The sequence below is a fragment of the Suncus etruscus genome, chromosome 11, assembly GCF_024139225.1.
Source record: "Suncus etruscus isolate mSunEtr1 chromosome 11, mSunEtr1.pri.cur, whole genome shotgun sequence".
Taxonomy (NCBI): domain Eukaryota; kingdom Metazoa; phylum Chordata; class Mammalia; order Eulipotyphla; family Soricidae; genus Suncus; species Suncus etruscus.
The window spans coordinates 14,224,076-14,296,164 of record NC_064858.1 but is presented as its reverse complement, the minus strand read 5'-3'; the positions used below and the strand labels follow the sequence as shown (position 1 = coordinate 14,296,164).

Below are 72,089 nucleotides of genomic sequence, written 5' to 3'. Positions count from 1 at the left end.
GAAAATCGTTAAATACATGTTGAATATTTGAGTGAATTAAATTTCATTCATATTATATATAGTTTGTCATTTTTAATTACAAGATAGAAAAGCTTTAACACTTCTGGGATTTTGCAAAAAAATAACAATTAGCAGAAACCTTTATTTACTAGTTTGAGTAATTCATAATAATCAGTCTGGAAATTAGTGTTTATTTGCTATTAATCTGCCAGCAAGACTCTATCATTACTATTTTAACTTGTTATTTGGGAGGGATCTTTATGTGTATAAGTGTTTTTTGTTTTTGTTTTTCTGTTTTTTGTTTTTGTTTTAAACAAGTTTGATAGTTTGTTTTATTCCTTGCAATCAGAACCCAGAGGATCGAATTGGGGTATGCATTTGCATATGTTCTATGATGTTCTCATTATCCAGTACCATTTATGCTGTAGAATCTCCATTCATTTTAAAAATAAAATTTCTACTTGGTTTTCTGTTGCAGCACTGTAATGAGACCCTATACTAGCTATACTTTACCAAGTATGAGTCTTAAAACAAGTGCCATGTGCATTGAAGAAAACATCATTAATGTGCTGTTTTTAATGTGTATGCACATCATGGTCCTTTTTGTTTTTCACTCTTGAAGCCACAGTGCTGGGGTAGCTCCCACTTTATTTGGGGATAGCTCCTAGTATTGCTTAAAAGTCCCTGTGGGGCCAGGGATTGTGTGTACAGGTCTGTGTGTACAGCATGCACCAGCCCCATTGAGCTATCGCCCCAGTTCCACACAGCAATGTTCTCAAAAGAATGCTCTAAGTCTGGAACTTCTGCAGTAGTATAACTTGTTAAGCTGTCTCGTGTCTTTAGATATTGTTTGTATTTCTTTCAGTACAGTGCATGGTGTTTGTGTTGCATTTTATGTTTACCAGAACAAAGTAAATTTCTGTACTATTTTTTCTTGTCTATCATACTGTTCATGAATTTTATCAAATAAGTTATTCTATTAAAAATATATTCTGAAGTTCTTCAAAGAGCTTACGTTGCTCATTGCAGTTGTGCCAAACCAAACAAACACAAAAACCCCAAAGCCACACTAACACTACTCAGATGTTCATTTAACATTTTTGTTAAGATGTGTTATATTGTTTGTAGACTCTGCATGTTGATAAAAGTGCTAACAGAACATGATCAAAAGTGGAAAATTAATTTGCTTTTTATACCCCAGAGTATTAAAAGTGTTACTTTCATTAAAATTATGGGGAAAGGTGGAATGGCATTTACTTTATAGAGGTTGTGTTGTTTTTTTTTTAATTTGTTTTTCAATTTGCCGTTGCAATATTTTCAGATTCTAAAGTTGTCATTGATAAATGCCATCTGTCATACTTAGGTACAAACTGACGTGAGTGTGGACACTAAGCATCAAACACTACAAGGTGTAGCATTTCCTATATCTAGAGAAGCTTTACAGGCTTTGGAAAAATTGAATAACAGACAGCTCAACTATGTTCAATTGGTAAGAGGAACGTAATGATTATTATGAAGCGACTGTTCTCTTTACTGGTTTCAGTTTGTATATAGTAATTTTTGTAAACAGAAGCAATATGTTTGTTGTGAAAAATTCCAGAATTGTGTTTTCCGTCTCCTAGGATTCTTATTATAAATTTAAAAATTTTTGTGTATGTGTTGTAACTGATATATTTTCTTTTTGTTAATAGGAAATAGATATAAAAAATGAAACTATTATTTTGGCCAACACAATAAATACAGAATTAAAAGATTTGCCAAAGAGAATTCCCAAGGATTCAGCACGTTACCATTTCTTTTTGTATAAACATTCCCATGAAGGAGACTATTTGGAATCCATAGGTATATGTGATCCATTGTTTCTAATATGTTCCATTCATTTCACTTATTAATATATCAGCTCTGCACTCTTCTTTATTGCTCGGAGGGTTAGTTACAGTTTGATAAAGCTTAATGTTTAATTATATACTAATTATATTTATTCTTTTATCTGACAGTGTTTATTTATTCAATGCCTGGATACACATGTAGTATAAGAGAACGGATGCTGTACTCTAGCTGCAAGAGCCCTCTGCTTGAAATCGTAGAAAGACAACTACAAATGGATGTGATTCGAAAGGTAATTAGGTGCTCATCTAGTTGGTCTTCATTCTATATGAACTTTTTTTCATCTTCAGTTTTAGATTCCTGTTGTCTTGTGCTTTATCCTGACATATACGTGAATAGTCTTCCTTCTTACCATAAAGCTTTTAATCTAGTTTCAAGTGCCTCGAGATGATTATTATGACTCTAGTTTTCCTATAGATAGATCTGCACTTTCTATATTGGTGACAGCTACTCTGGCTATTTCAATTAAAAATGAAGTAAAAGTTCAAGTTTGGTTTCTTAGCATTATTATGCACATGTCTGCTATGCGTAACAGCTATTGTATATAGGCTGCTGTATTGGACAGTGCAGTATATTCATATTACAGGAAATTCCTTGCTTACTTCTGCATGAACTATATCTTTGATGATATCAAAACCTATTACTAAGGAACTACATTCTATCTCCAATTGTGAGTTATGGGATTGATGAGAGCACACCTTTTCAAAAGAAAAACGGGGCCGGTGCAGTGGCACAAGGGGTAACGTGTCTGCCTTGTCCGTGCTAGCCTAGGACGGACTGCGGTTCGATCCCCTGTGTCCCATATGGTCCCCCAAGCCAGGAGTAACCCCTGAGTGTCACCGGGTGTGGTCCCCCCCAAAAAAAAAATCAAAAGAAAAAATGATAATAAAATTTTGGGAGCCTGTGGTTCATGGGGAAAGATACGTTTCATTCTTCATTCTTTGTTCCTTCAAATCTTAAAACATTAGTTCTTAAAAACTCACAGGGTTTTTATTCTGGACTCTTCTTCTATAGTGTGTGATGACTTACTTTTTATACAAGAAGAATAAATAGCATTTCAGATATTGCCGAGCCATGATTATAGAGTGCCAAAGCAGAAAAACTGGAGGAAATAGTGGTGGCTTCTACTTTCACATTTAAGTAGGAAAAGAGGAAGTAAAATAAAATAGAAACTGATTATATCCAAGCAACACTAACTGCCTCTTTCTCTTACCCCTAAATGAAAGTGAAATATTTGCCTGTGGTCCTTGATCCTCTCTTGCTGGAATAGATCATTTTGTGAACATTCATAACTGAAAAGTGACTTTTTTTTTATCTTTTAAGGTTCTAAATGATGTGTTTTTTAATACTGTTTTAATAGTCGTTCTTAATCTCTTTTACAGATAGAAATTGACAATGGGGATGAGTTGACTGCAGACTTCCTCTATGAAGAAGTACATCCCAAGCAGCATGCGCATAAGCAGAGTTTTGCAAAACCAAAAGGTCCTGCTGGAAAAAGAGGAATCCGAAGACTAATTAGGGGTCCAGCTGAAACCGAAGCCACTACTGATTAAAATCACTATGTTGGGTATTATAATACTAGTTTTTTAAAACGTTCAGCTTTTAGTACAGAAGACCCGAAATCATTCCATGTTGATAAATAGTAGAAGGGGATTGAACTTTTGAAAAAATAGCACTTTTCACTTCTGTGTGTTTTTTAAAATAATGAAATAGAAAACTCCTGATTTCTATTTTTGAGTTTAAACAAGGATTCGACATGACATAGTAATGTTTAATTTTGTCGCACTGTTTTCATAAAGTGGTGATTTCATGCTTTCACATAATTTTTAAATTTTATAGTTGGGCCAATATCAGTAAGTCTAACATCTTTATGTACACTTTACTAATCTTTGGTGAAGACAGCGAATTTTTTTCTTTTAAGGGAGAGATGATGACCTTAAAATTAAAATACTCATACTACATGAATAAGTTAAGGTTTATTTTGTAAACTGAAAAAACTGCCTGGAGAATGGTGAGAAGTGGGTTTACTTTGTGGAGCAGTGCTAGTGAACTCTTGTAGCGTGTGAGGTTTTATCTACAACTTTTAAGAAACAGTGCTTTATTGCAGCGGTCTTTTCTCACGTTTGACTTTTTGGTTTTATAAACAGCATTAAAATTCCTGAAGATCAGCTCATCCCTTAAGAATATCACATATTTTCTATACTGTGTGGTTTCTGATGAAAGACATGTAAGCAGCTTTAGTAAATTCATTGTCGTACTTTTTTTTAAAAAAAAGCCATTTCAAATGTAAAACATATTATAACTAGTGTGAGGTCAAATATGTTCAGATTGAATATTAAATTAGTATTCAAAGAGAGACAAAACTGAAGTCACTGTTAAAGAGATTTTAAATATCAAGGTACCTCCCAAACCACATACTCATAGACTAATTGTTTTCATTGTAACTTTGGAGTAAATGTTCAGATTTCTTAATTGTTTAAAAAAAAATCCTGATACCACCCTAACATAAATAACATAAATCAGAATCTTGTTTCAATTTATATGTTTCAAACCACATTTAACTATTTTCTAAAGCTTTGCATTTTCATTAAAGCCCAGTGAGGCTTAAGTGAACTTAAACTGAGATTTTTGAGCCTTATTTTTTTTGATACTTGAAGTAGAGGGAGCTAGAATACTTCATATTTAATTTGTTAAATCTGCTGCAAGAGCCATACCTGGGTTTTCTAAATGACTGTGGGTTTCCAGGATTTAGAATTTGTTCTACACTATGCTGCATAAAACAATTATTAGAAATGCACATTTCATAGCCTAAAATATGAAGCACTCATTTTTATACCTTATTATCTAAGGAAATATATGCACCTTCAGAATTCCATAGTGTGTTCAAATAAAGCATATTAGAATAATGGGTGGTTAGACTTATTTTTAATAGCATTAAAAATATTTGTGTGGTTTTGTTCTGTTTACAGATAATCGGACTATAATATTTAGACATGCAAATAGCTGACAGTAATGTTATATTTGTTTACTAAAGGCATTCTTTAAGTTGTCCCATGGGTGCACACAAAAATATCCTTACACACAAATTACTACATTGATAATCCTGGAATTGTGCTGCAGATCAGGGCTGAATACTGATTTTTCAGTTAGGATGAATGTTAATTTGTCATGAAGATATAAAATAATAGTGAATGTTTTTCTGTACCATTCATGTGCAATTATGCTCTAAATTAAACTACACTACATGACAGTAAATGAACATTCCAGATATAGATGTGATTTATAGTTTTTAATTATAATTAAACTAATGATTGTTGAAAATCAGTGATGCATTTGTTAGAGTGTAACTCATCGTTTACAGTATGTTTTAGGTGGCATCATCATAATAATAGGTAAATAAAATATTACCAATAAATTTATATAGCAGCGAAGAATTTCATGTCTTCTGTGGGCTTTTTATAAGTGCATTTTATACCACAATAAAAAATTTTCTCTTTAAATTGTGTACTACATTGGTTTTCTTGTATAAACTTTCTTAATGTTTAGATCATTTACTTCAGTTGTTAAATATGTTGTCCAAATCAGAAAGGAATTTTTGTTTGTTTGTTTATGTGCCACCTCATGGTGCTTAGGGCTTATTTCATACTCAGGATACCATATTGGATGCTAGGGATAAAACTTGGGTCAGCAGCATGCAAGGCAAATTCCCTACCCACTGTTCTATCACTCCAGCCTCCTCAGAAGGAATTTTAAACTTAAAACTGAGGCAAGTATTGTCAGATACTAAACTCTTAACTTTTCCGTTACTGTAGCAATAATGAAAGTGCAATGAACAGTCACTGATGTAATAATAGAAGGATCCTTTCATAAAAGAAGCTCAACACCAAATTCTTGAAAACTTGATGATACTCATCCAATAGTTATTGAAGTCACTGATTCTGGTGTACAATTCTGTGTCAAATTTATCCTTTTTTATTAGGAATATTTTGTAAAATAGATGTCTTTGGTAGCAGCTTAACTTTATAGTTTTAGTTCATACCTGCAATATTCAGAGCTTAGTTCTGGCTCTCTATGCTCAAGGTGGAGTTCAGGAAGTGCTGGGAATCAACAAAGGTCAGTTGTGTGCAAGGCAAGTCTCCGTCTGCTATTCTATTTGGTAGCAGTTTAACAACATGGAAAAAAAAAATGAAAGGACTGATTTTAAAGAATATTTTAAAAGTCAATTCTTACGAGTAGAACTAGATAGATTGAGAATTAAAATAATGTGTCCGAAATACTTAATGCTTGTTATATGTCCTTAGATTTTTGCAATATGCTGTACATTACAAGATTGTGAGGCTTTTATTAAATTTAATTTACTGATTTATTTGCTGAGATTTTGATATAGTAGGGTGGGGCCAGAAATCACATGGTTTTACATTTGGACAGTTGGATAGACTTTACATTAAACAATATAAATTTCTCCCCCCAAAATTTATTGAACCAACTTCAGAAGTGTTAGTGTGTACTGTTATGATGGTTAAGGTTAATGATAGCATAGAATAAAAATCTTTACTGCTGTTCACAGCTTCTATATGGCTTGGTCTATGGTATTGTCTAACTAGTCAGTGAGCTTCAGTTCCTCATGTCTAGTGGACCTGATGCTTCAGGAACACTGAATATGCTGTTCCACTCGGATTCACTTGAATACAATAACTACATAGATTATTCCCTCATATAATGCAAGTCTGCTCAAAGTTCATGTTTTCTCGGACCTAAATTGATGGTACTTCCTCCTAACCTTTTATTACCCCCATCAAAGCATTTCTAAATTACATTTATGTATAGATGATGTCTACTAAAATCAGGCTGAATGAGTTGAGTGGATCTGGTTTTATTCACTGCTGCATCTGTAGTACTTTGAACTGCGTCTAGCAGTTTCAGTAAAAGAATGATTAGGGGATGGAAAGAGTACAGTGGGCAAGTTACTTATTTTGCACATGACACACCCAGGTTCAATTCCTGAGCATTGCCAGGAGTAAGCCTTGAGTATCACTAGGTGTGGCTCAAAAATAAAACAAAGCGATTAGATGTTTTGAATAAATGCTGGGAAAGGAGCAAATTATAGCTGTGGTAGGTGCAGAATAGAGTACCTGACCTTTTGGTTCTGCATTTCTAACCAGAGGAAACCACTAGCAGTGGCAATCCTTTGCCGTCTGGATATGGTTTGAACCACAAATGAATCAGTACAGATTCATTCCTGAAAAAGTATTGCAAGAAAGTATTTGTCCAGTTCACTCTGGAAGACCAAGATAGCTTCTGCCTGTGTTTTCCATTATCATTGTCATTTTCTAGCATGACTACTCAACCAGAAGAGGCAAATCATAAAATAATGGTTAAATTGTACATAATTTCTATTACTAAGTTATGTGGATAGGCAATATGGGTCATTTTTATGTGCCATTTGCACCTGTGTGTGTGAAGCTGTCTACTAGTTGTCCCAACATCTATTCAATGACATCGAATACTAATTAGCTTATTGGCTATATACTTGACAGTTGGACCTCTCACATTTCTAACCAGCTGACAGTTTGGTGGCCTTAGTGTCGTCCAAGATGATTTGTTTGATCATATGGTCTCAGCATATTGATCTCATATGGTCTTAGTCTAGAGTTGTCCTCAATGTTGCAGGAGAGTACTATAAGAGTTCATAAGTGGTGCTGGGATCAGCCATGTGTATGTAGGGCAATACAGTGCCCCTATACTACTTGTTCGGAGTTATGTTTTAAAAATAAGATCATATCCCAAATACAATGTGTTACTAGAACTAGCTCTCAACAAATAATTGAAATGATTAAACTAATTATGTTAACACAGCAGTGATAAAGATTCCAGACCAATGCCAGATGCTTGAGTTTGATGTTTCAGCTCAGTTTATAATTTATACATCTGGGCAATTTCCTAATCTGTTTCCTCATTTTTAAGATGAATATTATTACCACTTTAATCGAATTGTTATGAAGATTTAACAAAAAGCACTTTGAGTAGTGTTCATAATAAAAGTAGTGTTAGTTTCCCCCAAAAAAGGGAAGAAGTGGGTTTCTAGAGTTAATAGTTTATATAGGTACACTTGCCTTGCATATAATAGACTTCAATACAGGCCACCAGATATCGTCTCTAAGCACTGCTGAGTGGCCCCTGAGCACAGAGTAAGTCCTCAGCAGCCAAAATGTGGACCAAAAAAAACCCCAGTAACAATGTTAAACTTATAAAGTAAGGTAACGGTATTATTTTAGGATGACATAAGAAGCAGCCTGTTTGTATCACAGGAATTAGAAAAGGTTTTCTGAATTGGGGTGGGGGAGTGGGGATACTTTGACTATTTTTAAAATGAAGCAAAAGTTTTTAAATTTGGAGAGTTGTGAAGAGAACACTTTTTTTTTTTAAATCAAGGGATAAAAAGTAGATAATGGTTTTTGAGAAAAGGTTACATACAGTTTATCCAAATATTCTTGGCCTGAAATTTAAACATAAAAGTTAACCTGGTATTCGGCCATGTGCTGATTTCTCAAGCTCTAGGCTCAGCCCTATGCCCATCCTGACATTTTGTCCATCTGTGCTCCCAATCCAGGTGCATCACACAAGGGAGGGATTTCCGGTCCACTTTTTTTTTTTTTTTTTTTTGGTTTTTGGATCACACCAGGTGGTGCTCAGGGGTTACTCCTGGCTGTCTGCTCAGAAATAGCTCCTGGCAGGCACGTGGGACCATATGGGGATTCGAACCAACCACCTTTGGTCCTGGATTGGCTGCTTGCAAGGCAAACGCCGCTGTGCTATCTCTTTGGGTCCCCAGTCCACTTCTTTGGACATCTTTGAAGATGCCTTTAGCCTCAATGTCATGGACTATTTTGCCTGTTTTCTTCTATATACTTTAAAATTAGGTCAGATATCAAGGTCCTTGATCCATTTTCATTTTACCTTTGTGCATGGTGTTAGATGTCAGGTTTGTTTGTTTGTTTGTTTGTTTTTTTGCATGTGATTTACCAGTTTCCCGTAACACCTTATTTAAGAGGTTTTCCTTGTTCTATTTGAGTTTCTTTCCCCTTTATCAGAGAGTATTTGATTGTATGTTGGGGGATCATCCTCTGAATATTCAACTCTATTTCACTGATCTGAGGGTCTGTCTTTATTCTAATACCCACTCTACCCAGTCTTTTGATGACTATTGTTCTTAATACAATTTAAAATTGGGGAAAACGATGCCTCCCATCTTCTTTTTTCTAAGGGTTGCTTTAGCAATTCTTGGGCATTTGTTCTCCCAAACGAATTTTAAGTGTCTGACCAACTTTTTTGAAGATATCATGGGTGTACTTAGGGGGATTGCATTAAACCTGTACAAATGATTTAGGTAGCATTGCCCATTTAATAATGCTGATTCTCCCAATTCATGAGCAGGGTATATGCCACCATTTTCTGTGTCCTCTTTTATTTCATTAGGCAGTGTTTTGCAGTTTTCTTTGTATAGAATCTTTACCTCTTTAGTTAAGTTGACATTAAGGTATTTGAGTTTCTGTGGTACTATTGTGAATGGGATTTTTTTAAATATCTATTTCTTCGATATTGTTTTTTTATTTTTATTTTTTTATTTTTTTTGGTTTTTGGGCCACACCCAGTAACGCTCAGGGGTTACTCCTGGCTATGCACTCAGAAGTTGCTCCTGGCTTGGGGGACCATATGGCACGCCGGGGGATCGAACCTCGGTCCGTCCAAGGCTAGCGCAGGCAAGGCAGGCACCTTACCTCTAGCGCCACCGCCCGGCCCCTAATATTGTTATTTTTTTAGATTGTATTTTTACATTTTATGAATGTAAAATGATACATATGAATACATATGAATGGATAATACTTTTTTATATTTAACCAACTTTATTACATACATGCTTGTGTTTGAGTTTCAGTCATGTAAAGAACACAACACTCATCACCAGTGCAACATTCCCATAACCAATGTCCCAAATCTCCCTCCTCCCCACCCAACCCCCACCTGTACTCTAGACAGGCTTTCTATTTCCCTCATACATTCTCATTATTAGAATAGTTCAAAACATAGTTATTTCTCTAACTAAACTCATCCCTGTTTGCGGTGAGCTTCATGAGGTGAGCTGTAACTTCCAGCTCTCTTCTCTTTTGTGTCTGAAAATTATTGCAAGAATGTCTTTCATTTTTCTTAAAACCCATAGATGAGTGAGACCATTCTGCATCTTTCTCTCTCTCTGACTTATTTCACTCAGCATAATAGATTCCATGTACATCCATGTATAGGAAACTTTCATGACTTCATCTCTCCTGACAGCTGCATAATATTCCATTGTGTTATTTTTAAATAAGTCCCTTGATTTTTGTGCGTTAATATTGTAGCCTGCCACTTTTCTATACAAATCTATTTCTAGAAGCTTTTTGGCAGTCTTTAGGGTTTTCTAAATATAGTATGTCATCTGCAAACAATGAGAGTTTGACATTTTTCTTTCCTATTTGGATACCCTTGATATCATTGTCTTGCCTAATTGCTATGGTAAGTACTTCCAGTACTATGTTAAATAGGAGTGGTGAGTCAGGACAGTCTGTTCTTGTGTGCCAGATTTTAGAGAAAAAGCTTTTGATTTTTCCCCAATTAGTATAGTTGCCATGGGCTTGAGGTAAATGGCCTGGTATTGAGAAATATTGAGAAAAGTTCCTTCCATTTTTATCTTGTTGAGAATTTTTTTCATGAATGGGTTTTGGACATTATCTAATGCTTTCTCATCTATTGATATTATCATATTTTGTATTTTTTCTTTTGTTGATATGATGTATTACATTGATTGATTTGTGCACATTAAACCAATCTTACATCTTTGGGATGAATCCTACTTGGGCATGGATGACCTTCTTGATGAGACACTGGATTCTGTCTGCTACTATTTTGTTGAGAATCCTTGCATTGTGTTCATGGATATTGGTCTTTAATTCTCTCTCTCTCTCTCTCTCTCTCTCTCTCTCTCTCTCTCTCTCTCTCTCTCTCTCTCTCTCTCCCCCCTCTCTCTGTCTCTTTCTCTGTCTTTTGTGTGTGGCATCTCTATGTACTATTGGTATCAAGGTGACGTGTAGCTTTGCAAACACTATTTGAGAGTGAAAAGTCCTCAAATTATTGGTGGGAAGTTCTCTTGAAAGGCTTGAAAGGGCTGGGCTTTTGTTTTGGGGAAGGCTTTTGATTTCCTTAAGTAATAGGTCTGTTATATATTCTAGATCATCTTGGTTTAACTTTGGAAGATTACAGGAATCCAAGAATTTATCCATTTCTTCCAGTGTGGCAGAGTTTCTCAAAGTAATCTCTAATTACCTTTTAATTCATGTAATATCTGTAGTAATCTCCACCTTTTCTATTTCAATTTATTAAAGTTTTTTACTTTCATTGTTGAGTTTGATTGATAGTTTGTTGATCTTGATTATTTTGCAAATAATCAATTCTTGTTTATTTAGTATTTCTTTTTGTATTTCCAATTTATTAATTTCTGCTCTAAGCTTTATTATTTCCTTCCATCTGCCTATTTTTGGTTCATCTTGTTGTTTGCTTTCCAAATGTTTAAGCTGTGCTATTAAATTATTTCTGTAGGCCCCTTCTTCCTAATGAATACTTGTATAGCTAGAAAATTTCCTGTAATACTGCTTTTGCTGTATTACAATTAAATTAAATTACAATTAAATGTATTACAATTAAATTCTAAAAATTTATGTCTAAATTCTTGTTTGTTTCCAAGAATCTTTTGATTTCCTCTTTGATTTTATCTCTGACCCACTTGTTGTTCAGTAGTGAGTTGTTTAATTTCCAGGTGTTAAAGCTTTTTCTCTGTATCTCTAATTCACTTCTAATTTCAGTGCATTATAATCTGAGAAAGTAGTCCTTACAATTTGTATTCTTGATTTTTATGGAGGCATGTGTTATGGTCTAGAATGTAGTCTACCTTGGAGAATGACTCATGTACATTTTGTATTTGTATCCAATAAGATGAATTTAAGATGAATTTGTATTCAGTTTTCTGGGGATCGAGAGCCCTATACATTTCTTCTAAATCATTTTCTTCCATTTCTTCCTTCACAGCTAGTATATTTTTGTTGGGTTTGAGTCTGGTTGACCTATCAAGGCATGGCAGGGTGGTGTTTAAGTCTCCTACTATCATTAATTGTTGCAATTAATGTCTTTCTTCAAACATGTAAGCAATTGTGTTAAAAACTTTTCTGGCCCTTCATGAATGTTATTTCTCTCCAGTGTCCATCTTTGTCTCTCATCACCTTTTTAAATCAAAAGTCTTTGTCTCTGTTATAAGTATGGCCACTCCAGCCTTTTTAAGTGAGTTGTTTTCTTGAATGATTGTTCCTCCAATCTTTGACTTTGAGTCTGTTTGCATGATTATTCTAATGTATTTCTTGGAGGTAGCAAAACATTGGCTTCAACATTTTGATCCATTTTGCCGCTCTTAACTGGTGCTTTAAATCCACTGACATTGTGAGAGAAGATTGTCATGGGGTATAGTGTCATCGTTTTTGTAAGAATTTGGGGTTTGTTGGGCACCACAGTTTCTTCAGCCACTTACCTATTGTCAGGCACCTGAATTATTTATGGATTCTGCCTATTGTTTACAGTATTGTAATGAACACAGGAATGCAAAGGGCATTTTTGTATTGTTTTTGTGTTCCTAGGGAGGAATTATCCAAGTAGTTTAGATTCTATATTAGTCTCAAGATCGGGACATCAGTCCAATGTGAGATCTTAGGGCATTCTTTATTTTGTTGTTGTTCCAGGACACTGCTAAAGGGCAAAGTGGGCTGTGTGTTATTGTGTATGAGTGTGTGCAATTATGATATTGTGTGTGAGAGTAAATGTGCAAGTGTGTGTTTGTGTGTATGAGAATATGAGAGCATATGACTGTTTTTGTGTTTGAATATGTGTGTGTGTCTCCATAAGACTTCATGTCAGGCAACCCTGCTCTTAGGGAATAGTAGGGTCAACAGCCTGGATTTTATTTAATTTTAAAATAATATCTTTATTTAAGCACCATGATTACAAACATGTTTGTAGTTGGATTTCAGTCATAAAAAGAACACCTCCTTCACCAGTGCAACATTCCTTCCACCAATGCCTCGTATCTCCCTCCTCCTCCACCCTCTGCTTGTAATCAAGACAAGCATTCTATTTCTCTCACTCATTAACATTGTGATAATTGTTAGTGAAGTTATTTCTCTAATTGTACTTATCACTCTTATGGTGAGCTTCATATCATGAGCTGGCCCTTCCAATCCTTATCTCTATTGTCTCTCAACATTATTACAATAATGTCTTTTATTTTTCTTAAAAACCCATTTTAGGTCATTCTTAGGATTTTTTTTTTGCGCCTGTTTATGTGCACAATATTAAATGTTGCTCAATTACCTAGGTTCCCAGATATATTTGAGGATTTTTCAAGTCCATAATGAACATCTAATTTCTAAGCAATTCACTTAAAGTTTTTTGATTAGTTTACTATTTGCCTTGATTATGATTCATTACCTTAAAGAACTGTGATTAAACATTTGACAGTAAATATATTTGACAAATGACTCTACAGAGAAGCTATTAGCGCTAGGTGAGTTTGTCAGGTTAAATGAAGATAACCCTTTAAATGGATTCTTTCAGGCATCCACCAGTTAACTAATAATCACATTTCTTTATAGAATTGGGCTTCGAAAGAGTTTCAACTCTTTCCTACTCCCTCTTTTCCCCCAAATGATGGCTACTTAAATTTTGAAACAAAAATCAGTTTTGGTAACTGTTGGCTGCTTTTTCTTTGCTCTTTTTGAGAAACACATTTCTGTTATTCCTTTGTCAATCTCTAGGCCAGACCATTTAAGAACAGTGATATTGATATTTCTTGGCTCAAAAGAGAATCTAGGTGTGGAAGGGTTTTCTAATATGTGTAATACAATAAAACTCCAGATACTCCTTCATTTGTTAATTGGTTTAGAAATATCTGATCAAGGAGTAGGACAGATTTTCCTTTCTGCATGAACTTCAGCAACCCAGCTTCACAGCTGGGTTTAATATATATAAGATACATTCATATAATTCTTATAATATAATTCAAATTTCAGCACTAAAGGACAGACCAGTCTGAGCTGATTACTTACTGCTACTTCATTCTACTTAAACTTCCTGAAAGCTTACACTTAGGTATTAAATAGAATATAATTAAAACTAATCATAAAAGAATGCTAGTAGGATGTTTGTCTTGTCTGCTGTTGACCCAAGTTTCATCCCTGGCAGCACAGATGCTCTCTTGAGCTCACAAGAGTGATCCCAGAGTGCAGAGCCAGGAGTATGCCCTAAGTATTCCTGAGTGTGCCTTCAAAACAAAACAACAGATGCCACAATAAAAGCTTTTTTTTTAAAGGCAAATCAAGCAAGTAATCAAAGTGAAAAGTAAAATTTACATAAGAGGCATGCATTTGGGCAAGATGTATTATCTAATCATCAGAACTATCTTGGCCAAGCTATCCCAGCTCAGAAATACCTTATGCATGTAATGGTACCCTTTCATTAATAATAGTGCATGGTACCCTTTCAGATCTTGGCTAAACTATCCCAACCCAGAAGTAATGACTAGAAGAAAATATCAAACATAATACGGAACAACACATTACTTTTCCCAGGATAGTAGTAGAAACTATGTAACGAAGTCTTATTATATTTGGCTCACTACTGACTCAAAAACCTCTGATAGTAGATTTTAACACAAAATGGTCCTAAGATTTTTATGTTATTATTTCTAAGTTATAGCACATTCAAGTTATTGTGGAGACTGACACTGGTATCTATTCCTGTTTACTTGTTAATTTTATTTTTTTAATTGTCAAAGCTGAAAGTCAAGTTATGATGCATAGTTTAGTAGTTTAGTATCTACCTAACATTTCTCTTTACCTGATATTTTTTAATGCCTGTATCTTAACATCTCCATTTAAAAAAGGATTCTCTTTTTTTTTTATTTAAAATTACTTTATTTAAGCACCATGGTTACAAAATTGTGCATAATTGAGTTTCAGTCAAACAAGGTACACTTCCCTTCATTAGTGTAACTTTCAAGTCTCTGGGCAGATTTTTCAATTCTCTTTCTCTGTGTTTCTGTCTGTCTCTTTCTCCCTTTTTGACACTGTGGTTTGCATTTCTGTTAATGAAAGGGTACCATGCATATCACTTTATCCCCTTTCTGCACTCTTGTTTTTGTCCAGAGTTATCAGTTCCAACTATCATTGTCCTAGTAAACCCTTCTCTACCCTAATTTCAATTCCAGCTCTTTGTTGCAAGCATCCTGCCATGGACTGGACCTTATTTCTTTTTTTTTTTTTTTTTTTTTTTTTTGGTTTTTGGGCCACACCCGGTGACGCTCAGGGGTTACTCCTGGCTATGCGCTCAGAAGTCGCTCCTGGCTTGGGGGACCATATGGGACACCGGGGGATCGAACCTGGGTCCGTCCAAGGCTAGCGCAGGCCAGGCAGACACCTTACCTCTAGCGCCACCGCCCGGCCCCTGGACCTTATTTCTATTGTCTCTGAATATTATCGTACTTTCATTTTTCTTATATCCCACAAATGAGTTTATTCTCTGTCTATCCCTCTCCTTCTGACCCATTTCACTCAGAATTATACTCCCCATATCTATTCATATATAAGCACATTTCATGACTTTAGTTTTTCTAATAGCTGCATCCGATTCCATTGTGTAGATGTACTACAGTTTCTTTAGCCACTCCAGAGTTCTTGGGCCCTTGGATTGTTTACAGATTCTGCCTACGAATAATAGTGCTGAGACAAAAACAGAAATGCAGAAGGCATTTCTGCATGATTAAACAGAATTTTCTTCTGAGAATGAGCTCCTAGTTAAGAAGAACTTTGTATTATTTATATGTCCAATAAGTTCCTAAACAGTAACCAGTATATATTTATTAAATACATTTACTATTATTTTAGGTAAAAGTATTCAGAAGGAATTTTACTATATTCATCAGAGTAATTCCCACTAATGTTAGAGATTCATCATTGTCTTGTTATTGTCTATTTTAAATTTTGAATGTTTAAAAAGTCATTTATATATGTACCCACATAAATTTCTTTTTGTTCTTTGGCCCATACCTGGTATTTCTTAGGGCTTACTCTTGGCTATGCACACAGGAATCGCTACTGGTGGGTCTTGGGTTCTATATATGGTGCTGAAGATCAAACTGGAATTGGTTGCATACAGGCACATTCTATCAATCTAAACCCCTATGTATCAATTTTTGTAGCAGAATAATACAAATTTTAAGTAGTCTGAGAGAAGGCTGTGAAAGTGTACCAATTTTCATTTATAACACAAGTAGAATTTGGAGTAATAATCATACATAATAACCATTACTGTAAATTACTTGAACTTTGTTATGAGAATATATCTTAAGTTTTCTCACCACACTAAAAATATAATTATGTAAGTTATGTGTTTATTATAATAATTTTAGAATGTATATTTATATAAAATTATCACACTATAGACATAACATATATTAAACATACATTTTTATTTTCATAATTATAGTTGAGAAAATGTAAAAAAAATACTTATTTTTAAAGTGAAAACAAGGGCTATGTATAGCTGAAGTCTATAGCCATTTATAACCCTAGAAAACCAAAAAGTGCACAAACATGAATACTTTAAAATTTTGCAAATATCTTGTATCATTGTATAACAAAAGCAAAGCAAACATTGACTAATAACTCCCATTTCCTATTTGTTACTCATAGGACATTATCATAAGACTAGGTTTCTTAACCCGTATATTCCAAGGAGGCCACAAGTGAAAATCTCATAAGTGGGGGAACATAACATGGCAAGGACAACGAATAGAACAGGGAGGGGTCTACAAAATGAAAAAGAGCCAGAGAGGAAAGTTTGATGATACTGACTTAAGAAAGCTTAGGTTAACAAATTCTAATAGCCCAACTAGCCAACCAATGGATAAAAAATATGTGAAGAAAACTAGTTTTTCTGGGAAAAGGGTCAATGGTTCTTTTTCAACCATGCGGCCATTAGTTTGACACAGATAATTGCTATTTAAAACTTTGAATCAAAGCCTGCAAGTCCTATCATTATATTTTTTTCCTCAAAATATTGGTAAAAGGCAAGAGACATAGTACAGGGCTTAGATCACTTGCCCTGTATACAACTGACTTCATTATGATTTCCCACACTACATATGGTAACTTCCTCCCTTTCCATCATCCCGAAAACAACTCCTCAGCACCGCAAGGTATGCTTCTCCACCTAATGATAAAATTCCCATTTAATTTTTTTTAAGTTTTTAATAAAAGAATTCCAAATGAACTTTAAAACTGTTTCAAATGGATGTTATAAAGGCCTTTACATTTCTGCTATAGGAAATGGTTAAAAATAAAAATGGCCTATTCGTTACTCAAACATTGAGAGCAAATACTTCTCAGATAAGAACTAGGAACAACTTCTCAGCTATGGATTCATCTTTTCAGTGAGTCACATAAACAATGCTTCAAAGTTCCTAGCGATTTCCTGAAGCATTACAAACAATTTTAGTGCTGATGTCAGTCTTCAGCCTTTTAAACAGAGTTCAAAGAGTCAAAGTAACACTAAGAAGGCAGATTAAATGTCAATACAGTGACAGAAAATAATACATCTGTTGTTCTCTAAGTTGGGTACCCATCTAAGCTTCAATGATCATTGTACTTCATATATTCCTTGAGTACAAAAAAATGATAATGAAAAGGTTTAAATAGTCATATGAAGATCTTCCAAGATCTAAGCTGCCATATTTTGCAGTAGCTCTTGAACCTTTTGTAAAGAAAAAGAAAAAGCATAAATAATCGCATTATCAGTTGATCTTAAATGCCCATAGTAAAAAAATGATTAAAAAATCTGTCATTTTTTTTTAAAGCAGAAATGAGAAGTTACCTTTTTAATGTCCGGTCGCTTATTTTTCTTTTCATGTAGACACTGACTAGCAACGAAGTACATACTTTCAATGGAAGAGGAATCAATGTCATTCATTTTCTTATCAATATAATCTTCTATAGTTTTTTCTTCATCTTCTATTTCTTCCTTAATATCTAACTTTAAAGGCAATGTAAAAATGCTCAGTTTCAAATAAAAGCAAAAGAAATCAGTATATGAATCTTAATTAAACTATTTCAATAGCACTTACATTTGCTTTACAATCTACTTTAATAATGATACTGAGAATTGAAGACATAGTTTCTAGATATCATCAACCGCTGCCTTCGTTACTTTTATCTTGCTGTTCTAGGGATGAACCCTTGCCTTCTAATTTTTGCATTTATGTTACCGATTCATTATTTTTATATTCCTCTTAGTAGCAATGAATAGACTGCCAGCAGAGGGTGTTCTTTTTCTTGAGCTACTTCTGATAATGCAATTCTCATTTTGGAAACCAGACTCTCCCCTGTCCCTTGCATATGCGTATTCAAAGTTTCCAAGAGAAAGTAAATTAAAGAGGAGACGGGGACATGATGAAAAACTAATAAGGAAAGTGGTGTAGGACTAGTAGGGTGTAGTGGTTTAAATAGTACATATACAAAATAAATTTCCATGTTCTCATCTCCAGAAGCTGTGATGTGTCTTATATAGAGAAAAGTTATTTGCAGACATTATTATTTTGAGATAACCCTGGATTCAACTCAGTGATAAATGTCTGTATAAGAGTCAGAAAGAGAAGACACACAGACAAACATAAAGATGATAACAATACTGCAATGGAGAAATGGTCACTAATCAAAGGACAAATTAAACAGACAAATAGAAAGCCTGATATATTAGAGGCTATTACTTGGGTCATTCCAGTGACCCAGGAAACAGTATCAACCACTTTTTGAAACACAATCTAGAGACACACCTAGAGACAAACATAGTTCCCAAAACAATGACAGAATAAGTTATTGCTATTTTATGTTTTTTTTTAATTTTGGGCCACACCCAGTGACATTCAGGGGTTACTCCTGCCTATGCCTTCAGAAATTACTCCTGGCTTGGTGGACCATATGGGATGCCGGGGGACCTAATCATGGTCCATCCTAGGCTAGCACGCACAAGGCAGACGCCTCACAGCTTGCGCCACCACTCCAGCTCCAGGTTATTGCCATTTTACATCCAGGTTTAGAGTAGTTTTTGCTTTTCATTTTTCTTTTCTTTGCTTTCCCCCCCTCTTTTTTCTTCTGGATTTTGGGCCACACATGACATTATTCAGAAATTACTCCAGGCTTTGAGTTCAGGTATCCTGGTTGGTGGTACTTATGGACAATATTCAATGATCAAGATAGAATTGGTGGCAGCTGCATGCAGATACCTTATCCTCTATACAATTTATGTGCTTCCTTTTTAAAATTTTCTTAATAAAACTAATACAGATAAAAAAAACTAGTACTGATGCAGATGGAAAATAAATTAACATTGATTTTAAATTCTCCAGGTATTCTTCCAAAAGATAAATCTTGGAAGTTTTAGGCAATGACAGCATGTAGTGATATTAAAGTTCTCTCAAATATTACTCTCTGGGGGTAGGAATGAGGTATAGTGGTAGTGTAAGGTAGAGCTGAGGCTACTTTTGATCTCCTGTATTCCCTAATTCCCTGGTTGTGCTCTCATTTTTTGGGGTTGTTATTGTGGTATTTTTTGGACCACACTTGATGATGCCCAGGAGTTACATCTGGCTCTATGCTCAGTAATTATTTCTAGTGGACTCAGGGACTATATGTGATGTTGGGAACTGAAAGCAGGTAGGCTGCGTACAAGGCAAGTGCCCTACATTTTGTATTATTTCTCCAGCTCTGGCACTGACATTTTGATCTATGCACCTGTAACCAACTACACCATTTTGTTCTTTTATCATAAATACAACAAGATAGGGAGGTGTAAAGGGTACTTCTTAATTTTAAATTAATTTTCATTAAAGACTTATGATTTTATACCTTAAAAATAAGTGAGTTCATAATCTTCCCTTAACTTTAATAATTGTCACTGTTATAGGATTATGCACAAAACTTGATGATGGATCTGATACTTTCTGTATTTCAAGTGACAATTTTGAGGCTTTTATAATATATAGAAGAAGGAAAATGTCTAAAAAATGTCTAAAATAAAAATAAGGGCTGCAGAGACTGTACAGGATCCTGCATGTAGGAAACCTGAATTCAGCCCCTGCTATCCCAAATGGATCCCTAGCCCCACCAGTTGTGATCTCTGATTGCAGAACCAGGAGTAAACCCTGATACTGCCATGTGTACCCCCCAAAACAAAAAACTCCAAATAGACATAACATTTGACAAGAAATCCTTGTTTAAAAAAATGTAAATTAAAGTATAAGTAGAATACTTAGTTTTCCAGGTGACTCTGGGTTGATTGATGAGCACTGCATATGATTCTCTAAGCCAATGGTCACTCCTTGGCACAGAGTTAGGAACAGTCCCAGGAGCTCTGTTTAGTTTGGAAAAAATCTCTCTCCTGTCAACCCTAGCCACCTCAAATACTAAGTTTCTCGGATAGCCCTGTTTTTTGGGTGTTTTTTTGTTTTTTTGTTTTTTGCCTTTCTGTATATTTTGTTCTATACATTTCGAGGGGGGGGATTATAATATAATACACACTCAAAACTTTTTGTTTGTTTGTTTATTTGTTTTGGTTTTGGGTCACACCCAGAGGTGCTCAGATATTACTCCTGGATCTACGCTCAGAAATCGCTCCTGGCAGCCTGGGAACGCCATATGGGATGCCGGAATTTGAACCATTGTCTGTCCTGGGTCAGCTGTGTGCAAGGCAAATGCCCTACCACTGTGCTATATCCCTGGCCCCCTCAAACTATTTTTAAACCTGTACTCTAATGGTCTTCAGACCATGTTTTTTTCCTTACTGCTAACAACCAATGAGACAGATAATTTTATTCTTAGGGTAAATAAAAATAAAAGTTAACCTTTTATGTACTACTATAGCAACTCTAAAATTTTGAATTTAAGTTTATACGATATTATATTATACAGAATATTTTCTCATGTGTCATCCTTGTGCAGGGGCCAAGCTAGTCATCTTTGTCTGATTCCTATTTTAGTATTTATGTGTTACCGAAGTAAGCACTTTTACTGTATATTTTATAATGGAATATATTTTTCATACAAAACTGCACTGCTATATATGTAATATACCATGTAAAGAAATAATGATAGCACTGCTTATAGATATTGAATTATTATTGTTCATCAAAGGAATCTGTAATAACCCAAATGATCAAGAAATTTTAAGTTAAAGAAATTGTTGTATATATGCACAATGAATAATATTCAGATATAAGAAAAGATAAAATTGTGCCTTTGTTACAACTAGAGCTTTTCACATTAAGTAAAATAAGTCAGAGGGAGATGGTTGATCTCACTTACATGTGGCATATCAAGGAAAAAAAAGATAATGAACAATGCCCAATGTAAACAAAACCTTGGTCTCTGAGAGTACCAAGGGCAGATAGGAGAGAAATGATGGGGTATACTTACATGACATAGGACAGAAATAGAAAGCTTTTGGAACATTGATCATCATGGAGGTATAGAAACGGCATACATTAAAAGCATAAACATCAACACCATTTATCTAAGTTTGTTCAATAATAAAATTTGAAGAGAAAATGATTTTTCTAGATGTTAAATTTACACACATACATTTACATAATAAAAATAAAAATAGAGTGGTAAATATTTTTCAATTACCAATAACTGAGGTTCACGGTGTTCATCCACAGCTGGAAGTCCAGTTATTATTTCTAGTAAAACCTATAAAGACAAAATATAAACCCTTGAACACAAATAAAGAAACTAAAAGGAAGACGGGTTTTCCCAGGTATCCAAATGTAAGACATTCCTAATTGATATGCTTTAGTAGATTGTTTTCTCAAGTTTATATATAAACTACTAATATGCATTTTATTATTTATTTAATAAATATATTTTATTTATGTTTATTTTATTTATTTATTTTATCATTTATTTATGTTTATTTATTTATCATTTATAGTTATTATGAAATAACTATTAAATCAGTTCCCAAACATTTTTTAGACTAGAACTCCTTTATCAGAAAAAGTTACTGTGTCCCCTTGAAAATCTAATTTTTAAATTTTTTTGTAATAAATTTTTACATCCCCTCCCCAGTACTACATTTTTAATTTTTTGTAATAATTTTTTAAATTGAATCATATGAGATACACAGTTACAAAGTTGTTACTCATTGAATTACAGTCATACAATGCCCAATATCCATCGTTTTACCAGTGCACACTTTCCAACAGCAATGTCTCCAATTTTTACATTTCTCTTTCCACCCACAGCTGCACTCCCTACACCTTACCTGCGCCCCCTATTCCTGCCTCTCTAGCAAACATTAGATCTCCTCTTTGTCTCTCTTTTTTTGTTCTCTTTGATCTACCTTTTTGAAGTAAACCAAAAGCAATACTGAATCGCATAGAAAGCTACTGCCATACTAAAGAATCATTCCAGTATTCCCAGGTAGAGGTAACAATTACTTTGGGAAGCATTGTATTAAAGTAGTGAACTGTACTAAGTACTGTACATATAAAGTAGGGAATGTCCTGCATCAAATAAAAGGGAATCCTGCACGGAGCTAGATTATGAGACCAATTATTTTTATCTGCATTCAATCATTTAAAAAATCAATTGAGGCTTTGTTACTATTTTTGGATCACCCAGCGGTATTCAGGGCTCAATACTGGCTTTAGGATCAGGGATCAATCCTGGTGGTGCTCAGAGGACCATATAAAGTGCCAGAGACTGAATCAGGGTCCGCTTCATGCAAGGGAAAAACCTTATCTGCTATATTATTGTTCCAGCCCCAGCTAAATTTTTTTTTTTTTAGTTTGGTTTGGGAGCAGTGCTTCCTTCTGGCTCTGCACTCAGGAATTAATGGGTTAATTAGTATAATTAATCTGATGGACTTGGGGGAACCTTATAAGATGCCAAGGATCAAACCTGGGTCAACTGTTTTCAAGGCAAATACCTTACCTGCTGTATTAGCTCGATGAATTTCTGTTTTAAATTGAGAAGTGTTATAGTTAAAGTGAATAGTTTACAACTTTGCATAAGAATACAGCAAGATAGGCATATTCAAAATATTCAATGTCGCAATTTCAGCTACAACGACTGGTGTTTATAACCATAAAAATGAAACTTACGACACCAAAACTGTAGATGTCAGATTTGGGTGTTATTTCTCCTCTAAGAGCTTCAGGTGCCATATAGGCAGTCGTTCCCACTATTCTACTAGTCATGACTGTCTGGGTGAACTTCTCAGAAGCCCGTGCAAGTCCAAAGTCAGATATTTTGGCTGTAAAGGCTTCATCTAGTAAGATGTTTGCACTAAAAGAAAAATTACAATTTGAGAAAAAAATTTTTAAGTTAGAAATATTCCTAATTGGACATGCATATGTATATACTAATATGCATATGCATATACTAATATACAGAGTTTATATGCGCATAAAAGCCTGGAATTTGAATAAATATAGAATGCAGATTAAAGTGAAATAAGAATTGTCACCTTTCACTTTTGACTTGAGAAAAATTTATAGAATAAAAATGCAATAAAATTATCCACATTAGTGAATTTTTTTCTATAACTATATAATTTATTATAGGCTAACTTCCCTCAATGTTTCCTAAAGTACCACTTTACTTTCATACTATTTCCTCATTCATTTAAAAACAAAATTCTGGATGACAGAATTTCAATTCTTTATATATGATTTTTCTTCTAAATTCTTTTGATGAAGGAAATATATGATTAAAAGATTATTAGTTCCTTATATACATTTAGTACTTGAGGTTTGGACTAAAGTTGGGGGAATAATTGTTTTTTAAATATTCCTTTGGCCACATTTGGGGCTCAGGGGACCATTAAGGGTGGTGGGGATCGAACCCAGGTTAGTTGTATACAAAGCAAGCACCCTACCCACTGTACTATCTAGTGTCTCTTGAGGAGAATCTTTAAACCTCATCTGTCAACAAAAATATGTGAGTTATTTTTAAAAGAATACAAATATTACATAATGATGATATCAGTACAAAATACCAAAAGAGACAATCATATACCAGAAAGAGTTGGAAACATTCCAAAGAGAAAAACTAAATTTAGTTTTGAAGGACTATTGAAGTTGGTGGCTTACATGAAGAAATTTTAGGCACAGAAACAACATGTACAAAATGATAATGGATTCAATTTCAAGAAACTAGTAGGACCACTAAAACATAAATAAAACTTAAATTTTATCCATTATTTTTGCAACAGAATACCAAACAAAATTTTACAATAGGAAAAAATTAGTATAACCAAACTGAACTTTCAATATTAGAATCTGACTACAGTTATCAACAAATAAGAACTAGTATAGAATTGATGATAGTTGCCTAGAAAGGTTAATGCAAATTGACAATCATTAAAAAAAAAAAAGTAAAGGCAGAGTACTATGGAAACAGAAGATAAAAATTATGAGCAAACTTAACAGTATTCTGTGATTAATATCATATTGGGATATGAAAATGTCTTTAGGAAATAAAGTTGGTAGAATTAAGTTTCATTCTGATATGTTGGCTTGGGGGATATTACGGAATATTGAGGTTAGAATTTTGATTTTTGGATTTTTTTGTATGGAGATATGGAAAATGCAGGATTTGGGACTGATGACATAAATTTGAGAATCACATGTTTTGATGTGTCAGATGATGTACTGCATTACCCTATAAGTTATCTCATTTCACTATTCTATTATAACATCTCCTTCTTGCCAAAGACATATTGCATGTATAGACCTTTCCACCTTACAAAGCTTCCTGAATGATGTTTCTATTTATTACAATCATCAGCTAAATGCTTAAAAATATTTGTCTATGGGGCCGGAGAGATAGCATGGAGGTAAGGTGTTTGCCTTGCATGCAGTAGGTTGGTGGTTCAAATCCTGGCATTCCATATGGTCCCCCGAGCCTGCCAGGAGCGATTTCTGAGCATAGAGCCAGGAGTAACCCCTGCGCGCTGTCAGGTGTGACCCCCCAAAAAAAAAAAAAAGGAAAAAAATATTTGTCTATAATTCACACCTCAGTTTTTCAGCTTTCAGTTCCAACTTTCTTTTCAACTAAAACATAACTTCTTTGTTTTTAAATGGACTTTAGGTTTCCAGTCCCCAATGATATTCACAACAAAATGGTTGGTAATATTCATCTAGATTCCTAAAAAGCAATGGTTGGTTACTTTCTTGGCTACTCCTTGGGAAAAAAAATTGTTTTCTTATTTTAAGTTGAATAAATTCTCCTTGCTTTCATCTTATTTGAAGATCATTTCCTTCTAATAAACCTTGATGTCTTAAAATTACTCAGGATTTAATGTTGGACCTTAATCTCTGTTTTTCTTTAAGTGAATGCAATTACGTGACTGCTTTCTTCAATTGTTACCTGTCTACAAGTAATGAATTTGGATTTCTTTCTGCTCTAAATTTGTGTCTCTGTTTAAGATATCCAAAGAACCTCAAGTGCAAAATATGCAAAAGAAAACTCTAATTTTCCATTGTTTTAAGTTTCACTGCCCCTGCTGGTCTTTATGAAAGTGACTTCTATATAAGTAAACATGTTATAATCGTTTTCAAAAAGAATTCTATAAGCCATAAATCTGAGAGCGGAGGCATTCCTGACATTTCTCTCTCTCTGTCTCTCTCTGTCTCTGTCTCTCTGTCTCTGTCTCTGTCTCTCTCTCTCTCTCTCGCTCTCTCTCTCTCTCTCCTTCTCTCTCTCTCTAACCTATCTATAGTAAGATATCCTGTTATTTAATTCTCCAAGTCCCCTCATTTTTCTTCTTATAAACTGCTACCATTTTCTGTCATGGACTTCTACTTCTTACAAACTATTCTTGATGCTCTAGTCAAAATTTTCTTCTTAAAATTTGCCACATTTTTTACTTAGGATTTTTGATGGTATCTGATTATATCAGATAAAACGAAAATCCTTAATTTGTTAGGATTTATAGAGCTTACCTCTGTGCCTACATCTTTCATTTTATTCTAATCATCCCTTCAATTTCTGAACATTATTTATATTGCATTACATATCTCTCCCTGAAATTAATCATGCTTCTATGCCATTTCTCACATTGGCTTGCAGATGCAATTCCTTTAGATAAGGATGCTTTTCTTATCATTATAACTTTCTTCAAATTATACCTACAGGGACCAGGGACATAGTACATGAGTTAATTACCAAGGTTCTATCCTTAACACCATATGTGGTCCCCTGAACACTATCTGGATCATTACTTACTGCAGAATCAGCCAGATGTAAGCCCTGAACACACTGGTATGGCTCTACCACTCCCCATCAAAGTCTTGCAAATTGTAGCCTACTTATTTACTAATCAGCTGTTGCATGTTTTTTAATTTGGGGCAACATCTAGTAGTATTCTGGGCTTACTCTTGGATCTATGCTCAGAAATCCCTTCTTGTGGAGACTGTAGAACTATATGACATGCTTGGGATCGAATCCAAGTTGGCCGTTATGTATGGCAAATGTCCTATTCAGTGCTCCAGTTTTCTACTCAGTTTCTAAATATGCCCAAATATCACTTCCTCAGAAAACTCTATACCCTATATCCTAAACTCTATACTCTATCTATACCCTACACTAAAATAATGTGTTTTGCTAACGATAGCATCTGCACTATTAACTAAAACTTGCTAACTAAATTGATGAGTAAGAAGAAAGAAAATTGAAAAGTATCTATGCACAATAAAGGTAATTCATAAAAGAAATAGGATCCAAAACTAAAAACCATTTTGATGAGGAAAAAGCAGTGAGAATGTCAGAATAAATTATATATTTTAAAAAATGGTAAAGTAGGATGAGCACTGGAAACAATTCACTGAATTTAGAACAAAGGCTATTATATACAGTATGCTGTAGTGAGAAAAGTTTCAGAATGTTCTAGTTAAGATACACTTAATATTAATGAGTATGAAAAGTAAAAACAAATTTTATTAAACAATTTTAGAAATACTTTAACAAATCTTTACCTTTTAATATCTCTATGAATATGGTGATTTTCATGTAAATAATTGATACCATTAGCTGAACCTTGAGCAATCTTGCATCTCCTGTGCCAAGAAAGTGGTGGTGTATCATCCTTATAAAGATAAAAAGCAGTTTAAAACAGAGAAAACAAAAATAAAAATAAAAAATAAACAACAGAATATTTGTCTTAGCAACTTCTGAAAGTTATATTAATTATTAAGAATTCAGACTAGGGGCAGGAGTGATACTACAGTGGTAGGGTGTTTGCCTTGCAAGCGCCTGACCCAGGACGAAGCTGGGTTTGATCCCTGATACCCCAGATGGTCCCCCAAGCTATGAGTGATTCCTGAGTACATAGCCAGGAGTAACCCCTGGAACATCATCAGTTGTGGCCCAAAACAAACAAAAATTCAGATTAGTTTTCAGTTATGAAAATTAATTTCTAAATAAAATAAAATAAAATCTGAGTTATCTTATTTGATAATAAAGGGCTATATGAGCATCAATGATAAACCTTAGATGATCAACTAAAGTCTGAGTAGAAATCTCCTATAAACTATACATTTCCTAAAGCAAAAAAGCCCCATTAGGATTAACGCAATTTAAGTGATTCTGTCATAAAGTGTTCCAACACAGAAAAAGGAAGCAAAATAATCTAAAAATGGAACATCATACCAGGCAAGACAGTCTGTCTAGTAATGAACCATTAGGCATATAAACATATACTAAGCAGAGGTCATCTCCATCACTCGAGAAACCAAGTAGTTCTGCTAAGTTTTCATGTTGACACCTGTGAAAAATAAGAAATATTATTGTATGGAAAGTTAACAACAAAATTTATGGGATAAAATCTAATACAATTCCCACATATAATAAAATATATTATAATGTAAAATATTTAAAAATTACTTTTTATTTTGTTGTTGTTTTTTTGGGCTACACCTGTTTGATGCTCAGGGGTTACTCCTGGCTAAGTGCTCAGAAATTGCCCTTGGCTTGAGGGGACCATATGGGATGCTGGGGGATCATGGTCTTTCCTTGGCTAGCGCTTGCAAGACAGACACCTTACCTCTAGTGCCACCTCTCCGGCCCCAAAGATTACTTTTTAATTGCAAATAAATGTCTTAAAAAATGATAGCAATGATTAACTTTAAATGATTTATTGGAGATGATTTTTACTATTTAGAAATATTTTCTGTATTTTCCAGATTATCTATTTTAAACTTTTTACTTTTAGGACTGGAAAATGGATGTTGGGATGGAAAAAACAAATCCTGAGGTTTCTGAATTTTTAAAAAAAATTGTGTATTATTTTTACTAAGAATGAATTAACTCCACTCTATCATTCTCATTGTACAGATTTGCATTTGAAACCAAGGGGTAATATTTACTGACTATATATAGCCCTGGGTGTGTTATTTCAGGTTTTTAAATCTCAATAAAAACAAAGGAGGGAGGGTAAAACTGTAACAGTTGCAAGAATTAAAGAAAACACTGCAATATCTGACATACTGTATATACTCAAGTTTCAATAACTATAATAATTAGAATAAATTTCATGATTATTTTCTCCTCTTCTTGACGATGAGGAATTTTCTTTTCCTAGCATGATGGAAAATTCTAAGTACTTTTTGCAACTGACACTTCTTTTATTTAATGGATATTCATGCATATCTAAGGGTCTCTCGTGCTATTAAAGCATGATAATGGAGATAGTTGAAATTCCATAACTTTGCTATGATTTATAAAAATGCTGTTTAATGGGACAGAGAGATAGCATAGAGGTAGGGCATTTGCCTTGCATGCAGAAGGATGGTGGTTCAAATCCAGGCATCCCATATGGTCTCTGAGCCGGCCAGGAGTGATTACTGAGCGTAGAGCCAGGAGTAACCCCTGAGTGTTGCTAGGTGTGACCCAAAAACCAAAAAATGCTGCTAAAGGGGGGATCATGAATATATTTTACCATAAAATTATAGGGTAAAAACTCTCTTAATTGCTCTAATCTAAACTCTTCATTTTATTAAGTATGACTAGTACATAGCATTCTCCACATGCAAAAAACAGGTTTCATATTCTCTGCTCTATTCTTTCCAATTACCTTACCTTGCCATTACTTTTATTTCTTGATAAAATTGATCTTTTAATTCCTCAGTACTTATGTCAACCATCTGAAAAAAATACAAATAATAATTTCAGGGCTCCAAGACTAGCAGGAAATGCAAGAGATAGGCTAACTGATTCATTCAATTATAAGTCATTTTTCCTTAATTTATATAACAGAACTAGAAATACTAGTTTAAAGTCCCAAGGCTGGTTAGTGGAAAAAAACTTTCTATACCATATAACATCATTGAATAGCTGTGTAAACAAAATTAAATCGTATGATTCTTGTTGCATAAATATTATGGGAAAATAAATCTGCAACAGAAAACATAAAAATTCCAGTATTTCATTTAATCTTTTTTTCTACACGTCATTTTATATTTGTATGTTTTGGTTTTTTGGTCACACCCAGAAGTGACAGGACTTACTCTTGGCTACATAGTCAAGATCATGCCTAAGGTACTTAGGGGACTGGATATGGTGTTGGGGACTGAACCTGGCTTGTCTGCATAACTTCCTTTTTAAATAAGAAAAGTTGTCCAAAGTAACACAAACAAAAGTTTTATTTTTATAACCTACTCTATTATTTTCAATTGTATAGATTTGCATTTGAAACTAAGAGGTAATATTTACTGACTATATGGCCCTGGGAAGTTATTTCATGCTTTTAAATATCAATAAAAACAAAGGAGAGTGGGTAAAATTGTAACATTTGCAAGAATTAAAGAAGGCACTGCAATATCTGACATACTATATATACTCAAGTATCAATAACTATAATAATTAGAATAAATTTCATGACTATTTTCTCCTCTTCTTGATGATGAGGAAGTTTCTTTTCCTACCAATTGATTATGCATGAAACACTGGGTTGAACAGGATTTCTTAATTTTTAATATAATTTTTATTTTTAATATAGAATCTTCAAAAATTCAATGTGTTATTATACACATATGTGCCTGACTTCATTTTTATGGGAATATAGTCCATAGATTTAAACTGTTTTGGGTGAAGGAAGACAGGACTTTAAGCTATACCCAGTGGTGCTAAGGACTTCTGATTTTGTGCTCAGAAATCACTCCTGGTGGGCTCAGAGGATCATATGGGATGGTAGGAGTAGATCAAATCCAGGTCAGTCATGTGTAAGGTAAATGCCTAATCTAGCCCTTGACATATTTTTAAATGCTGAAAACTACATGCTTAATATGATATTTATTTAAAAGAAGATCCTGTAAAACAATACATTTCATGGAAATTAAAAATTAGTCTTTATTTAATAATTTTCATTCTTGAATATATAACTTACTGCACTAAGCTTCTTCACTGCTATGGTTCTGTTGTTCACGTGGCCTTTGTAGACAACTCCAAATCCTCCCTCTCCCATTTTGTTACCACCAAGGGAAATGGGTCTTTCATCAAAGTTATTTGTGACACTCTTCAATTCATAAAATGAAAAACTATAAAAACCTATACCAATAAAGGGAAAAAGTTCTTGAGTAAAAAAGAAATTCCATTATTTTAGCAGTTCACATAATAGGCATGATGGGAGAGAATAAAACTATTTTTGAAAGACAAATTTTATGATTTATTGGGAGAATTTTTTTAGGTACATATGAACCTAAAACGTCATTTCTTTTCTTTTCTTTTCTTTTCTTTTCTTTTCTTTTCTTTTCTTTTCTTTTCTTCTTTTCTTTTCTTTTCTTTTCTTTTCTTTTCTGTTCTTTTCTTTTCTTTTCTTTTCTTTTCTTTTCTTTTCTTTTTTTTTTTTTTGATTTTTGGGTCACACCCGGCAGTGCTCAGGGGTTACTCCTGACTATGCTCAGAAATCGCTCCTGGCAGGCTCAGGGAACCATATGGGATGCCAGGATTTGAACCACTGACCTTCTGCATGCAATGCAAACACTTCACCTCCATGCTATCTCTCCGGCCCCATCATTTATTTTCTTTATAAAATGAGTCTTTCAAGTTATGTAAATAACTGTGATTATTTATACATTTTATATCTCAACTCACTGATAGCACTTTAATACAATTACCTTGATCCATAAATTGGTAGGTAATAAAGCAGAAAAGAGTTACTGCCAGTGTGTACAAACAAAAAAAAAAGATTAATTTTAAAGTGATGGTTTTAACAACAAAATCACTAATGGGAAGAACTGTAAATGTTACTTACATGTATCATTCATTTCTAATCTTTCATTTTCTAGACTCAAGGTATGAGGTGGCATATGCTTTTGGTCAAGATTCTGCACAGGTGTCATAGTTGTTTTATTTTTGTCACAGAGAAACATCTTTGTGTGCTGATCTATTGTAACTTCTTTAGAATACAATGTACTATTGGTTTTTGGAACAGCATCTGCCAAATGAAGTAATACATTACCCCAATAAGAAAAATATTTCCACACATTGATTTCAAGTTTATGTAGTACATGCAAGAGGTTACCTCACAGAAATTTCTAAGTTTTGACAAAGATAGGTAGATAACAAGGTGCTATTTTCAAAAAGTGGTCCATGAACCACCAATAATCAGATACGTTGGAGTACTTATTGAAGAATCAAATTCCGGAATATATGAAATACAATATTTTTACAAGAGCCCATATCTTTTATGTACACCAATGAGAATCAACGTATAAATAAATACGTGCAAAAGGGGTAAAGTAATTAGACACTACGTTTTGTCTGATTTAATATCTGTATATATTATGTGATATATATATAGATGATGTGACATTAATGAGTATCATACAGTTATTTGTATGTACTGTTATATAAAATCATTGTATTACATATTCAACTTTCTGTTGGCACAAACTAATTTACTTTAATGGCATCCTCTTGGAGACTCCATAACCTCCACCTTAAATTCATAGTGTCCTATGTCTGCGGTACTTACTAAAGAGTTAGAATGATTTGACAAAATAGAAAAGCTGGCGCCAGAGGGATAGTACAAAGGTAGGGTGTTTCCTTACAGTGGCCAACCTGGAGTTGATCCCAGCATTCCATATGGTTCCCTGAAACCTACCAAGAATGATTTCTAACTGTAGAGTTAGGAGAAACTCCTGAGTGCTTCTGGGTGTGGCCCCAAACCAAACAAAACCAACAAAAAGTCTCAAATGTGAGGTTCATCTACTTGAGAAGCGAATATGAGAAAGAAGAAATGTTCCTAAATGTGACACCTCAGGTCTCACAGTCATACAGTTTACCTGGTAGCAAAAGACTTGCGGGAGCAAAAAATTCATTTTGGACCAAAAGATCAACAAGATCACCAACTGTGCAATTTGTGGTGCCCCAGTCAAACAGTAATTCCGAAGTAGGACTTTTCCCAGCCAGAAGTAATGCTTCAAATCTCCTGTAAAACAAGGGATAAACAAATATAGCACGTAAATGGTATTAATTGGAAAACAGGACTTCTTGCCCCCATCACCTCCATTGAAGGGCAGCAAGAAAAATGATAAGAACTAAAATAAAGAAAAAGACTAAAAAAAATATTGGTGATGATAATTTTATATATGTAATTACTATTAGTATTTGTTTAGGGAACTATAGGATATACATGCATAAACGTAATTCTCAAAGATACTCTGATAATTATAATATTTACTATTGAAGAAGTCAGGTATTGAGAATTAATCTGCAATAAAAATCTTTGCTGAGATTCACATCTCAGCTGTGAAATTCACATTTTAGATGTGATATACATATCACATATATATTATGTGTTTATATATATGTTGAAACAAAGTGTTCTCAGCCTATTAAACTTTATGACATTTTTAATGACATGTAACTCTGCTAGTCAAATACTTTTTATTTATTTATTTATTTTTGTTTGTTTATTTCTGGGTCTCACCCAACAACCCTCAGGGATTACTCTTGGCTCTGAGCTCAGAAATTTCTCCCAGAGGGCCAGAGCAACAGCACAGTGGTAGGGCGTTTGCCTTGCATACAGCCAACCCCAGATGGTTTGATTCCTTGCATCCCATAAGGTCCTCCAAGCTTGCCAGGGGCAATTTCTGAGTGCTTAGCCAGGAGTAACCCCTGAGCGCTGTTTGGTGTGATCCAAATAACGAAAAATAACGAAGTAAAACAAAACAAAACAAAAAGAAATAGCTCTTGGCAGGCACATGGAGCTATATGAGATGTGGGATTCGAACCACCTTGGATTGGCTGTTTGCACGGCAAATGCCCTACCACTGTGCCATCTCTCCCATCAAATAATTTTTAATAAGCTAAACTGAGTAAATAATTTGACTAAGCAATGAAATTTGAGAGTTATGCCTTTGATTTAAACTATACTTTAATTAAATTAAAGAAAAATACATTTCCAATACTTACAAAATTAGTTCTGAAAGTTATGTTAAAAAAGCAACAACAAAGTTGGCCTTAGATACACAGTTACTTTGCATGCAGTTGGCCTAGGTTGTGTCCATATATAGTTCATTGAATTGAATCTGTCAGGAATAAGAACTGAGCACAGCTGGGTGCAGACAAAACAAAACAAAACAAAACGAAAAAAAAAAAAACAACTATCAAACTTCCAAGAACTTGTTTTTGTGTTGTTATGATTTTGAGTCACAGCTTGTGATGCTCAGGGATTACCCTGGCTTTGCACTCAGGAATCACTTCTGGCTATGCTTGTGTGACAATAAGAGATGCTGATGATGGAATTTAGATTAGTCCCATGCAAGGTAATTGCCCTCCCTGCAGTAGTAACCCTCTGGTTCCTCTCCTAAGAATTTCTATATAAATACAAAAATACTAATTGTACAAACATTTTCCTGTGATCAAATTAAATTATTTGCAATAACCAAACTATGATCAATCTAAATTCCTATCAATAGTTTTCTTTCTCCATTCCATAAGATTTCTTTTTATTTTAGTTCATTTCCTTCGACATGTGGAGCCTTTTCAATCAGATGCAATTCCACTTGCTTATATTTATGTCTGTTATCTTTGCCAATAGAATTAAAAAACAGGAAATGTCTTTGAAGTATAAATTTTGGTGAGTTTTGCCTATATTTTTTTCGATTTACTTTATGGATTCTGGTCTAATCTTGATGTTTTAATTCATTTTTAATTAACGTTTGTGCATGGTATGAGATATGGATCCAATTTTACATTTTTGCATATGATTATTCAGTTTGCTAAATATTGTAGATTAAGAGGCTTTCCTTGCTCCAGTCCCTCTGTCAAAGTATAACTGTCCATATATCTTAGGATTTATCTTAGCTTCTTCATTTATTTGATAGTCTATCTTATTTTATTACCACATCATTTTTACTATGATAGCTTCATAATTTTTTTTTTTTTTTTTTTGGTTTTTGGATCACACCTGGCAGTGCTCAGGGGTTATTCCTGGCTCCAGGCTCAGAAATTGCTCCTGGCAGGCACAGGGGACCATATGGGGCGCCGGGATTCGAACCGATGACCTCCTGCATGAAAGGCAAACGCCTTACCTCCATGCTATCTCTCTGGCCCCAATAGCTTCATAATTTAAAGTAAAGAAATGTGTTATTGCCTATCTTTCTCTCAGAATGATTGGGAATATAGGACAGTTTATGACAAATTTTACCACTGATTTTCTAGATCCTCAAGAAGTGTCATCAAAAATTTGATGGGAGTTACTTTGAATCTGTCTAAATCTTTAGCTAGGATGGATGTTTTGAAAGTATTAATTCTTCCAATCTATGAACACAAAACATGTTTTCCATTTTTTTTATTTTGTTTTGGGGCCACATCTGGTGGCGCTCAGGGGTTACCCTGACTCTGGGCTCAGAAATCACTCCTGGCAGGCTCAGGAATTATATGGGATGCAGGGAATCAAACCCAGGTTCATCCTGGGTCAGCAGTGTGCAAGGCAAATGCCCTCCTGCTGTGCTACCACTCTGGCCCGATTTATTCTTCTTACACAATTGCTACAGTAAGGGATTCCAAGGCTATACAGTAGTGACCAAAATGGCCATGCTACCTTGCAACAGATCTCAAAAAGAAAGCTTTCAGTTTTCCCAATGAGTTTATTGGCTAAGGGTTTGTTGTAAATGTGTGATATTAATAGGGCACATGTTTACAACAGTATTAGCTCTTATGGTTTTGATGTTTTTACTTCCTCTCTATATAATAAGGTGGTCAAGGTCCCTGTGTAAGTACCAGTCTGCCTTTTCTCCCACTCTAACTCTCTGAACCCCTTTTCTTTCTTGACATTTTCAGTTCTGTAATCAGGGGTCAAAGATCTGCCCATATTGACACCTTCCATTACCATCTCCAGTTATTTTAAGTAGTAATAGTAGCAAACTACCTTATAGTTGGCTTTTAAGATTTAAGCTTAAGAATTTTTTTCAAGTAATTTTAGTTGCTCATCATAAAAGAGAAGGAAGGGGTAATACAGGAACCAAGGTTTTAGGTTCTTTATTAAATGACTTATTTCCTCTTGTTTATTTTTCTCCTCTCTCTCTCTCTCTCTCTCTCTCTCTCTCTCTCTCTCTCTCTCTCTCTCTCTCTCTCCCTCCCCCCCCCACATACACTGCCAGTGCTTAAGTCTTACTTTCAGCACTGTACTTTCCAGATAATTTGGAGGACTTGGGGAGATAAGATGAGGTATGGGGATTGAACTAGGTCAGCTACATGCAAGTCAAGTGCCCTATCTACCTGCTGTTACTATTTCCACAGACCCCTTATTTATATTTGTTTCTTTATTTTTGGTTTGGGAGCCATACCTCATGGTGCTCAGGAGTTACTCCTGACACTGGGCTCAGAAATTGCTCCTGGCAGGCTTGGGGGACCATAGGGGATGCCACGAACTGAAGAACTCAGGTCTGTCCAGTGTTGGCTGCATGCAAGGCAAACGCCCTGCCATTGTGCTATCGCTCCAGAACCCCCGGTACCCTTATTTTTAAATATATATATTTTATATGAATTTAGACTGTAATAAGTAAATAAAATGTGTACTTATATTTTGTACTAGATCAAGCAGATGTGGTTAGAGAAGATGAAAATTATCTGGGAAAAAATCCACACTGAAAACAAATAATTCTGTTCATATATGTACAGTTTACAAACAACTTAAAAATGTTAGTGTAAAGAATTCCCCCAAATAATGTAAATGTACATTAAATGTTCACATACTTAAGTGGTTTTGGCTCCAAATTTTTATTAGATATTCATGTAATATTAAGCTATTTCAATTTTAAAGTTAAAAAAGCAAAATAAATAACATTAGTTATCTAAAAATAGAATAGGGGCTGGAATAATTGTACAGTGGGTATAGCCTTTGCCTTGCATGCGGCTGACCTGGGTTTGATCCCTGGCATTATATGGTCCCCTGAGGAGTGATTCCTGAATGCAGAGCCAGGGGAAGTAGTCCTTGAGCACTCAGGTATGGTTCAAAAAAATAAATAAATAAGTAAATAAAAAATAAAGCAAATGTCATCATTTATTTTGGATTTCAGGCCACACCTGGTAATGCTTAGGGGTTACTCCTGGCTTTGCATGCAGGAATTTTCCTGGTGATGGTTGGGGGAACATACAGGATCCCAGGTATTGAACTCAGGTAGGCCATGTGGAAGGCAAATGTCCTCTGCAATGTCACTATCTCCCCAATCCCATATTTTAAAGAAAAAGTTTGTTTGTTAATACAACTTCCACCAAAGAGAGGCTTTACTTTCAAAACTGCAACATCTAAACTTTTCCACTTGCACACTGTAATGTAGAATTTCAAAAAGAAAAATATATTGTTACCTGTTAATGTATCTAAGGGAGTTACTGTTAATGCATCTTTAAGGGGTGACAACGCCCTCCCCATTATGGATATGACCCCTATAAATGTTTAAAGGGAAAAGCCTAGCAGTTGATAGAGGGATCAGGAAAATACCAGGGGTGGGGTGGAGTGGGAAGCCTGAGAACCAGGGTCTGGGATCTCAGGATCCCTCCTCAGTTGGGCCTGGCCTGGCCTAATAACTTGCAGCATAAGCAGCATCAGCCAGACACACAATCTCTCTCTCTCTCTCTCTCTCTCTCTCTCTCTCTCTCTCTCTCTCTCTCTCTCTCTCTCTCTCTCTCTCTCTCTCTCCCTCTCTCTCCCCCCCTCTCTCCCCCCTCTCTCCCTCTCTCTCCCTCTCTCTCTCCCCCTCTCTCTCCCCCTCTCTCTCTCCCTTTCTCTCTCCCTCTCTCTCCCTCTCTCTCTCCCTCTCTCTGTTTCTCTTTCACTCCCCCCTCTTATGTCACAACATTTCTCTCTCCTTCTCTTTCTTTACTCTCTCCCTCTCTCTTTTATCCCCCTCCTTTATTCCTCCTTCCATGCTACATTTACCTTATGTGAAACTGATTGTACCGTTCATCACCAGATGGCTTTTTGATAGCTACTGCTAACTTCTTCCATCCTTCTTGAGGATCAAGAAAATCTGCCAGTTTCCGCATTAATCCAACATTTAGGGAACGCACATAAGTTGATGGTGTTATAGGTTTGGTCATCTTCAATTCCTAAAATTGAAAAATAAGAAAAACTCATATTAAAATTTTATAGTAACTTTAACAATGATATTTAGAAACTTAAACATCATACTTTGCTCCAATGATGAAATGCTGGCAACCTATTTTTCCATAAAAAACACTCCCAGTTCAATTAGTTGATATCTTCAGAAGAAAATTAATCTTTCTTTTTTTAAAAAAATGATGTTTTGATGAGTTAAATACAAGGCAATAAAAAATATCAATGATTAAAACAGCTGTGTGTGCACGTGTGTGTGTGTGTGTGTGTGTGTGTGTGTGTGTGTAAATTAGTTTTATGATCTGTCAAAAAATTAAGTATAAGTAGTCCACCTTGTGCTTTGAATAAACAGAACAGAGCTTGAACCCAATTTGACTCCTTGATCTCTGTGAGGCGGTTGCCGATCCCAGTACACATCTTTCAAGGGACCCCAAAGATTTCTTTATGTGAAAAACCAATCAGTCTGTGACAGATAGGGAATGCATTAAAACTATATAGCAATTTAGGTAAGATAGTAATTTTGATAACAATGATTCTTTTAATCCATAAACAGGGAATGTTTTTCCATTTCCTTAGGTGGGTGTTCTTTAAGTTTTTTGTGGTATAGGCCTCTCACCTCTTTATTAAGATGATTCCTGGGTACCTAACAACAATGAGATATCATCTTATACCAGTGAGGGTGGTACATATCAAATATACTTTGAACAATTTGTCTTAGTGGGATGTGTTCAGGAGTTACCTTTGGATCTGTACTAAGTAATTACTCCTGGCAGGCTCAGGGAACCTTATGGAATGCCAGAGATTGAACCTGGGTTGGCCACATGCAAGGCAAATGCCTAGCCTGCTGTGCTATCAACTCCAGCCCCTAACTATATTCCTTTTAGTTGGTGACTCTTATTTTATCAAGCAATGTATGTTTAATATATTTATATAATTTTTAAAATATTGCTCACTTGCTTATTTCCTTGATGAAAATTTGCTGAATATCATTAATTTTTATTTACAATCTACTTAAAAACTCAACATCATTATGAACGATAGTTAGTGGGACTTTCTGGCCCATTTAAATATATAGAGGTTTCTTCTCAAATTGGTATATGTATTGGTATATATGTGTTATAAATTAAATAGAACAGGCCTAGAATGATAATGTAGTGGGTGGGGTGCCTACCTTGCACAAAGCCTACCTGAGTTTTATTGGGGCATCGCATATGGTCTCACAAGCCTTGCCAGAAATGATACTTGAGTGCAAAGGTAGGAATAAGCCCTAAGCACTGTCCTTATACCCACAAATCAATCAATCAAGCACAACACATCATTTTCAAACATTGATTTAACACTTGATTTACAATATGTCAATATATAAAAATATTGTATTTATAAGGCAACAAAGTAGCAGTTATTTATCAATATTTATTGAGAATCTCCTATTATAAATATAAAAATAGCTCCTTGATGGTTCCACGAGGAAAAGGAAAACAAAACATTTTTGTTTGTTTGTTTTGGGGCCACACCTGGTGACGCTCAAGGGTTACTCCTGGCTATGTGCTCAGAAATGGCTCCTGGCTCAGGGACCATAATAAACACTAGGGATTGAACCCAGGTCAATAGTGGGTCAGCCATGTGCAAGGCAAAGGCCCTACAGCTGTGCTTTCGCTCCAGTCCAGAAAAAAAAAAAAACTTAACTATATTCATGGAACATATATTCTAACAGAGGAAGAATTATGATAAGTAAATAATCTTAATTGTAAGTAAAATCACATCAGACAGAACAAATAAAAAGGATTTTCAATGATATTTTGTCATATTTATGTTTGTTTTAAATACTAAACCTAGCAGTGTTCTGGAGTCATTGGTGGTCATGATGGGGACACAATATCATTAATGTTAAGGGAAATAAAGAAAATGAAGTGAATATTTCACTCATAGCTAGTATATAAACTAATAAAAGAAGGGAATAGACAATGACCAATTAAAAAGAGTTGAATTTAACAACAATACTGATAATACTTGTGGGTAGTAGCAAGCAGCTTTTTACTTTAGCAATATCCATGCTATCTTTTAAACATTTCTGCAAATTCCTGGGTTCTTTCTGAGATGAACTGTGGATGAACAAGGATCCGAATTCACATTCCTGCATCAGTAGAAAGGGAAGGTGAAGGTCATTAGCTTTGTGGTAAATTGGAATCATTGTATCCCTAAGCATATAAATATTTATACCTCTATAAGCAAATTTTACCTCAATAAATGCATAATTAAAATATGACATTCAAGTATATAAATTTAAAAAGTGCTACTTGACTAGTAGAATGTTCAGAAAATCAACCATTGGAACAACAGCAGGAAAAAGTCTCTGGCAAAAGGAAAAGAAAGTGCCAAGGTTTGTAATGGATCAATTGAGAAACAAGAAAATAATCGAACAGTAGACCTAAGGGGCAGAAAAGCAATAAATCAGATGAAGCCAAGAAAAGGGTCAAGATATCCCAATCTTCGAGGGTCTTTTTCTTTTCTTTTTTTACTGTATGAAATGAGAAAACAATGGAACTCTTGAGAAGAGGTAAAACTATTCAATATTCATTTCATAAAGGGAACTGAAGCTACTACTATGAATAGGAGTCAGGGCAGAGAAGCAGGAAGAGATCAGTTAGGAGAAGACATTAATAAACTGGAAGGTGCTCTAGGCGAGCATAACTGTGATTGCAGATAAGATATAAAGTCCTAAAATACTGGATATTTTTATAATAGAATCCTATGTGCTACGAAGAGAGTGAGAAGGCCACACCATGATTTTTGGATTTGAACTTGTTTCCTGTTATTTATTAAGATGGTGCAGACTGTGAGAAGAGCAAGTTTGATCCTGAAGATATGGAGCTCTGTTTGGACAGAGAAGTAGAAAGAAAATTTAGTTTAGCAGGCACACAAAAGACTACCCAGAATAGTGTCACTCATTTTGGGGATTGAAGAAAAACAATAGACAGTTTGGTAATAATATCCAGAGACAACAGAGATGAAGACCAAAAAGGATCAGCCCATAATATGAACATCTAACTTCTAACACCTCTTGCTACCAGGTTGCCAGGTCTTTTTTCCTATCTTACAATGAAATTATTTATTTCTTACTGACCGTGTCCACTTCCTAACTTCTGGAAGGCAGGAATCTTGGAATCTGGGGAGGCTGAGAAACCTTTCAGAGCAAGGAACAGCATGTATCTCTGCGTTACTTCCTGTTGCTTAGAAAAAAAAAATTTTATTTTGCAAATGGACTTTCAGAACACACCCCTAGGAAGTTGAGAAACTTGTGACAAGGTCTTGATGAGTTGTGAAAGGCGGGGTGACGTCTCCCCAAAACCCTAGTTTAGTCTCACTTGCTTCCACTTAACCCTGGATCTCCAGGCAACTCACCCAAGTGGTGCAAAAGTTCTACTCCACGCAATGCACTTCCTTGCTTTCTTTCACTTTGAAGGCGACTGGAAACAGCACCTGGACAACCTGGAGCAGAGGGGCACCTGGTGACAAAAAGCACCTCCAACAGCAATGAAGAAAGAGCACACCTGTGTAACACACACAACACCTGCTTTCAAGTCCAGAGAGCCTAAGTTGCGCGCGTATTATAGACAATACGGCGCAGTGCGGGGCAATCTAGGCTCAGGCCACGCCTACTACTCCGCCCACGCACCCTCCCCTTCCTCTTTGCGAAGGAGGGCGGTTCCAGGTGGGAAATTCCCGTTCACGCTTAAGGAACGCATTTAAGCAGGGGCCTGTCCCTTTAAATCTGACAATGGAGGTGGGGGAAGGATAAAGTCGTTTGACTTCCGGACATGCGCACTGCGTGGAGTTGAGGGCCGCCTTGCTTCTGAATGAGGTACATGGGGCTTGCATGGTGGATATACAGGGATGGGATCTGGGATGGGGAGAAGTTGGTTTTGGGGTTATTTGGTCTCCAGGGGGATCCAAGAAGGGGGTGGGAGTGGGATGGAAGAGTGGAATTAGGGTGGGAGAGTGGGATGATTTTTGGGACCCTGTACTGAGCCTGATGGATAGCTTAATTCCGAGATTATGGGCAAAGGTAGAAAGTAAGTAGGGTTGAGTTTGAGTTTGGGTGGTTAATGGAGGAAGAGAGGGACACTTCTGTTTTTGAAATCTTTCCAGATCTTTCCACAACCTAAAAAATCTCCCCGTGTTGGATCTGCTAAACTTTGCACTCAGCCCTGCACCCTCATTCACAAATAAATTTGTCATTTAGGAACCTGCCACTTAAATTTAGCTCTGTTGATGCTCTTCCTTTGATTTGGATGTTTGGATGTAATTCTGACATTGATTTCTTTCTGAATGGTTCTGACTATTCCACTGTTCTTTATACACACCCCCTTTTTTTCCCTAATTGGAGAAATATTTCATCATTCTTTTCAAGGACTGTCTGTGCTCCCAGATCTTAAAATGCATCTGCACGGTGTTAACTTGCTAAGACATCTTTTAATTTTGTTGCTTTATTTTTTTTAAGTTTTCATAGATCTATTTAGAATTACAAATATTAAGAATAAAAGATTTATGCATTTCTTAATTAACATGGTTAGCTAACTAAAGTTTGCTCACGCTATCAACAAAGTATATGGACGCATTTTAAGCTGTACAAACATTTCAAATGGGAAATACACTTGTTTGTTGTGTTCTACATTAATATATAAAAGATCACATTTTAGGAGACAACTGAAACAAAGCCACTTCTACAGCTATCTCTTTAATTCCAAATCTGAAAAAAGAATTAATTTTTGGACTTTATAATATCCAATTTAAAAAAAATTTCCAAATACATACTTTTACAAGATTAACATTTTAGGCAGATTTTTTTCTCACAAAGAAAAATGAAAACAAAAAAACATGGGGTTAGGAGTGATAGATAGTACAGCAGTAGGGCATCTGCATTGCACACGGCTGACCCAGGATGGACCTTAGTGTAGAGCCAGGAATAACTCCTGAGCGATGCCTGTGTGACCCAAAAACCAAAAAAAAAAAAAAAAGACATTTGTAATAATATCATTATAATAATACCCAGAGACAATAAAGATGAGGGCTGAAAGGACCAGCTCATGATATGAATACAGTTAAAGAAATCACTACATTAAAAACTATCATAACAATGGTAATGAGAGAAGTACAGTACCTGTCTCAAATACAGGCAGGGGTTGGGGGAAGAAGGAGATGGGGAGCATTGGTCGTGGGAATGTTGTACAGATGAAAGGGGCTGTTCTTTTTATGACTGAGTCCCAGCTACAAACATGTTTGTAATTTTGAAGTATAAAGTATTATTGTGGCCAGAGCAGTGACACAAGCTGTAGGACATTTGCCTTGTATACATTGACCTAGGATGGACCACAGTTTGATCCCCCCGTGTCCCATATGGTCCCCCAAGCCAGGAGCGATTTATGAGCCTATAGCCAGAAGTAGCCCCTGGGTGTCATCAGGTGTGACCCAAAACAAAAAACAAACAAACAAACAAACAAAAAAAAGAATGAAGTATTATTAAAAAAATAAATAAAAAACTTGGGCCCGGAGAGATAGCACAGCAGCGTTTGCCTTGCAAGCAGCCGATCCAGGACCAAAGGTGGTTGGTTCAAATCCCTGTGTCCCATATGGTCCCCTGTGCCTTCCAGGAGCTATTTCTGAGCAGATAGCCAGGAGTAACCCCTGAGCAATGCTGGATGTGGCCCAAAAACCAAAAAAAAAAAAAAAAACCCAAAAAAAACCCCCAAAAAAACAAAAAAAAAAAACCCAACAACTTAACCTTTCTGCTATTTCTTTGGCCTCAGAAAAAGAAAATTAAATTTGCAAACATTTCTTTTGCTAACACAACTTCTTTTTCTGGAAACTGACTAATTCTTTGTTTTGTAGGTCTTGGTATTTAAAATGGAAGAGGATACAGATTTTAGAGTCAGGTTTGGTTCTTTGTATTTCATCACTGATCATGTTGGCTTTCAAGGCACTATCAAAAACTCACCAAGTGATTTTATTGTTACTGAGATTGATGAACATGGGCAATTAGTAAATAAAGACACTGATGAACTAATTTATAAGGTTGATGAAGTATTATCTGAGCCAAATTCTATTGCCAAAAAAAGAAAACAAAATCCTCAAAATATATTCATTGAAAAGAGAACAAACAAAGACTTTAATTCTTTGACTGGGTGCTCTGACAATAACCAGAATCATCAGTTTGATTTAGAAAAAGAAGATACTCCCAGTGACAAAGCTTCCAAAGACAAAGAAGAGAAAGTTGATATGTTAGGCTCCTTGTTAAATGAAAGAACTTATGAATTACTGAGTCAGTTTGCTTGTGAAATAAAAGAGAATTGGAATTCTCAAACTGAGTACATTGGACCATCTCCTGAACTCTCATTAGGTAGAATCCTTGACAAAAATCAAAGGAGTAGTCTGCATTGTGCTGTTAGGCAGAAATTTCCTTTTTTAATTACTGTAGGCAGAAATAGTGAGATTTTTGTAAAACCAAATCTTGATTGTAAAGAATTTTGTCACTTGGTATCTGAAGAAGAAGCATTTGGCTTTTTTAAATATTTGGATCTAAAGAAAGAAAATTCCAAATTTTCCTTTAAACCTGACGCAAACAAAGACCACAGAAGAGCTGTACATCATTTTGTCAACAAAAAGTTTGGAAATCTCGTGGAAACCAAATCTTTCTCTGAACTGAATTCTAATGCCGGTAATCCAAGGGTAGTGATAACAGTAAGGTTTCGTGAAAAAGCACACAAGTACAGGAAAAGATCTCTGGAATGTAAGGAAGAAAAATGGAATATACAGGTAAATTAATAAGTCCTTGTCATTTTCTTGGATAAACTGTTAAAGTTGTATGCAAGTTGAAGAATTTCAAATAAAATAGACTTGTGTAGAGAAACATTAGGAAGTGTGTTTTTTTAATGGAAGGTGAATTCTCTCCAATTATACTAAGTGTAAAATTAGACTTAGTGATGAAAGTGAAGTTAATACAATCATAGTTTGCTTAGTCACACAAGTGAAAACCTGTTTTATGTGATTTAATTTGTTTTTATTTGTTTTTTTCTTTTGGGGTCACACCCAGGCGGTGCTCAGGGTTACTCCTGGCTCTGCATTCAGAAGTCTATCCTGGCAGGCATGGGAGGACCATATGGGATGCAGGGATACAAACCATCCTCTGCAAACGTCCTACCGCTGTGATATCTCTCTGGCCCCCTTAATTTGTTTTTAAAGATAAATTTTGACTTCAAAATTTGAAAAGTATCTTAAAGTATTTGAAATTAAGTAGAGTATGTTTACTATATTCTGTTAAATGAGAATCATTTGTAACCTAAAATACAGTTACATTTGTTTAATACCTGACTGACCTGGATTTTAGCCCTGGCACACCTCCTCTACTGCCCTAGTCCTTGAGTCCCACCAAAAGTGATTCCTAAGATCAGGAGTAGTCTTGAACACTGCTGTGTATGGCCCCAACCTAAAACAAATAATAAAAAAATAAACATATCTAGAATCATTGCATTCTTTTAATCCAGTGTTGGCAACTTGAAATCTCTTAAGATTCTTTTGATTATTCCAGTTGATTCAGAAGTGAGATTCTCAAACTTTAGCTCACATTGTGATCACCAAAAATTCTTCTTAAAACTGATTTTTAATAATTGGAGCAAATACCACAGCAGGGAGGTGTTTGCCTTACATATAGCTGTTCCAGGTTCAATCACCAGCACCCCATATGGCCCCTGAGCCTACTAAGAGTAATTTTTGAGTTGCAAAGCCTGGAGTAACCCCAGAGTGCTACCAGGTGTGACCCAAAACGAAGCAGAGAAACAAAACAGACACTCTTATCTACTTGTATACTTGTTGATGCACATATTGAACCTTGTGGTGCCAGGGATCAGCCTTGGGCCTTGTGCATGCAAAGTGTGTATTCCATCTCTTAACTATCTCTGGCATTGGTAGTGCTGAATTCTAGTAAAGGAATAACTAATCTATACCTGGCTGCACGTTTGTCTCATCACATTCCTTCATATCTTTCATATCAAGATAAATTGTATTTTAATTCAAAAATAGATGTCCAATGGACCTAATCTACACCCGAATCTAACATAGTTGTGGGGAGGAAAGAAGGCTAGAATTTAAGTATGTTTTTATTGGGAAGTAACTGAGAACATTTTAATTGGGTGTAGGGCATAAAAATGGGCATTAGAAATGGTTTCTTTCAGCTCATCTTTCTCATAGAAATCTCTGTCATTTCTGACCTACAGATATTACAAGAGACAAGCATTGTAAGTTATGAAAGTTTTAGGATGATGTTATACAGCATTTGATAAGTACTACATAATAATAATTTATAATATATTTTGCTAATGTTTTAAAGTTTGCAACTCCTAATAAGGCTGCTGGAAAACTTGATTGTATATTGCATTACTTTAAAATCCTTTTGTGATTTCATATGGCTCCATAGATCTTGTTTCCTTGAGTGCCTAGTGTACATTTTTTATATATTATCTTTAGTTGTTTCTCAATCTTTTTGTTTGAAGGAATCTTGAAAGAGTATATCTCATAAATTACTGTGCACTTTACCTATAAATCACCAAATGTCCAAGAGCCTTGACCAATGGCCCTTAAATTGTGATCAGTTCATCATCTCACAGCCTGGAACATTTTGTAGGGAGTATTTCTGCTATTAAATTGTGGAGAATGGTTAGAAGTGTGACATGTAAAGAACACCTATCAGAAATACTCATTTTAAATTAATAATTTGATTTATTATATATTGTTAGTTTGCTAATAATTGATGGATCATAGCTTTTATTAAATCCAGAATTATTTTTGTTCCAGCATTTACCCTACGAAAGGAAAATCTGGAAATGTTTGAAGCAATTGGTTTTTTAGCTGTCAAACTTGGTGTGATTCCTTCAGATTTTAGTTATGCCGGCCTAAAAGACAAGAAAGCCATTACTTATCAAGCAATGGTTGTTAAAAAAGTATCTCCAGAGAGGTAATAAAATATCACTTTTATTTACTTATAAGAACAATCCTTAATTCATTATTGGATTAAATTAAAAACTCAGAATAATAATAAATAAAAGGAACATATATATTAGCATGACTCTCTAGAGTAATTATAGTCTTGAGAACCATGTCTACTGTCACATAATTATCTTCTAAATAGATTTTAATTAGAGTTACATTTTAAATTTATATTAAAATAAATTTCAGAACAAAACTTCGACAAGTTTTATTTGGCTAAATTTTGTCTAAGCATGCTCTACTATATCAATTATACTTTTATATTTTGGACCATGTCTTAAAATATTGTTATAATACTTTACTATTTTTCTATATAATTTCTTCATTTGAAATAAATCTATGTTAAATAGAAAAGTATAAAAAAACTTAAAAATTAGTAATTTCACTATTCAGAGATGAGGACAATAGCATTGGGAATGGTAGGAAAGGACCTTTTGATGCTCTGGGATTTTGGGGTACTCTTGGCGATTCTTGGCCAAAGGGGACATTTAGTTTAATGTTAGGGTTTGAGGATATGATGGTGCCTAAACATTCTGATTTCTTATTCTTATGATGTGTTTAGAGACTATGCTATCTATACATGACACATCAAAAATGTATCTATATACTTGAAAGTAATACTCTGAAATGTACATTTATTTATAAAGAATAAAATAAGGACCAGAGAGATAGTATAGTAGATAAGGTGCTTGCCTTGCACATAGTCAACCTGGGTTTGATTCCCAGCATTCCATAATGTCCATTGAGCACTGGGGCCAGCAATTACTCCCAAGAGAAAGCCAGGAGTAACCATTTAGCATTGCTGAGTGTGGCTCAAAACACAGCTACACACAAAATAAAAGTAATAAAATAAATATTTTAATGATAATTATGAGATATTTCAGAATCAACTTATAAGATCTAATAATTCTCTTTTGATAAAAATTTTTGTTTCACTTGTGCACTATAAATAACATTGTGTTTGTCATTATTGTACTTAAATTTGTTCTTTGTGAATACCTTTTTTAGGATAATCTTTAAAAAGTTGAGTGATTTAGCCAAAAATCAACCTAATTTGATTTAACATTCATATATTAATGTTTAGTTATCAGACATTAAATATACAAGGTTTTATATAAATGCTTGTGATCCCTTTTAAGCTCTTATCTGAAGGGCAAAAAGAAATATCTATGATTTTGTCTTTGTGGATAAGAATGAAAGGGCTTTACAACCTGAGTGTCCAACAACAGTTGACTGGATAAATAAACTGTCATATATACATATGCACACAATGAAATACTACTTGGCTATAAGAAAAAAATGAAATCATACAGCTTGTTCGTTATGTGACTGGAAGTAGAGAGTATCATCCTGAGTCAGGAAAGAAGAAAATAAAGAATAATCTCTCTCACATTTGGGATATAAAGAAACATAGTATAGAAATAACAAACCACCAAAGGCAACAGAAGTTTAGTCTACAGAACTAAACTTATTAAGGTTGGCAGGAATGGAAGTACTGGGGAAGGGTATGAAACAGGACCTCGAGACTGGGCCTGAGCAGTGGCGCAGTGGTAGGGCATTTGCCTTGCAGATGGTTGTCCTAGGATGGCCCACAATTCTATCTCCTGGCGTCCCATATGGTCCCCCAAGCCAGGAGCGATTTCTGAGCGCATAACCAGGAGTAACCCCTGAGCATCACCGGGTGTGGCATCCCCTCAAAAAAAAAAAAAAAAAAAAAAAAAAAGCAAGAGTAGAAGGAAGAAGACACTTTGGAGGAGGCTGTCCAAGTTGAACTTATATGCATGACACCCTTTTATAAGTAGCATTGTAAATAAAATAAAGAATATTTTAAAGTAAGATTGTTAGGCATTAAAAAGTAGAAACCAATTTTATGGGGCCTTAGTGGTGGCGCAGTGGGAGTAGCCCCTGAGTGTCATCGGGTGTGGCCCAAAACCCAAATAAAAAAATAGAAACCAATTTTTATTAAGAAACAAAAATATATTGTTTATACAGGGAGAAAAAAAACTTTTAATTTTTCTTGTTTGTATATTTTGTTTTGGGGGAGGTGGCTTAGCTCTACACTCAGGAATCACTCCTGGCAGGCGTAAGAACTATATGGGATTTTCTTATAATAGTGTCTTTGTTTAAACACTGTGATTATAACATGTTTGTAGTTGGGTTTCAGTTTAAAAATTAAAAAAAAATAAAAATAAGTAATTACTAAAAAAAAAAAAACTATATGGAATGCCAAAGATAACAACCAGGTCAGCCACATGCAAGGCAAACACCTTACTCTCTATTCAATCACTCTAGCCCTGTTAATTTATTTTTAAATCAAAACAGTTTTATTAAAAATTATGTAGAGAGATGAGGGGAGAGAAAGGAAGATTTTTGTGCAATTTAGAACACAGACTTCTTCAGAGTGGATATAAACCCATTTAATTATTTAAATATAAGAAAGATTTCAGCAGATGCAGAAATCTGGGAATATATTGGAAGAAGCAGTAAGAAAGTCAGTTTGCCTAAAAAGACAATTTCTAGCAGGACTGAAGAAAGTATGAATTTGAAGATAAGTTTACTTCAGTTCTTCTAAGATCTTAATTATACTGAGATAATTGGAAACTGTTCTCTAGATATTGAGAACGAATTGAAAGTTTGAGTTTGGAAGTATTCAGTGCATAGTTTTAAGAAAATCTTCTTGTGCATTTACTGTTAAAGTTAGGAGGAGTCAAAGTACAATAAAAGTTTCTGTCATTTGAATTAAAAAGTCAGTATACAGAATGATAACATTAGAAACATGAGGGGCCGGGCGGTGGCGCTAAAGGTAAGGTGCCTGCCTTGCCTGCGCTAGCCTTGGATGGACCGCGGTTCGACCCCCCGTGTCCCATATGGTCCCCCAAGCCAGGAGCAACTTCTGAGCGCATAGCCAGGAGTAACCCCTGAGCGTTACCGGGTGTGGCCCAAAAACCAAAAAACAAAACAAAACAAAACAAAACAAAACAAAAAAACATTAGAAACATGATTCTTTTTTTTTTTTCTTTTTGAAGGCCACACCCAGCAATACTTCTGGCTTACTCATGGCTCTGCCTGCAGGGGTCACTCCTGGCAGGGCTCAAAGTACTAGATGAGGTGCCAGGGACCAAACCTGGGTCATCTAGCTGCATCCAAGGCAAGTGTCCTACCTACTGTACTATATCATTCTGGTCCCAGGAGTCAGTTCTTGAAAATAGTAGTTAATATTAATACTGGGTTTTACATAGTTGTAAGAATTTTCTTTTGAGAATCCCCCAATTTTTTCATTGTTCTGTTCTAATTTAAATGGTGGCCTAGCAACTGAAAAACTAAATCTTATATTAATTTTTAATGCAAGATATAACTATGTTTCTTTATGATTTATAGGTTAAAGAATATTGAAAAAGAAATAGAAAAGAAGAGAATTAAAGTGTTTAACATACGGTCTGTGAAAAATTCCCTTAGACTTGGACAGCTCAAAGGCAATCACTTTGATATTGTCATTAGAAATTTAAAAAGCCAAGTTAATGATACTGTAAACCTGAGAGAGAGAATTTGGGAGGCCATAGAAAATGTTAAGGTAAGAAATTTAATATAGAGTGTTACAGAAAATATTTGTAGTTTTCTCTCTTTAAATTATGAAAGAATTATTTTTCATTTATTTTTTCATGTGTCAGTATATTGATTTTAGACAGTAATTGGGATTATTGACAAGGCATTTTGTTTTTTTTGTGTTCAATTGAAAGTTTCACACAATTAAAACATTTTAATATTAAAATATAATATGTAAGAAATATATATGAGGTATATGTATATATATCAAAGTTTTTACAGGGTCAGAGGAGAGGATGAATAAAAAATAATTGTCTATATGAACTATATCTTTTTTTTAGCACCTAACAAAAGGATATTATTATTTCAGCCAAGGGGTTAATTTTTAGAGGGAATTTTGTTATGTAATATTTTCAGAAGCCTTTCCTAAATAGATCCCATTACTTCTCTTTTTATTTATTTATTTTTGTTTTTGTTTTTGGGCCACACCCGGCATTGCTCAGGGGTTACTCCTGGCTGTCTACTCAGAAATAGCTACTGGCAGGCACAGGGGACCATATGGGACACCGGGATTCGAACCAGCCACCTTTGGTCCTGGATTGGCTGCTTGCAAAGCAAACGCTGCTGTGCTATCTCTCCGGGCCCCCCATTACTTCTCTAAATTATATATAATGTTTTGAAATCTAAGTTTTAGTTTGTGTGAATGATAAATTATTTTTATAATCTTAGTAAAAATTATTCAACATAAGCTTTCAATATGCTCATACAATCAGCTTTTAGTTTCATCATTGTAGATGATGAATCAGCAAATATTTTTCAGTACAGGACTAGATGATTAAAATTCTGATTTATGATCTCTATCACTAAATTGCTATGTGTAGGAATAGCCATAAATAGTCTATATAAATTCATGGGTATTGGTCCAGATTTGACTGTGGTTTGCCAACTTTTGATCTAGTTCTCAGCACTCCAGCTCTATTTCCAAACCTATTAACAAGAACAGAATTTAGACTCAGTTGAGTTGAGAACAGAATTTAGACTCAGTACTTTTTAAAACTCCCAAAGTTTTAAATTGTACATTTTAAATTATAGCTAATATTGAAAAATATGGATCGCTTCATAATTCCATGCTTCGCTAGCAGAAAATTGAACAGAAATGGGTTTCAATGAGTTTATTTGGCTAAGGTATTTTTTTCCTTTGAAAAACCTCTGAATAAAATATATCCCATGGGGCCAGAATACAGTGGGTAGATAGGCACCAGGTGACCCTGATATTCCTGACATCCCATATGGTCCTATACGATCCCTGACATTCCACATGATCTCCTCAGTATCACCAAGAGTGAGTGATTCCTGATACTAATGTCCCAAAGAGCTTTGACCAACTCTGTGTGTGTGCCCACCCACCCCTATTATATCTCTTAATAAGGATAGGGGTTTCTCTGAATTTAGCATTTGCCTGTCATTAATTAGCTTACAGATTATCAGTTGTTCATTTCAAAATCCCTATTAGGAATAATTGTAGCTTTAGTCAATTTTTAAAATTTATTAGCTTTGGATGCACAACTGCTCCTGGCCCTGTGCTCAGAAATTACTCTTGGCAGACAGTGAGTCACATGGGATGTTGGGGATCGAACCTGGCCATGTGCAAAGCAAATGCCTACTGACTGTGCTCCATCCCCAGCAGTAGCCCAATTTAAATCTCTAATAAGGAAAGAAACTTGAGTTCTGAAAGAATTTTTTTTTAATAATGAAAATTAAACAAGGTCTAGTGATGTCCTCCATTTTTTGTTTTCTGTTTTTTGTTTTTGAGGTGAGGTGTATACCTGGTGCATCATAATCTGTGAAGCATGGGGGATATTTTTTGTTATGTGCTCAGGAGTGACCTCTAGTGATGCTCAGGAGAACATGTGTGGTCTAGGGACCAAATGGGTTAGTGACATGTAAGGCCAGTATCTTTTCTCCTGTATGTACTATCTTTTTGGCCTTCATGGAATTCAGAGCTTTTCGTGTTATTGTTATAACAAATTGTTTTTGCTTTTTAGTTCTTTTGTTTTGGGGGTGCCATAACCAGTGATCTTTAAGGGTTACTCCTGGCTACGTGCTCAGAAATCACTCCTGGCTTGGCAGACCATATAGGACGCTGGGGGATCGAACCTTGGTCTGTCCTAGGTCATGCATGCAAGACAAACGTCCTACTGCTGTGCCACAGTTCCAGCCCCTGTTTCTGCATTTTTAATTGAAATTTCCAAAGTTGATGCTCGAATTTAATTGTTGACTGAATAAACATATATATATATATATATATATATATATATATATATATATATATCCCTCATTATATGATTATGGAAGTTTCTTTCATCTTTCAAGAAATGGTTTAGGATTGGCATTTTCTTTGTGTGATCATATTTTAATCACTGGTCATTATTTTTAAAGGTTATATTACAAATTGTACTTTTTTCCTACTAAAGTTTACCATGTCATTTAGGCCTAACTAAAAAGAAAAAAAGACTTGTTATATATTAAGGGGTAAGAAATTGTTCAGTTTGAGAAGAAATTTGTTTCTTATTCCAAACAGTTTGAGATAATGGAGGAATCTCACAGTTAGAAAGAACTTCAAAGCAAAGATCAGATCCAGTACTAGGATCATCCTGTATTCTCCAGAATTTCCCTTCAGCAGTATATAATTTAAGGCTATTTTTGTTGTTGTTAATCTTATTTCCTTATTATTAACTATTCTCTTAAAAAAAAAACTACTAGTGTTTCTCAGACCCTTTGCTGCCTATGTGTATGTTGCTGATTATAGGATTATTTTATTAAACTAAATTAAAGAAAGGTTTAACAACCTATTATCATTACATTATTTGTCTTAGTTTTGGGGCAATAACAAGGACTGGGGTGATTTTTTAAATAAAATAATGTAGTTCTTAATATTTCTGGAGGCTAGAAATCAGAAATTAGGATGTCAGCATGGTGATTCATATGTGGTGGAAAGAGAACGAATTAGTACTATGACTATTTCTTAGCATGATTATTTCACTTTAATTCTCCTGTGTACTATAAGAATTAGGTATCATAAATGAGTTGCCTTCTAAATTTTCAACCTTGAAATATCTGAAAATCAGGATTTCCACAAACTAATTTTGGGGGCACATTGGCATGCAGTCCATAATTATATAATTTTGACTTATCAATTTTATTGTTTTCTTAGAATAAAGGGTTTGTGAATTACTATGGACCACAGAGATTCGGGATGGGAAGGAAAATCCACACTGACCTAATTGGATTGGCTTTGCTGAAGAATGAAATGGTATGTCGTTTTCAAAATAAATTCACTTTTCAGGTACTGTGGTTCTGTTACAGAAAGGGTATCATGCCTATCATTTTACTGCTATTCGGCAGTTTTTGCCCAGAATGATCATTAGCCACTATCATTCTCATACTGGTTCTTTCTCTGTTCTAACACCCTGCCCAGACTTCCCTGCCCACCATTTTGTGGCAATCTTTCTTCTATAGACCAGTCTTTCTGCCCCTTGTTCCTGTTGTCTTTGGGTATTATACTAAGACAGTGTTTTTTATATTCTGAAAAATGAGTGTAGTCATTCTAGGTCTGTTCCTCTCCCTCTGACTCATTTCACTCAGCATTATACTTCATGGAATGCACTTTTAAGCAAATATCATGGCTTCATTTTTTCTAACAGGATCCCATTGTATAGATGTACCATAGTTTCTTTATTTTGGTTTTCATTTTTTTTTAAATTGTTATTTGGTTAGTTTTTTTTTGGCTACACGTGGTGGTGCTCAGGGGTTACTCCTGGCTCAGCTCTCATTTCTGGAAGTGGTCAGGGAACCATATAGCATGCCATTGTTTGAACCAGGCAAACACTCCATCCACTGTGCTGTTGTTCCAGCCCCATACCATCGTTTCTTTATTCATTCGTCTGTTCTTGGACATTTGGGTTTGTTTCCAGATTCTGGCTATTGTGAATAGTGCTGCAGTGAACATAAAAGTGAAGGTGACTTTTCTGTATTGTTTTGAAGCTATTTGTGTATAGTCCCAGGAGGGGTATTGCTGGGTCCTGTAGAAGTTTAATTTCTAATTTTCTGAGAAATATCCATATTGTTTTCCAAAAGGGCTGGACCAATCAACATACCCACCAGTAGTGATGAGGATACTTTTTCCCCCCAAACTGTGACATCATTGGTTGTTGTCATTCTTTGTGCTGAGTGCCATTCTCTTTGGTGTGAGGTGATATCTCATTGTTGTTTTGGTTTCCCTGATAGTTAAAAAAGAAAAAGAAAAGTTCCTGTCTAGAGAGGCTGGGGAAGGGGACATTGGTAATGGTAATTATTCACTGAAAAGGGCTGCTGGAACTTTGTAAGACTAAAATGCAAGCATAAACAAATTTATAACAGTGTGCCTCATGGTGTTTCAATTGCAAAACAAATAGGAAGAGAAAAAGAAATAAAACTCATCTTGTTTCACAGTTATACGTACGACCTTAGGCATCTAATTCTCATATAACCTCTGCCGTTGGACTTCTTCATTTTGACTTCCAGATAGTAAATCTGAGATATATTTTGTAGAGGCTGAGTCCCACAGATACGAGCCATATTGTCTTTATTTGGCTTTATATATCCCCTCTTCTTTATATTCTTTTTTTTTTTTATAATTTTTTTGTCCGCTTGTTTTGTTTTTGGGCCACACCTGGTGATGTTCAGGGGTTACTCCTGGTTATGTGCTCAGAAATCGCCCCTTTGGGGCGACCATATGGATTGAACCAAGGTCAGCCACATGCTAGGCAGATGCCCTACTACTGTGCTATCACACTAGCCCCATCTTTATATTCTTTTATCTCAGTAGTCATTCACCAAGAAAAATTGAATTCTCCTTTTAACCTCACAGCTTCTTGACTTCCTATAGTACTGTAGAATGTTGGATTCTTTTTCATTACTTTATTTTCAGTTTGGGGGCCACATCTGCGGGTACTCAGAATTTAATCAAGGTTCTGTGCTCAGGGATCACTCCTGACCATTCTTTGGGGACCAATATATGATAATGGGATCAAACTTGGGTTACTATATGCAATGCAGCGTCTATGTTTCTTTGGCCTTCAGATTGGGTTTTATTTTATTCTATTGGTAGCACTCATTAAATCTTTCCCAGCTACCATATCTTTATTACTCAGAGTTATCCTTAATGTTCTATGCTGTGCTTTGCATATGCAGATGTTTGATAATTATTTTCAATGAGTATATTATAGAAAAAATGTATAAGAAGAATATGTTTGAATGTTCTGTTTTTCAAAGGTCCTTTCCTACTGCTAAGAATTTACAGATACTCTTCTTCGACCAAGTTCCATTTCAAAGACTTGGTCCTTAAGCGAATTGGTCCTTAAGTGAGGAACTGATTACTGTATACAGTAGTACAGTATATGCGTAGTACTTGACAATGCAGTGTTCTGAATAAGTAAAATAACGAGATCAAACTGAAAACTTCCACTTGTTTTCATTTGCATAGGTTGTGTCATTTCCACACAGTACTGCAATGTATCACAGAACATAAAGTTAGTAAAGTAGGTACATTAAAGCACCAAAAACCACAGTATTGTACTGTAGAGTGTACAAGATGGAAAAAAGGATATTTAAAATAAAATAAAATAATGGTGAAGAGATGGTCTTAAGTGCGAGTGGTTGCTAAACAAGTAGGTTGTTAAGCTAGGAGTATCCGTACTTAGAAATGACTGGTCATGCGAGAGACAGTGATAAAATATAGGAACAAATAGTTGCCATATTATGAATAATGAACTGCTGCAGGTGTCCTGCGTCTCAACAATTCTAGTGGGACAGAGCCCTTCATGAACGAAAACGGGTACATGAATGGACGAATATGAAATAATTGAGACCACACAAAATACATTGTATGGGGATCCACGTCTGCATCATACCTGAGACAAGAGAGAAACTTTGTTTTTTCAGCTGATCATTTTAAGCACAACTCCAGTATGCAAAGCATTTCTGTGGAAACAAAGGGTAGAGGATCTTTAGGAGGAACAACACAATGTTACTGGACCCTAGAATTTACATATCAAAACCTAGCTGATACAGGTGAAAAAAAAAATCCTTAGCTAAAAGGGAAGAAGTTCTAGTTTAGAAAGGAGGTGTTTTGGTTTTGCAAGAAACAAAGAAGGAAAAACTGGTTTTGCTACAAATTTTGCAGCCCGCAGGACTTAGTGAAATGCAAGAAAGAAACTATTTGTTTACTTCCTGCAAGCTGAAAATTATATAAAATATTAACGTGTTTTTTAAACTTGAGTGATTGATTGACTAGTTTTGGGGCCATACCTGGCCCCTGGAAGGCTGAGGGACCATATGGGTTGCTGGGAATCAAACCGGGTCCCTCCTAGGTCAGCACATGCGAGGGGAACGCTCTACCGCTGTGCTGTTTCTCCAGCCCCCAAAATATTTAAGTTGAATGCTTTAAAAAATACATGTTGACAGTTATTTGCAAGTCCAACAGGTTCTGAAGATTTGACAATACAAATAAAATTAGTGGCATGTCATTAGCCTAGGCATATTTCTTTCTTTGTGTTAGTCAAGTTTTATTTTTAAACTTTTGTTTATTTGGGGCTTGGGGCCACACACACAAGTGCTCAGGACTTATTCCTAGTTCTATGCTTAGGGATCAGTCTTGGCAGGGCTCAGGGTGATGAAACTCATGTGGGTTACATGAAAGCAAGCATTATCCACTGCACTCTCTCTGGACTCCGTTTTTTTGGGGCGGGGGCACACCAGCGGGTTTAGAAGTTACTCCTGGGCAGATGTGGGAGGGGGACCATGTGGGATGCCAGGGATAAAACCTGGTCATATGCAAGGCAAATACTTTAGTCCAGGGGTGGCGAACAAGTTCGACACAAAGAGCCAAAATATTAAACTGTGAGAGTCAGAGAGCCACACCACGCAGTGACCTACCAAAACAAACACTCACACAAAAGCATCTAATTTGAACAGTAATCTATGAAACACATATTGCATTTTGCCATTTTGAGTGAGGGTCAAAATCCTGCAGTGATGGTGAGGGTGTGCTGCGTCCTCCACACTCAGAACTAACTGCAAGATGTGACCCAATATGTGACTGACACACGGGTCCCCTCCACACCCCCAGCCCCTGCTCGCTGGCCCGCTCGGATATCTCTCCTCAGAGGTCCCTCCTCAGAAGCAGCGCAACAAAATCCAAACTTGGCAAAGAGCCACAGTATACAAAATAATAATAAGAGGCAAAGAGCCGCATTCATTTTGGCCGGGAGCCACCCCTGCTTTAGTCGCTGTACTATCTCTCTGGCCCCACATTTTTATATCATGATCACACTTGTATTCATAGTTTGGTGACAGCAAGAAAGAATGACAGACATAGAACTGTAGAATTGATAAAAGTACATTCTTTAACTCTTTATATTAAACTTTGCGAATAGTTCTACTTTAGTTTATTGGGTTTGGGGCCACACAATTGTGCTTAGTCCTTATTTCTGCCACTGTTGGAGGTGCTTGGAGATCCTATACTAACCAAGGTTGGACACATGCCTGGTAGCTCTCAAATTTATTTAAATAGGTTTATTTCTAAATTTAATGTTTAATTTTTGAAACCTTAGGGATAAAATTGTTGTATCAAATACTATCTTGTTTTTAAATGTTTTATTTATTTATTTATTTATTTATTTATTTATTTATTTATTTATTTTGGTTTTTGGGGCCACACCCGTTTGATGCTCAGGGGTTACTCCTGGCTAAGAGCTCAGAAATTGCCCCTGGCTTGGGGGGACCATATGGGACGCCAGGGTATCAAACCGCGGTCCTGATCCTTGACTAGCACTTGCAAGGCAGACACCTTCCCTCTAGCGCCACCTTGCCGGCCCCCATTGTTTTTAAATGTTTTAAATGCGTATAGTTTAAGTCATTGTTTATAGTAGTTTATGGTTTTGATGTGCACAGTATCTCACCTTATCACTACCAAAGTTCCCAAGACCCACCACCAATGAGTGTCCTTAGTTACTTCATGTCCTCCTCTTTAGTCCCCATTGTTAGCCTCCCACTTTACTGGTAATCTCAGGACATAGTTTGTCATAGATTGAATCTATGCATTCCTTTATGAGAGAGGGGATGTTTCTCTCTCTGACTCATTCTGCTTAACATGAAAACATGTCAACATACTTTTACTTAACAAAGAAGCATGTTTCCCTTCGGTTCCAAGATGCAATATTTTATCTATTTTACAGCAGCACAGTATTTTATTGTAAACACGATTCTTTTTTCTGTTCATTGACCAGTGAACATTTGATTTTTCTCCATATCATTACTATGCACTATGTATTACAATATACATTGGTGTACATATTTACTTTCTTTTTTTTTGCACTTCTTTTTTTTATAATCTTTATTTAAACACCTTGATTACAAATATGATTGCAGTGGATTTCAGTCATGTAAAGAATACTCCCCTTCACCAGTGCAACATTCTCATCACCAAGTCCCAAATCTCCCTCCTTCCGGCCCCACCGCCTCCTGTACTCTTGACTGGCTTTCTACTTCCCTCATTCATTCACATTGTTATGATAGTTCTCAGTGTAGTTATTCCTCTAACCTCATTCACCACTCTTTGTGGTGAGCTTTATGTGGTGAGCTGGACCTTCCAGCCTTCCTCTCTTTGTCTCTGAGAATTATTTAAAAAGTATCTTTTACTTTTCTTAAAACCCATAGATGAGGGAGGCTATTCTGCATCTATCTCTCTCCCTCTGACTTATTTCACTCAGCATAACATATTTACTTTCAAATTAATATTTTTGTATTTTGAGGTAGATGTCAATAAATGGATTAAGTGTCTATTCTTGTAATCTGCCACAAAGTGGGTGTTTTTGTGTGTGTGTGTATCTATTATATTTCTATTTTGGGGAGGTATGTTGTACATAATGGAACAGTGTTCATTGACTCTTTGTAGGGAAATCTCTAGAGGTGCTTAAGGGGCAGTAAGAAAGATGTCTTAAATTTTGATATATTTTAATTTTTTATTTATGTAAATCATTGTTTTGTATATTTACATTTATAAAGTAAGTAATCAGACATTTTTATTTGACATATATGATAAAACACTTGATTTATTTTTTTAAAGGTGAAGGCGGTAAAATTATTTCTTACACCAGAAGATTTGGATGATCCTGTAAATAGAGCAAAGAAGTATTTTCTTCAAACTGGTATTTAAATTACTTTTTTATCCATACAGAGACATGCAGCTAAATAATTTAAATGTTATGTCAGCAAGGAGGGCATTAATTTCAACATTTTTATGCTAAAATATAGATTACAGGGGACTGGTTTTACATGGTGGCCCAGACCTTATTGTCTCCTAGTGTGGCGTATTACTTTGAAGCCCACTTTTTTAACCCTTTCTCTATAATATATTATAATATTTAATATATGATATAAAATAGATATATAATAAAGTAGATGTATATATTTTATATATATTGATATATAAGTAATATATAATATAAATAAATTTATAATAATATAAAATGTTATTATCATTATATTAAGTATGCCCCTTGATTAGGTACTTTCTTTTTATTTATTTTATTTAGTTATTTATTTTGGGGTCACACCTGGAAGTATTCAGGACTTACTACCTTGCTCTGCACTCCAGAATCACTAGGATGGTGCTTAGGGGACTATATGGAGTGCCAAGATTGAACTTGAGTCAACTGCATGCCAGGCAAAAGCCTGTTAGCCCCTATTTATTATTCATTATATTTAAAAAAATTATTTTTCACTAGTTAAAAAATTATATATATATATATATATATATATATATATATATATATATATATATATATGATTGAGATTCTGTGGTTACCTCATAACCTAATTCCTATAACATACTCTTCTTCACTTATGTACTCACCTCCATCCCCTAAGGACCCAATGCCTTTCCCTTTCAATCCACCATTTTCTTTAACTCAGTTGTCTGTATCAGTTCATCACTTCTCCCACATGTTGCCTTTTCTGACCTTTGTTGCTACCTTGTGGTGTATCTTTAAGTCCCATATATGTAGAAACTATATTTTCAGCTAGATCCAGGACTTGCATTTGTTCTAACTCTGCTTTGGGGGTGGTGATAAACTGATTTCAGACTACGTAACATTTAAGCTAAAGAAAATAATCAAGGACTGGAATAGACATACACAGTTGGATAAGGGTTGGTCAAGAAGACTTAAGTCTCATCAACATATGTGTATCAAATGAAGTTTGCAGCAAAGGTCATATACAATTGCTATGATAGACTTGACAAGATATATTGGTAACAAAATATTAGTAGTGTTCCACTGATATCATCGGAAAGATCAAACAGACAAACCATGCAAAAGAAGCAAGAGAGGATGGATAGTAGGTGATAAGGTGATTGCATTGTGTATGGCCGACTTGAGTTCATTTCCCTGCATCCCATATGGTTACCCAAGCATTGCTAGGAATAATTACTGAGTGTAGAGCCAGGAGTATGTCTTGAGCACCACTGAGAGAAGACACACAAAGCAAAATAATAATAATAATAATAATAATAATAATAATAATAATAATAATAATAATAATGAAGCAAGAGCCCTAAATGAGAAATTAGTGCTGATTGATATATTTAGAAGTCTCTATTGTGAACAAAATGAATACATATTTATCTCCAGTGCACTAGAAACATTCTTGAGGATAGGTAATCTGCTAGATACAATATACACGTACATAAATTCACTAAAACATATATTTTATCAAATATCTTTTCAGGGGCTAGAGGGATTGTACAGTGGTAGGATGTATGCCTTGCACATAGCTGACCTGGGATAGACCTGGGTTTGATCCCCGGCACCCCATATGGTTCCCCAAGCCTGCCAGAAGCAATTTCTGAACACAGGGCCAGGAATAACCCCTGAGCAAGCTCCTTACCCCATGTATCATCTCTCTGGCTTTAAGTATGCAAAATAAGCTTTATGTAGCTTTTAAAGCATCCACTCAAAAGGCTTACTAGTATAATTTGTTATTTAAAGAAATTGTGTGTAATTGTTTGCAATTCTCTTTAAAGCTCTAGACAAAAAGTTTATTTACTCCTTTTTTCCAAACACACTGCATATTGTCACTCAGAGGAATGAAGGTAATTTTATCTCTTCTGAAGTAGGCCATTACTAAATTATTTTTTTTTTGCTTTTGTTAAGCGGGGAAAGTGAATGAACCCTATGATTAATGGTACTTATTAAGCAAACAAATTAACTCTTCAAGCATTACTTGATATATTGTAACTTTTAAGCATTATCTTCATATTTAGATTATGAGATAAGACAGTTCATTATGTCTCATTGAGAGCACAATGAATATCTTTAGAGCTGACTTGTGAATAAAAGCAGGTGACTAACTCATTTTATCTTTAATTCAGAGGATGCTAAAGGCACACTTGCACTGATGCCTGAATTCAAAGTTCAAGAGAGAGCTTTGCTGGAGTCATTGCATCGCTTTGGCATGACAGAAGAAGGTTGTATCCAGGCGTGGTTCTCTTTTCCTCATTCTATGCGCATATTCTACATCCATGCTTATAGCAGCAAAATTTGGAATGATGCAGTATCTTATAGACTTGCCACATATGGATCAAGAGTAGTGGCAGGTGATTTGGTCTGTTTGGATGAAGATACTAAGGATGAGAATTTCATAAATAATAAAGTAAGTACATGTTATGACAGTTTCCAAGAGTAGATACCATACTAAAAACATATCTTCAGAAGACCTTATAAAGCATGTCTTTTACCTTTGTGCTTATATTTACTTATCTGCCGTATCTAATCCTGCTGTCATTCAGACTTAACACATGTCAGTGAATGAAATTATTAAAAATAGGCAGAATGGGGGCCGGGCGGTGGCGCTGGAGGTAAGGTGCCTGCCTTACCTGCGCTAGCCTAGGAGACGGACCGCGGTTCGATCCCCCGGCGTCCCATATGGTCCCCCAAGCCAGGAGCAACTTCTGAGCGCATAGCCAGGAGTAACCCCTGAGCGTTACCGGGTGTGGCCCAAAAACCAAAAAAAAAAAAAAAAAATAGGCAGAATGGAGCTTGAGCAATAGCACAAAAGGTAGGAATTTGTCTTGCACACAGCCAGTCAGGGTTCCATCCCTAGCATCCCATGTGGTCCATTGAGCCTGACCTGAATAATTTTTGATCATAGAGCAAGGAGTAACCTCTGATCATTGCTGGGTGTGGCCCAAAAACTAACAACAATGGGGCCAGAGAGATAGCACAGCGCATTTGCCTTGCAATCAGCTGATCCAGGACCCAAGGTGGTTGGTTCGAATCCCAGTGTCCCATATGGTCCCCGTGCCTGCCAGGAGCTATTTCTGAGCAGATACCCAGGAGGAACCCCTGAGCGCCACCGGGTGTGGTCCAAAAAAACAACAAAAAAAAAACCCAACAACAACAACACCACCACCAAAAACAAAATAAAACCAGGCTGTGGTATAATATAAAAGGTGCAATATATTAGGCATTGCTTTAAATATATTTTTATATATATATATGTATATATGTGTATGTATGTGTGTGTATATATACACACACAAGGCTTCAGCATAGAATGGTTTGCCTGTGGAGCCCTGGTTCAATCCTGGCATTATGTGGTCCCCTAAGTACCACCACTGAAGGCTGGTAATTGTGGCTACTCACCAGAAAATTCCAAGTAATGCATGAAATTTTCCCTAGACATGAAAATTGAAATATGGACTTATCTCTTTTCTACCACCATTTTATTATGATTTCTTCTTTTTTTTCTACATCAACTCAACCTCTTTGTTTTTTTGGCCACATCCAAAAGTGTTCAAAGCTTTTTCATGAATCAGTATTCAGAGATTACTCCTGGCAAAGATATGGGATTTATATGTGGTGCAAGAGATTGAACCCAGGTTGTTTGCATACAAGGCAAGAACTTTACTTGCTGGATATTACTGGCCATTCAGCCACTTTTTATTGGGGGTGGGGGCCAGAGATAGGTATCAAATGTCTTTCTAGACTTTTTCTATTAGTTACATAAAGATCTATAGAAAAATAGATTTTTGAGGTAGTTAACACTGAAAAGAAAAGACTCTATGGGGGATGGAGAAACTGTACACGGTGTTAAGGTGGTTACCTTGCATGAGACCCACTCTGGTTCAGTCTTTAGCTTCACATATAATATTCTTAGCATCATTGAGTGTGGCATGCACACAAACACACATAGTTGCACATTCATTTTGGCTCTGGGCTGCAAATATTTGCTGTGTCTTTGCAGTTGCAAAATGTGCTCACTTTCCGAGGTTGTACACATTTGCTGGTTCTCTGAGGTTGCACACCTATGCTGGCTTTCTGAAGTTTCACACATATGCTGGTACTTTGAATTTGCACATGTTTTGCAAGCATATGTCGGCTCTCTGAGGTTGCACGTATATGCTCAATTATCTTTTATTTTAAGATCTTTTGGATTTGTTGGAGTAATCAGTTTTTATTCTATTCAGGATAATTATTTTTTGCTGGTGCTTGTCTGGATTGGTTCCTTAACCTTCCTGTTTTCCTCCAAGGGGATGGTCTTTCTCTTCCTAATAAAGACCTCTGGCCTCAGGGAGAAGCTGGTTGTGGTTTTGGTTTCCACAATTATTCTATTTGCCTGCTGGTATCTTTTGCTGGTGAGCAGAATGTTTGTGGTGGAATTTCCTGAACCTGTTTTATTCTCTTCATTCTTTTATGGATTATTTCCATGTCAACGTTTGCTTCTGTATCTGTGATCCCCAATCCCTCGGGATCAGGGCATGAGGCATCCGCTTCCTGGAATTACACCCCTAGAAAAAGAGGGCGCTACTATTACAAAGAAGAACTTGAACAATAGGTGCCTGTGATTTCATGAAATAGAGTTTATGCATAATACTAAGAAATTGATCACTAGTGTCATTTAACTGAGACACAGACTGTAACTATTCATAGAAATCTAGAAGCTTCCTAGGTTTTACTTTACTTATTATGAATAGGGATAGAGATGTTAGTCATCTCCTTTTGATAAATCATGAAAGGCATGTTTTAGAAACACCTTCAAGAGCACAAACATTCATTTAAATATTACCTGACTAATATAATTTGATTATGTAATTAGTTTTTTAATTTAGTTTCAGAATTTAAAGATGCATCTGATAAGATTCAGAAGTAATCTCTGAAGTATATGTTTTCTAAGAATTCTTAGTTCAGAATCCTTGGGCTTGATTTACAAATTCAGATTATTAGGAAGTGGGGCAATAGAAGAGAAGAATGAAGACTGGATAGAAGGGTTTGGGGCATTTTGGTTGTGATTGGGTCAAGTAAATTTTTATATCAGATTCCATGAATTTTAGACAGATCCCGTCTGGAGTTTGATGTACATGTCAAAAAAGTTGATAAAATTCTAAAAAGATTGTTTACCTATAAACTAATAAATCCAAAATGACAATAGCTTTACAAATAACATAGCAAAAAATTAAAGGAAAATAATTAAATCAAAGGAAATAAATTAAAAAAATTTTGTTGTTTTCTGGGTCACACTCGGTGGTGCTCTGGGGTTACTCCTGGCTCTGTGTTCAGAAATTCCTCCTGGCTTGGGGGACCATATGGGATGCAGGGATCAAACCTTTATCCATCCTGGGTAAGCCACGTGCAAGGCAAACGCCCTATCACTATTCTACCACTCCAGCCCAATTAAATTAAATTGAAGGAAAAGATTAAAAGAAGGTCTTGGTAATATTTTTTAGAATGATTGCTTTAAGAAGATGGAGATGCTATTCTTCTTTTGGAGTGATGTCTTTTTACTTGGTTTTTCTTGGACAAGAGATAGCATCAGTTTTATTTACTGTTAATAACATTTCTTGATCACATACCTGTTTTCCCCCATTCCTGTAGTGACATATAATTTACTATTCACTGAACACTACTTTTTAAAAAAAATGCTGGTTGGAAAGAGAGAATTAGGTCACACCCAGTGTTACTTTGGGCTTTTGACTGACTTTATGCTCAGGAATCATACTTGGCAGACTGGTCTGTGGTGTTGTAGACCAAACCCAAGTTAGCTATGTACAAAGCAAACACTTCATTCCCTGTACTATCTCTTTAACTCTAAACAGCACTTCTTATAGAATTTTATGGTATATATTATTAACAGAGGTAAGGTTGTTATCACAGAAGAATCTATTCTATTTAGTATAATAAAGGACAATAAAGAACAATTCTGAGAGCCTATGGTTGGTTCGGCAGCACAAAACATCTGTCTTGCAAATATGAAGCTATGAGTTCTATCGCTGGTTTTAGCCCTATGTGTCAAATGCAGTTTCTGTTGCTGAGCTGTCAGAAGCCTGGAAATACAACAAAATATGCTTTGATGGAAATGCCACAGCCTAGTGTGTCTAATCACTATGCCTAAAGCATGTGGGGAAAGGGAAATGACAATTCTACAATAGGAAAGAAGAGTGGTGACTGTGGTGTGTATTACCCCAGAGTTTTAAACTCCTTACTATTCTCGATGTGTATAAAATCAGTGGTTATATGTAGAATTATTCTAATATTTATGCCGTTTACTTCTTCAGAAACAGACTATAAATAGATTTTGTTTGGATATATGTATATTCAGTATAGGGGTCTAATTATACATGACAGATTTAGGGGGAAATTGAGGTAATTTGGGAATCATCTATATTTGTTATTTATCTTTAAAAACAGATTCATCTGGTAACAGAAGAAGAGGCATCAGCTAATACATATGGAATACATCAGGTAACCTCTCACTTTTTTACCATTCCTTTTCCACTTTATAATTTAGGTATGCTATTTAAAATACCTTTTCGATCGAATCACTATGAGACAGATTCACTCTGAACACAAAGTTATTCATATTCGAAGTTCAGTTATACAATGTCCAAAACCTGTCCCTTCACCAGTACACATTTCCCAGCACCAATGCTGCCAGCTGCCTTTCTGTCCTAGCCCCTGCCAACCTCTGTGGTAGACATCTTGGCCCTTAATTTTCTTCTTTGTCTCTCTTTGACTTGCTGTCTGTCTCTCTTTCCCTCTCCTTCCCCACTACCCTGTTTTATAATACTGATTGGCAGTATCATTACTGAATTGGTATTGTGAGTATGACTTTACCTCCTTTTAGCATTCAGTTCTTATGAGAGTGATCATTTCCAACTCTCATTGTCATAGTGGTCCTTCTCTGCCCTAACTGCTCTCTCCTATTCTTTGTGGCAAGCATCCCATCATGGACCTTCTATCCCTCATCTGTTTTGTCTGTGGGTATTATTACCATACTATCTTTTTTTTGTTATCACACAAATGAGTTTGATCATTATTTGTCTGTCCTCCCTCTGAATAATTTTTTTTCAGCATAATAATCTCCATATCCATACATGTATAAGCAAATTTCATTATTTTATTTTTTCCCAACAGCTGCATAGTATTATATTATTCCTTTGCATAGATGCACAGTCATTTATATATCCACTCATCTGTTTTCAGACCCTTCGGTTGTTTGCAGCTTCTGGCTACTGTGAATAATGCTGCAATAAACAAAGGATTACAAATGCTTTTTACTTCATTATGTTTTTGGGTTCGTAGGGTATATTCACAGGTGCAGTATTGCTGGTCATATGGAAATTCAATTTCTAGTTTTTTTGAGGGACATTCATATTGTTTTCCAAAAGGGCTGGACCAGTCTCAAATTTCACCAGCACAGAATGAGAGTACCTTTCTCCCATATCAACATCAGCACTGGTTGTTCTTGTTCTTTGTGATATGTGTCAGTCTCTGTGGTTTGAGTATTACATTGTTTTGATTCACATCTCCCAAATAATCATTTGATGTGTAGTATTTTTTTCATGTGCCTTTTTGGTCATCTATATTTCTTCCTTAAGACAGTTTCTTTTGATCTCTTCTTCCTATTTTTGACTTGATTGTTATAAATTGATCATTCATATATCTGAGAGTTTATTCCTGGGTACTCAGGTTTATTCCATTGGTCTAAGTGTCTGCTTTCACAATTATAACAATATTTTGATTACTAGAGTTTCTTTATTCTCTTATTTGTTCTCAGACATATTAGTTGTTTCCAGATTCTGGCTTTTGTGAAAGTGCACTTTTAAGTAAGTTGATTTCAATGTACTTGATTTTCAGAGGCACAGTTGTGAATTGGATTTTTTTAAATATATCTTTTCCTTCATTATTCCATACAGAAAAGCCATGGATTTTTACATATTTATTTTGTAGCATGCCACTGTATTTTGGAGGGGAGGGCACACCCTGTGACGCTCAGGGGTTACTCCTGGCTATGCACTCAGATATCGTTCCTGGCTTAGGGGACCATTTGGGACGCTGGGGGATCAAACCACGGTCCATCCTAGGCTAGCACGTGCAAGGCAGATAGATGCCTTATTGATTTGTGTCACTGCTCCAGCCCCCCTGCCACTGTATTACATAAATCTATTGCTTCTAGAATCTTTGGCAGTCTGTAGGATTTTTTAAAAATATTTATTTATTTAAATACTATGATTACATACATAATTGTAGTTGGGTTTCAGTCATAACAAGAATACCCCCCTTCACTCGTGCAACCTTCCCATCACCAATGCACCCATCTCATCCCTCCCCGCCCCCCGCCACCTGTATTCAAGTCAAGCTTTTAACATCCCTCACTCCCTGACATTGTTATGATAGTTCACAGTATAGTTATTTCTCTAACTGCTTTCACCACTCTTTGTGGTGAGCTTCATATCTTGAGCTGGTCTTTCCAGCCCTCATCTCTGGGAATTATTTCAGTGTCTTTAATTTTTCTTAAAACCCACAGATGAGTGAAACTAGTCTGTGTCTCTCTCTCCTTCTGACTTATTTAACTCAGCATAATAGATTCAATGTATATTCAAGTATAGGAAAACTTCATGACTTCATCTCTACTGACGGCTGCATAATATTCCATTGTCTATATGTACCACAGTTTCTTTAGCCATTCATCTGTTGAGGGGCATCTAGGTTGTTTCCAGAGTCTGGCTATTGTAAATAGCACTGCAATGACTATCGGTGTGAGGAAGGGATTTTTGTATTGTATTTTTGTGTTCCTAGGATATATCCCTAGGAGTGGTATAGCTGAATCATATGGGAGCTCAATTTCCAGTTTTTTGAGGAATTTCCTTATTGTTTTCCATAGGGCTAGACTAGATGACATTCCCACCAGCAGTGAATGAGAGTTCCTTTCTCCCCTCATCCCCACCAGCACTGATTGCTCTTTGTAATGTGTACCAGTTTCTGTGGTGTGAGATGGTACCTCAGTGTTGTTTTGATTTGCATCTCCCTGATGATTAGTGATGTGGGGCATTTTGTCATGTGCATTTTGGCCATTTTTACTTATTCTTTGAGAAATTGCTTATTTCTTTTCCCCATTTTTTGATGGGGTTAGATGTTTATATCTTGTTCTGTCAGTACCTCATATAGCTTAGATATTAGCCCCTTATCTGATGGGTATTGGGTGAATAGCTTCTCCTATTCTGTGGGTGGCTTTTGTATCCTAGGCATTATTTCCTTTGAGGTGCAGAATCTTCTCAACTTAATATTTTATTAATGTGTGTATGTGTATTATATGTGTATCTCTGCTTTGACTTGTTTGAAGAGTGCTGTTTCTTCCTTGAAGATGCCTTTAGTTTCAATGTCCCGGAGTGTTTTACCTACGTGTTATTCTATGTGCCTTATAGTCTCAGGCCTGATATTAAGGTCTTTAATCCATTTGCACTTGACCTCGGTGCATGGTGTTAGTTGGTGCATGGTCTGTGTTGTTTTTTTTGCAAGAGGCTGACTAGTTGTGCCAACACCACTTGTTGAAGAAGCTTTCTTTGCTACATTTTTGCATTTCTTGCCCCTTTATCAAAGATCTCCTTCATCGATGTCAGGATGATGTGGAGAGCCTTGCCCTGCAAGCAGGTTGCTGCTGTTGCTAAGTAGTCTGGGTGTTAAAAGAACACTCTTTGGAGTAACTCAATGCAAGAGCAGCGGTAGGGTCTTCCTCGGTAGAGGTTTGCTTTCTGGTGATGTAATAGACAATTTTTGTTTCTGTAGATAGTACCCATGGTTCAGGGGTGAATCGACAATGCCCGTTCTTCTGAGGCTTGAGCCAAATTATGCCAGTGTTCAGGGTATAAGGCCCAATTGCATTACAAAATTTGAGTTCCTAGCTCAGATAAGAACTTGTTTGCATATGTTATATTTTCTCATTTTAATGTGGAAGGCCATTGATTTTTGCATGTTAATTTTGTAGTCTGCCACTTTGCTATACAGATCTATTGTTTCTAGAAGTTTTTTGGTAGAGTCTTTAGGGTTTTCTAAATATAGTATCATGTCATCTGCATACAGTGAGATCTTAACTTTTTCCTTTCCTATGTGCATGCCCTTACTGTCTTTTTCTTGCCTATCTATAGCAATTACTTCCAATAATATACTGAACAGAAGTGTCAAGAGGAGACAATTTTATCCCTCTCCTTCTGACTTATTTAACACAGCCTGGTACTCTCCATATCCACCCATGTATACACAAATTTTAAGAGTTCTTTTTTTTTTTTTTTTTTTTTTTTAGCCATACCCGGTGACACTCAGGGGTTTTCCTGGCTATGTGCTCAGAAATCAATCCTGGCTTGGGGGACCATATGGGATACTACAGGATCTAACCATGGTTCATCCTAAACTAGCACGTGCAAGGCAGACATCTTATTGCTTGTGCTACTGCTCCAGCCCCAAGAGTTCATTTTTCTTATGTCAGATTTTTATTCTTGTCAGATTTCTTATCACTTTCCTTATGTCAGATTCACTTTTCTTGTGACAGATCTTAGAAGAAAGGCTTTTCATTTTTCTGCAATGAATCTGATATTTGACATAGACTTGTGATATTTGGCTTTGACTATATTGAGGAAGGTTACTTCAATTCCCAACTTGAGAGTTTTATCATGAGTGGGTATTGGATCTTGTCAAATGCTTTCTTAGCATCTATTGTGTTATGATCATATGATTTTTATTTTATTGATTGTATATATTATATCAATTGACTTCACTTGTTAAACCATCCTTACATCTCTGGAATGAATCCTACTTAGTCAATCTTATTTTGGTTTTTGTTGCTCTACCATTTTTTTTCCTTAGAAATTGCCACAGAAGCACATAGCCTCCGCAATATGCAATGTGTACTTATTGGCAACAGAGAAATTCAATATTATATTTGCTTCTACTTGTTTGCTTTATAGTTTGCTTTTTGTTTTTTTGTTTTGGTTTGATTTGATTTGTTTTTCTTTTTGGATCACACCCAGTGGTCCTCAGAAGTTACTCCTGGTTCTCTTTTCATGAATTACTTCTGGCAGTCTCAGGGGACCATATGGGATGGTGAGGATCGAACCTGATCTGCCTTGTATAAGGCAAAAATCCTACCTGATATGTATCTGGATCCTACTATTTTTTTTTTTTTTTTGGTTTTTGGGTCACACCCAGCAGTGCTCAGGGGTTACTCCTGGCTCTACGCTCAGAAATCACCCCTGGCAGGCACAGTGGACCATATGAGATGCCAGGATTCGAACCACCGTCCTTGTGCATGCAAGACAAATGCACTTCCTCCATGCTATTTCTCCGGACCCTGGCTCCTACTTTATAGTTTTCAAATGAAGAATGTAAAATACCAGGCTTTTGATTGAGCTGTATGGGCTAATTTTTGTATTGTAGAAAAGATTTTTCTTTTGGAATTTAGATTAAGTATTATCTAATTAAATAACCAAAACTGATTCCATCTCTTCTACATTGATAGCAATTATTTAATAATAGCTGACTTAAGTTAGTAATATTAGTTAATGCCAACCCTTCTTTAGTTAATTTTCTCTGAATACCAACATTAAAAATCGCCAAAGTAGAATAATATTTTATTCACAAGTTTTAGTGTAATTAAACTACTTATTTATATCCTATTTTTTCCACCCTGACCCCCTATATCCTATTATTTTTAACAGATTCAGGTTCAAATTATTAAAGTGAATATAATACTTGATCTTTTTTGTTCTTTTTTTTTTGAAAGCTGTTTCATGATTTTCTTTTTTCTCTTTCTTTGTGCAGGTGGTTCTTCCAGTGCTTGGATACAATAATCAATACCCAAGGAACAAAGTAGGACAATGGTACCAGGAAACACTTAACAGAGATGGACTACAGACATGTAGGTTCAGAGTACCTGCTCTGAAAATGAATGTTCCAGGATGCTATAGACAGATTTTGAAACAACCTCATAATCTCTCATTTGAATTAATGGAAGAAAGTGAGACTAATGTCAAAAAAGATGGTTCCCACATCACTGAAGCAACTTTATCTCTTTTGATCTCTTTTGATCTTGATGCTTCATGTTATGCTACAGTTTGCCTGAGGGAAATAATGAAGCATGACTTTTGAAGTTGATATTCTTGATATAACTGTATGTATGCCTTTCTTAAAAAGAGCTGTAATTTTTTGAACATCTGTCATGTTAGGAGCTTCACAATGTCATTTTGTTGATCATGGAGCATCCTGATGAAATAGATATGTGGTGCTAATATTCCAGAAGACATATATAGTAGTAAGTGACAGATTCTGAACTTAGAATTCCAAAATCTATGTTCTTTGTCTTTTCTAATATTTCAGTGACATACTGCATGCCACAAAGTTCCAAGATTTCTGGGATTGTTGGCGTATATAATGCTGTCAGTTAATTGTAAATATAAACAATCTCTGGGTAATATTTACTTAGAATGTAAGCAAAATATG

At 35.4% G+C, this 72,089-nt stretch overlaps 3 protein-coding genes and 1 non-coding gene across 6 annotated transcripts in view; 2 read left to right on the top strand and 2 right to left on the bottom strand.

Annotated features, from left to right (window-relative positions):
- TWF1 (twinfilin actin binding protein 1) overlaps positions 1 to 5,321 on the top strand; it is a 13,798-nt gene extending 8,477 nt beyond the window's left edge. Inside the window, exons 6-10 of one of the 2 annotated variants that reach the window (XM_049783837.1) lie at positions 350 to 370; positions 1,364 to 1,489; positions 1,692 to 1,842; positions 1,998 to 2,119; positions 3,270 to 5,321. In XM_049783837.1, coding sequence (XP_049639794.1) covers positions 350 to 370; positions 1,364 to 1,489; positions 1,692 to 1,842; positions 1,998 to 2,119; positions 3,270 to 3,440 — 591 coding nt within the window. In that variant the 3' untranslated portion in view covers positions 3,441 to 5,321. The remainder of the gene's footprint in view (positions 1 to 349; positions 371 to 1,363; positions 1,490 to 1,691; positions 1,843 to 1,997; positions 2,120 to 3,269) is intronic. The other variant, XM_049783838.1, reaches the window with a different exon arrangement.
- Positions 5,322 to 17,643: 12,322 nt separating this feature from the next.
- IRAK4 (interleukin 1 receptor associated kinase 4) lies at positions 17,644 to 40,901 on the bottom strand. Its single transcript, XM_049783895.1, has 12 exons — positions 40,763 to 40,901; positions 37,462 to 37,631; positions 32,360 to 32,505; positions 31,327 to 31,509; positions 30,460 to 30,620; positions 29,154 to 29,218; positions 27,726 to 27,840; positions 27,053 to 27,162; positions 23,177 to 23,360; positions 21,699 to 21,761; positions 17,890 to 18,048; positions 17,644 to 17,769 (listed from the first exon to the last, which is right to left on the bottom strand). The coding sequence occupies exons 2-12, from the start codon at positions 37,620 to 37,622 to the stop codon at positions 17,737 to 17,739; spliced, it is 1,380 nt and encodes a 459-aa protein (XP_049639852.1). The 5' UTR covers positions 37,623 to 37,631; positions 40,763 to 40,901; the 3' UTR covers positions 17,644 to 17,736.
- On the bottom strand, positions 20,967 to 21,075 carry LOC126023749 (U6 spliceosomal RNA). The gene has a single exon (XR_007500819.1). It is a non-coding gene; the product is annotated as a U6 spliceosomal RNA (small nuclear RNA).
- Positions 40,902 to 43,531: 2,630 nt separating the features above from the next.
- PUS7L (pseudouridine synthase 7 like) lies at positions 43,532 to 71,742 on the top strand. 2 transcript variants are annotated; one of them, XM_049783807.1, is made up of 8 exons: positions 43,532 to 44,425; positions 46,453 to 46,645; positions 50,056 to 50,248; positions 53,435 to 53,533; positions 59,387 to 59,468; positions 61,691 to 61,971; positions 66,006 to 66,059; positions 71,412 to 71,742. In XM_049783807.1, the coding sequence occupies exons 1-8, from the start codon at positions 43,543 to 43,545 to the stop codon at positions 71,736 to 71,738; spliced, it is 2,112 nt and encodes a 703-aa protein (XP_049639764.1). In that variant the 5' UTR covers positions 43,532 to 43,542; the 3' UTR covers positions 71,739 to 71,742. The 2 variants fall into 2 exon arrangements, with proteins under 2 accessions (XP_049639764.1, XP_049639765.1); XM_049783808.1 differs by having other exon boundaries at positions 43,532 to 44,439; positions 46,473 to 46,645.
- Positions 71,743 to 72,089: the final 347 nt, after the last annotated feature.

Excerpts from the sequence above, each read along its gene's own strand:
- IRAK4 (XM_049783895.1), bottom strand. The coding sequence starts at position 37,622 with ATGACCAAACCTATAACACCATCAACTTATGTGCGTTCCCTAAATGTT. Across the intron at positions 27,163-27,725 it reads TAGACAGACTGTCTTGCCTG|GATGATACACCACCACTTTC; the intron begins GTATGATGTTCC and ends TATCTTTATAAG. Across the intron at positions 21,762-23,176 it reads ACATCTACAGTTTTGGTGTC|GTTTTACTAGAAATAATAAC; the intron begins GTAAGTTTCATT and ends TTGTCTTTATAG.
- PUS7L (XM_049783807.1), top strand. The coding sequence starts at position 43,543 with ATGGAAGAGGATACAGATTTTAGAGTCAGGTTTGGTTCTTTGTATTTC. Across the intron at positions 59,469-61,690 it reads GAAGTATTTTCTTCAAACTG|AGGATGCTAAAGGCACACTT; the intron begins GTATTTAAATTA and ends TCTTTAATTCAG. Across the intron at positions 66,060-71,411 it reads ATACATATGGAATACATCAG|GTGGTTCTTCCAGTGCTTGG; the intron begins GTAACCTCTCAC and ends TTCTTTGTGCAG.